The sequence below is a fragment of the Xenopus laevis genome, chromosome 8L, assembly GCF_017654675.1.
Source record: "Xenopus laevis strain J_2021 chromosome 8L, Xenopus_laevis_v10.1, whole genome shotgun sequence".
In the NCBI taxonomy this organism is placed as follows: domain Eukaryota; kingdom Metazoa; phylum Chordata; class Amphibia; order Anura; family Pipidae; genus Xenopus; species Xenopus laevis.
In genome coordinates this window covers 74,072,753-74,139,016 of record NC_054385.1, presented here as the reverse complement: position 1 = coordinate 74,139,016, position 66,264 = coordinate 74,072,753, and the positions used below count along the sequence as shown (strand labels likewise).

Sequence of the window (66,264 nt, the reverse complement as noted above, 5' to 3'; positions counted from 1 at the left end):
GATGACATTTTCTCTGCATTGCGACCCTCGTTTTGGAAGTCCAGCTCCAGAGGTAGGTTCTTCTTTGCTTCTTCTATAAGCCACATAAATTCAAACTGTGGGAAAATTTTCTTCACAACATGTAGGAGGACCTATAGCAGAAAGACTAATATGGTAAAATATCTCACCTGCAATTTATACAGCACAAGAGTAAATAGACATGTTAGAAATCTCTTGCCATAAAGGTAAGGGTGAAGACAGACCAGCAAATTATACACCCCATGATAAAACTCCTCTAGTCATGGCAACTAATCTCCTCTGATTGCTTTCCCGGCAGCAAACATGTGAATCACAGTTGGGGAAACATACACTGCACCACTATTGCACCCTGAAGTTTCCTTGCATGGGAAGGCATGATAAAGGCTTCAGTACAGAAGGGGCCTGTACTCTTTTGGATGAGAGTAGATGAATTCTGGCAGCAGCATTTACTGTGGATATATACCACATAAACGTCATGATTGTGCAAAGAATTTGTACTGAAAGCTATTTTAAAATGTGGACCAGAAATTTACCTCCATGATAAGAATATCCCGTGAACTCTGTGCCTGAACTTTTGGATGTTGCACCTTCACAGCCACTTTACGCCCATCCTGCAGCACAGCACGATGCACCTGTGCCAGGGACGCTGCACCCAATGGTGTTTTTTCAAACTCCTCAAAGACCTCAGATATCTATACAGAAGTAAAGGGTTAATGGCCAGTTGATCTCTATATAAAATACAATGTAAACAGCATTGAGTTCATACTGATATGTTTCTAGACAAAACTTTCTTATTGTATCTGTACCTTACTGAAGAGTTAATTTACTAACATTAGTGCAGTGGTCATCAACTTTTAAACATTAAAATGCTACATATTTAGCAGTTTCTGTTTTTTGTTTGCTCCTAATGCTTTTTAAAGTATGCACAAACGTTTGCACTAATTAGAGAAGAGTAACAACTCATGGCAATTTAAATCTGCACCAGTTTATTGCAGGTACCACTTTGCCCCCATTTGTAAATCTCCTTTACCCTGCTTCCATTCTGCTCTCATGTCTTTTACAGTTTTAACTGTTTCTCATTACTTCATTGATATTTGGTTACTAAAAACACCTTTATTTATCCTTCTTCTCAATATCTGCTTCTTGATACTTTCCATACCTCTGAATACATTCCCAACCCTTTCACCAACTCTACAATCTCCTAATAATATAATTAAATGTGTTATGAAGGTTAAAAAACATTATAAATGATTGCTCTGTAGTGTGAATTGTTAGCGTTTACAGCAGTGTCCTGCTTATCCTTCTCCAGCTTTCAGAGATTCTGCATTGCATCATGTGCTCCCCTCAACCTGCTTCATTTGCAGACATTCTGATTTCTTAGTACTGTATAATTGAGCTAATCTCTTCTCTTTGAAAACTGCAATAAGAAAGGCAATAAATCTCCTGCCTGGTGAAAATTGTTTTTATTAAGAGGGAACGGGGATTTATTAATACCCTGTGATCCTGTTCAGATGCCCCTATCAGATCCTGTGGATGGCTGATGAATTATTGCTCATAACAAGTCGGCATTTGCCATAGCAACACTCATCCATCAGTGCCCACAACGCCTCCATCTTCTCAGCATCCAAATAAGTGGTAGGGTGGAACACTAGCAGCCTGATGTTATGATACACAGTCACGCAGTAGGAATGAATTCTAAGCCTTGCAAATGATTATACTTGCCTTACGTTCCCAAGGGTACACACTCTGCATAGGAATCTGTATTAAAGTATCTTTGCTGTTATGATACACAGTCACCCATTAAGAACGAAAGGTACAAGACTCTGTATAGAAGTGTTTTACTACCTCCTTGCCAAGATCCTCACGAATGACCTGAACAACATCGGTAAAAGGAGTACAGGGAGCTTGGCTGTGTAGCACGCTTAAAGTTTTGGTGTATTCAGGGGGCACAAGATATTCCAAAGCTGCTAGGTGCTGTCCAACTTTGATAAAGGTCCCACGGTTGAAACAGCACAAATCCAGAAGGCGATGAGCTGAACGCAGGTGGACCTGAAAAAGAACATGCCCGAATAACTAATATAATGGAGTAAAACAGAGACTTAACCTAACTTGTAATACCCCCAAACTCATATAAACACTCTACCTGTGACTTGATGTTTTCATACTCCTCTGTCCCTGCCTCCACATGTCTTAGTTTGGTAAAATAATCCCAAGTTATGGCTGCTGTCTGAAAGAAACATAACAGTGGGCCATAAAACATTTATTAAATACACCCTGGATTATTTTACAGATAAACGTTTTGGGATCTGGTGAAACTAGAAGGGTCGTGGCTCCTTTAGAATTTTTACCCATAGTTCTGAATTTTTATGAGTTTGGGCAGGTGGGACACAAGATCAGCATGTCACACCAAAGCTTACAACCCCCCAGCACAATAAACTTCTGCACCCCTGGTCATATATAGTGTAAATTGTTGCTGTGCAGGACTGACATGGCCATCCAATGGATCTTTATTCCCCTCCAGTCTCCTCAAGGGCTCTGTCGATTTCTTTGCATTAAATAATCATTTTAAAGGTGACAATTCAATAGACACCTCCCAGTGGCTCTAATATCTAACTTTTTACTTCAGTCTAGCACTCCTTTTCCATGAGCATGAGCTGAGAAAGTCTGTACTGGAATTGAAAACAGTTTGATTTCAAGTACACAGAGACCTAAATAGTCCCCACCAGCCTACTAAGTAGTGCATGTCTATGGCAGTTCCCACGGCATTTGCCAGAATCCAAAGATTGCCAGTCCGAGCCTGAGCCAAGGCAGTTTTCAGCAAGGCAGACTGCTGCCATGTTCCCCTACCAGACTTGCATAGCAAAAACATTTTTGGCTACTCTTGTACTGCCCATTTGCCAAGTCTAAAGCAGCGCCTAGGTAGGTAGGGGAACATAGCACCTTACCATGCTGAAAACTGTCCCAGTAATAGGTAAGAGGCACCTAACAAAATGGAACCACCCATTGACTCTTCTTTTTCTTGTACTTTAATCTGGCCTTTAGACATGCAGTATGAGAAATAATCACTTCATTGCATATAAAAAGTTAAACAGCACCACTCTAAATGACTGAGTAATATTTTCTTCTGCAACCCCTCAGTACCATATGTGTAACTTACCGTCAGAACTGCTCTTCCAATCCGCACTACCCCAAAATCACTTGGGTCCCAGTATCCTGTTCCATATAGGAAAAACCCAGATGAACTAAGGCTTACAGAAGCCAAGGAGGCAATCCTGATAATACCTCTTACCATTACGATCACACTGCTGGAATGCAAAGAGAAGCATTAGCGAACATCAACATTATCCTTAGTATCAAAAAAGTAATTTTTTTCTTTTACATTTAAAGGGGTAGTTCACCTTCAAGTTAACAGTAAGGAACAGTAACACCAAAATATGAAAGTGTTTTAAAGCAATGACAATATAATATAGTATTGCCCTGTAATGGTAAAACTGGTGTATTTACTTCAGAAACACTACTATAGTTTATATAAAAAAAGCTTCTGTGTAGTATGTTATAGAATGGCCAATTCTAAGCAACTTTTCAATTTGCCTTCATTATGTCAAATAGGGTCATTGACCCTATTTAAACAACAAATGCTCTGAAAGGCTGCAAATATATTGTAACTGCTACTTTTTACTCATCTTTCTATTTAGGCACTCTCCTATTCATATTCCAGTCCCTCATTTAATTAAATGTGTGGTTGCTAGGATTATATGAATCCTAACAACCAGAATGCTGAAATTGCAAACTGGAAAGTTGTTGAATAAAAAGCTTAATAACTCAAAAGCCACAAATAATATGAACAATGAAAACCAAGTGCACTCACAGACTGACATTGTGTCTATGAGTGCACTTTAAGAAGGAACAAATTAGAGCACACTGGCTTTTTTACGTCTGTGTTTCTTTGCAAGAGGATAAACAGCCCTGTGCGCCACTAGCCTAAAATTGGTATCTGTTAATCATGCAGACACAAATAAATATCTTGTCAACAAATGCTACAAACAAATTTTATTTGAGAGAGACTTTCATTCCAAAGTACTGTTGAGATCTATGAGTTGTATTTAAGTCCAGTTTATCTTCATGTCTAAGAACTAAACTCAGTGTAGCCATAGGGACTTTGTGCAAAGTGCAGAACTGCAGTTTTCGGAGCACCTGTACTTCCCCTTATGAATTCAGTGCTGCCTGAATTTATCATAGTTATAGAATATAAAAATGAATACCAAACAAAGTGCAAGAAAAAAATATAGTGTAGCGTTCTAATTCAGAAAAACACCCAGTGTTCAACACTTACTTTTATAAGTGCTCACAAACACATTGGGACACATTTACTTAGGTCAGAATTTTAGCTTTGGAAAGCTCTGCTATACTTTTCACAACTACGTCAGGCGTTATGCATATTCATCAAAATGTAAACATTTGTCTCGGCAAATGAACGCTGGTGTACTTTCACTAGTGAAAATTAGTCAGTTTTGTCCTTTTTTTTTACTTTTATGGAATATAGGATATGATGTCACTGATAATAATGTTGAGGATGTAGCTTCATCTTATCAATTTGACTGGCAAAAAGGGTAATGGATTTAAAAGTTCTCACTTTGAGAAATTTGCAGAGTAATGATCGTTGGCCTGGCGCAACGTCACAAAACCTCTCTAGCGCTGAGCTTTTTGCTAACGAAATTATACACTTCGCCTTTTCGTAAATTGGCAATGTCCCTGCGAATTGTCATGTTGGCGAATTTTCACTAGAAAAGCCCACTTTGCCTATAGCAGATCTGCATAGGGCCCTATGACGTATTTCCACGACTGATATCTAGACGAAAATTGGCAAGATGTCCATCAAGCAGATTTAAAAATCCTGTTGGATTGAAGACCACATTGTTGTGGTCCTTGCACCCAGGCCCGGACTGGCAATCTGTAGGTTCTGGCAAATGCCAGAGGGGCTGCTATAAGGTCCCATAGAAAGTCAGTATTTAGTGGGCTGGTGGGGGGCTGTTTGGGCCTCTATGTGGGCTGATTGGGCCTCTGTGTACCTGAAATGCCAGGGCCTATTTAAATTCTCAGTCCGGACCTGCTTGCACCCACCTCCTGCATTCTTGGCATAGTAATCCGACTGTTGGGCCCTAGGGCCCACAATCGGATCAGCTAATATTATCCACTAAAGGTGTGCAATTGGGGCAAGATCCGATTTTTTGCTGACCTCTCCAAGCGAGCAAATGTGCCTATATATGGCGCCCTTAAGGTGGCCATAGCGCACAGATAATATTGTACGAAACAAATTTTCGGACGATATCCGGTGCTAGTATGGTGGGAAAAGAGCCGACCGATATTGGCAGAAGACTTGGATATCGGTCAGCTCGTCGATACGGTGTGTTTCAAGTCTCTCAAACATCAGCCATTGTTAGTGCTGAATCGTCAGATACAGGTAGAATTCTATTGTTTCTACCTGTATATTTGCCGATTCAGCTCTATGTGTGTATTAAAACTAACAATCTTTCTTGGAAAAATCTTTTCCAAGAAAGATCATAATTGTTACATCTATGGCCACCTTTAGAGATAAAATCAGGACAGGGCAGGGCTGATTACTGTTAGAGCAGTTTCTGTAGAGTGTTGTCAACAGAAATAGGATTCAATACACTGATGTTATCCTGAGAAATTTTCACAAATGTTTCCAGTCAGTGCAGTCCCTCAACGAGCAACGGGTTCTACGTCTACTATCTACAAAGTGATCAAGTAATGTAGTTGTAGAGCTATAGTAAGACTGACTTGTGCTAGGGCAGTTTAAGCTACTTTCCTTGGTGGGCTGAGACCACCGATGAGCTCTCTTTCTCAGGGGTAAGCCCTCGCAGCGGGGTGGAGGCAAGGGTGTAGTGTAACTGTAACCTGATGCGATAGCACAATGATGGGCGCCAGTAGTTCTTTAACAGTTGAACCAAGAACAGTATTTATTGAACAATAGCACATAGATCATTTAGCACCTTGATCCACAATGGAGTATAGAACATACACAGCAGCATAAAGGAAGCATATACTCACAGCACGTATAGGCTGAATCCCCACAGGCTAGGGAATATACAGCAGAGAGTAAATTGACAGCATGTGATGGGTATTGCCCGCTTTTCAGGATATCTTCCAGTGGCAGACTAGGGGAACTCCTGACATCCCTATATCAACACTTGGTTCCCTACTCTGGGTCAGTAATACCCTGGGATCTTAATCCCTCTAATCTCCTCGGCGGAGCCTTGAGCTGCTCAACTAAATAACCTCTCTATCACTCCTAGAGCGATCTATAAAACGAGTATAGCTGTCTAATTACTAGGGCCAAAGCGCCTAGGGTCAGCACCACCCATTCCCTTCCAGCCTGCTTGGTTGGGCTAAAGCAATGGACCCAGAGCACATGGTTCCTAAACCTTTTATACTCTGGCACAGTGCCATCTGGTGTACACTGTGTGAACTGCAGGGGTTACATAAGCACAAGGTCCCCATAAGGACCCACTGAGGTGTCCATATTACTAGGGATGTGCCTGTTTGTAAAGTGTAAGGGTGTCTAAGATTTTCACATCCCTACACTGTTATAAAGGAAACCAGGGAAATGGGAGGGAGTTTGTCAATACTGGAGAGACGGGGCTTTTTCAGAATAGGAGTGACAAGTGTATGTTTTAATTGGAAGGGAAGATTGAGTCACAGTATGTGCATGTCTGAGGTAGTGTTGAGGGGATAGCGGGAGCTAGTGTAAATTGAAATGTGAGTTTCCATTGGGGATGAGTGGTGGGGTCAGAACACTACGATAAGCCAAAGGAGGATTTTAGTAAGAAGAGTTCAGAGATAGAAAAGTCAGTAGAACTGTTAATAGGTATGCTAAATTCACCTAAAATAATTCATAGGGTGTCGGAGAATAGGAATAAACCCAAGCAGCAAAGTAGCGTAACTAAGACACATCGGCCCAACCGCCCCCCCCCCCGAACGCACAGGACTTCCAATATTAAACCTAGGACAGCTCGCCTGCCGACCTGCTCGCTCCCACTCCACCAGGACACCGTTCAGAGAGTGGCTGGAAGGGGATTTTCTCTTCCCCCCCCATGGGGTTTGCTTCCTCTGTAGTTACTAAAGTTATTGTAAGCCCCCAACCTTTTTTGTTGGGGCCTGATAAAAGATTTATCTGTCCCCTCAATGCCAGTAATGGGGTTCTTCAGCCTCAGGTTTGTTCCAAAACCAGGCTTTTCAGCCTCCCAGATAGAAAATGGCATTTATAACTCAAGAGAGACACTCAGCAGTATGTAAGGAATATTTGATCTAGCAAGTCATGTGCATGTCTGTATGTATATTTATGTGTGTGTGTATATATATATATACATACAGTGAAACAGGGACATAATAAGAGCATGCCGGGCTCCACTCCAGAAAATTTCTAGAGGCCCGAATAGGCGATTGCGCCTCTCTGCAACCCCCCTCCCCGCCGTGTGGTTGTCAGACACGAGCGCGTCAATTAAAAGAAATAGAAAGCACATCAATAAAAATAAAAAAAAATAGAATTTTTTTTGTGGTTCCACCAATATACAATGCATAACGCATGTTCCCGATTTGACATTTTCCCAGATTTTGCACCACTTTTTTTCCTGGTTCCCTAAAAAACGTAAAAAGGGTATTCTACTGTATATATGTATATTAATGATTATATATATATATATATATTTTATATTTCTCTCTCAGTAAAGTCACTGCTGCTTGCAATACATACTACAGAATGCACTTATATCACGCCTAACTGACACATTACACAATGAATGACATTGTGGTTGACTCCCACCCCCACCATGACTGTTGTGCCACACAAATCCGTACAACATGCGCCCGCTATAGCCCCCAACCCCCTTATACCAGACTGTAAAGGTTATTAGTGTGTATGCAAAGAAATTCCCCCCATGTAACCTTTGTTACATAAACCCTCGCGAATTTTCCTCCTCCGTCTTCCAGCGGAAATTACAAGACTTTACAAAATAAAATGTATGTAATAATAATCCGGCATCTCAAATACATCGCTCACCTCGATCCTCCGCTCTCCCCTTTCACAGATTTTGGGTTTGCCCAGCAGACGCCAAGAATGCTGGTAGTTGTAGTTTCGGGAAGGCGTCAAAGAGAGGTTGTTCAGGACATGTAAACATTAAAAGGCGGAGCTGGAGGAGACCAAAAGAGCGTTTAAAAGGGGGCGGTAATACCATAGCTGCAAGTATTTCTTGCTTTGTCGGTCTGAGTTTACCGTAACTTGATAATAAATTAGATCTAATTAACCAGTTCCTATTAGGGAAGTGCTGTCGTGCCAGCACACTCTGCATCAAGGCAGCCGTGTAAAATACTACATAAATACGAGCTATGCTGCAGCTCTGGTTACACAATACGATCTGAGTGCAGCTCAGCAGTGACTGGAATCTTTTCACAGTGGTACTGCTTATGTAATCTATAACCTAAGGAGTGTGGCCCTCAGGCTTTTTCAGTTCAGCAGTAAAATTGACTGTGTAATATAAAGTGAATAAAGTACCCCCTCTTGTAAAATCTTAAGGATATTATAAAATACGGAGTTTCATGACTGAAGGCCGAGTGTTTTTATTCAGGTCATGGAACTCCGAGGTAACCAGGGGTGCTTCGTCAATGAGGCGAGTTGAGGCTGTCGCCTCAGGTGGCAGCGCCCAACTAGGTACCAGGGGCAGCAAAAATGCTGCACCTGGTACTTTAAGAGCGAATTTCCAGGGGATGGGGGGCAGCAGGCGGCGAAGGGGCCAGGATCGCCCCTGGAGGTAACTTATAATATCTTCATATTTTGCAACTGGGGGTACTTTATTTATTATAATACACAAATTTCAGTGAGTCATGTGACAGAAATGACATCAGACTCACGTTTATAACTGATGACATCAGAACTCACGGTTTATAAGGATATAATTTACAAGATATTCATGGCTTTTGTGTATTATATAGTGAATAAAGTACCCCCTTTTGTAAAATATAAGGATATTATAAGTTACCGAGGAGTTTCATGACCATATAAATGTTTTTATACAGGTCATGGAACTCCGAGGTAACTTCTAATATCCTCATATTTTACAACTGGGGGTACTTTATTTATTATAATACACAAGTTTCAGTGAGTCATGTGACAGAAATGACATCAGAACTCACCGTTATAACTGATGACATCAGAACTCACCGTTTATAAGGATATAATTTACAAGATATTCATAGCTTTTGTGTATCATATATAAATAAATGCTCTTTGTGCATCGAGGATTGCCAAATTGGTTTTGCCAGTATATATACATAAATGAGAGGTTATTCAGTTGTGAAAATGGCTGAATGCATCCAGTGGCAGGTTCTACCATGGCACTGCCCTTCTATAAGGCATAACTAACACAAAGTTGCGACTATGCCCTTTGACTCCTGTACCAGGGATACTTCATCATGTTGCTAGAAGGAGGCATTGGAAGCTCTTTACAAGCAAACCTTTCACCATGTTCAGCCCTTTGCCTCCCCTGGGCTTGACAGGCACAAAGCAGTGGAGACATCACACACTTCAATAAGAAGTCTTTACGTTATCTCCTTCCAGGTTCAGTCAGTAGCACAGCATGCAACCCTCCATAGACAGTTACTGTACATCCTCTAATAATATATACAGTAGAACCCCCATTTTAGGTTATTCAGGGGACCAGAAAAATGGTGTCCAATCCAGGAAAATGTAAAATCAGAGAAATGTATTATGGAAAATATATAGGTGGGACCACAAAACAACAATGTAAAGTGAGGAAAAACTTAAAATCAGGGGATGTAAAATGGGAGTTCTACTGTAGAGTCCTCCGTAGACAGTTATTGCACACATATATCATTAACAGCTCATTCTAACACAGCTCAGGTGCAGTAACCTATAAAAACCAATAAGATGATTGAGGTTAAACAGGCAAATAGCAAATGTTACCTGCTGATTGGTTGCTATATAGGCAATAAGAGCTGCAGCAAAGTATGCACCTTACCAAAAATGTGAACTACTGATAATATAAAATTGCAGTTCCACTCAAAGCCACAGGGTGGACACTAAAGGATAACTATGGGTGAAACAGTTTTCCTGTAGACACACCACAAACTGGTGCAATATGTTAGGAAGAACAAGTTTAAGCAAGTATAACAAGTTTAAGCAAGTAGTAAAGAAGAGGGGGGAAACAAAGGGGCATCATTTAACATATAGCTTTTACATTTCTATTGAACGTACAGACAAACAAAAAAGAACCAACATTTGAAGGTGTAGTAGCTTTTTAATGGCAAGTGAGTTTAAACATATATCTATGTATGTATGTGTAAGATAGTTTTGTGAGTTGACTTAGAAGAGGTCCACCGGGAAAAATCAAAAAGATGACCCAAAGAGGTTCTACCATTTGCTAACCCATAATTTCTACTCGGCTGTTTAAGTTATTGGACAGGAGCTAAATGTTTGAAACCGATGCTGGGCAAGTTTAAAGGGGAGCTATCGCAAAAATCAATATTTAATATAAGCTTCTGCATACTGAAATAAGGCAGTTTCTAAATATAATCAATCAAAAAGTCTGTACTGTTCCTGAAATAATGAAGTTTATCTTCATTATTCCTCTCTCAGCATCATATATCTTATAGGGGGGCTCCTTTTGCCTAAAATATATATTAGAACTCACTCTATTAAAATCACCAGAAATACTGTCTCTCTACATGCAGGATTTTTTATTTTGTTAGATTTTGTTTGTACTAGAATCAGTTATTTGAGTGAGCTCTAATACATCTGCTAGGAAAGGAAGCTTTCCCTATTAGATATATTAGATCTAACTTTCAATATATATCTGATACCCAACTGCTGCAAAAAGAGTGCAAAGGTAGAGAGGGTGCCAGGTATGTACCTCTTCCACCTTCTTACCCCTAGCTTGGGCCCTCTTCCTCACATTTAAAATAGAATTTGCTCTCTGTGGTGTCCCTGAGTGACGTCACTGCGAAACTGAGCGGAGGTGCGCATGACGTCACCATGTGAACCAGCACAAGCATGTGAGTGGGGCTAGGTTGCCGGCCAGGTTTCCTAGGCCCGCCTCTGTTTACACTCCTGCTTTCTAGTAAAATGATTGGCGAGCTTGTATCATAGAATTATTTGTTCAAAAAATGCATCTAACAAGTTCAGCCTTTTATTCCAGAATATAACCACAGTAGTTTATAGAAAACTGCAATTCTTCACTGGTACCCCCAGTGGAGAAATGCCCAAAACCACTACTGACTAAAGTGGAGACCACCAGATACTGTGAGGGTTGCTATCTTTTATGGAAAAAATACTTGCCTTCCTATATATTTTTTTTCTTTTTCCCTATTAATAACATTTACATCAAGCATTGTTTTTACTGGCCAGGCTGGTTTTGTGTCTGAAAACACAAATTTAAAGGGATCCTGTCATCGGAAAACATGTTTTTTTTCAAAACACATCAGTTAATAGTGCTACTCCAGCAGACTTCTGCATTGAAATCCATTTCTCAAAAGAGCAAACAGATTTTTTTTATTCAATTTTGAAATCTGACATGGGGCTAGACATTTTGTCAATTTCCCAGCTGCCTCTGGTCATGTGACTTGTGCCTGCACTTTAGGAGAGAAATGCTTTCTGGCAGGCTGCTGTTTTTCCTTCTCAATGTAACTGAAGGAGTCTCAGTGGGACATGGGTTTTTACTATTGAGCATACCTCCCAACATTTTGGAAATAAAAAGAGGGACAAAAAAATTTTTTCCGCATGTAGCGCAGCAATTTTTGACCACACCCCTTAATGTGGCCACACACCCTAATTACCATGTTTGTTTTACAAAATTTGGCAGGTTATGAAAGTTTGAAAATATTTCTCCTTATCTAAACTGTGTTTTTGTGTCTCAAAATTGTTACAAAGTATCTTATTTGCACCTGTGGCTGTTCTGTGCTCTCTGCTAAAAGCCAATTAAGTGAGAAACTTTGTTTCTTTTTCTGGCTGTTCAGTGAAGAGAAAAGAGGGATTTTCCAGTACAAATGAGGGACTGCGGGTTGAGCTGTAAAAAGAGGGACTGTCCCTCCGAAAAAGGGACAGTTGGGAGGTATGTATTGAGTGTTGTTCTTAGATCTACCAGGCAGCTGTTATCTTGTGTTAGGGAGCTGTTATCTGGTTAGCTTCCCATTGTTTTGCTGCTGGGGGGGGGGAAGGGAGGGGGTGATATCACTCCAACTTGCAGTACAGCAGTAAAGAGTGATTGAAGTTTATCAGAGCACAAGTCACATGACTGGGGGCAGCTGGGAAATTGACAAAATGTCTAGCCCCATGTCAGATTTCAAAATTGAATATAAAAAAATCTGTTTGCTCTTTTGAGAAATGGATTTCAGTGCAGAATTCTGCTGGAGCAGCACTATTAACTGATTCATTTTAAAAACATTTTTTTCCCATGACAGTATCCCTTTAAGTATTTTCAGGCCAAGTACTTGCTGCACCAGCCACATCCCTCTGCGATAACTGGGAGGTGACAGAGCTGTTTTGGGGCTCTTCTTCTTCTTCTATGGCTGAAATGTAACTGAATTGAATTACCTGTACATATCAATGCATTTTATTCTGTTAATTTGCAGAATAGAAAGACTGATTTTCTGCATGGTTCAGTATACCGCTACAGTCTAGTCTGGATCATACAAAATCAACTCTTTTACACATTCTGTTTTATACTGTATTACAGATATAAACGAGACTGTGTCTGAAAAGCCTTAAAACTACAAATACCGACATGCACTGGGTATGCCCGCTGCGTTTGTCGCTTAGGTCACTTCCTCAATATCCCAGCTGCGCTTCCGGAAAGAAAACTACAGCGAAAATGGCGTTGGCCAGGTAAGCTTGAGGGGAATCGTGCGAGGAAAGGCACATGAGAAGCGGGGGAAATGAGGTCGACATCTGGCAACTCTTTGAGAACATGGTCGCCAAGTGGAGACGCTCTACTTTGTCTTAGAGTCATCAGAACATTTAGGGTTTGCTTAATTACCCGGTTTGCATCCCTTGTGCATGGTCTGGCTCCTCTGCAAAACAATATTTCTTTTGGCTGAAGCTTGTTTTCTCTGCTGGCATTTAGCAGAGTTTTCGACGATATTTCTTATCATGATTACCAAAAACGTTAGTAGAAATGGAGTGCGAGTTGTGCTTATAAGTATCTTTCAGAACAGGATTATGTATTTTCCATTGTGCCATTGTTTTACAGAAGTTGGCAACTGGTTTCTATCTCAGTTGCCTCCTGTTTTTTTTGTGTTGTGCTCTGTTGATGGATTTCTTTCCATGCTGCTGCTATGCACAGGCACAGCTGGGCAGGATTATTGTGTGTGAGAGAGTATTTTCACTTTACTGTTACCTCGCATTTTACTTCTAATCCAATTGCAGAGTTCTCCGCAAAACTATTTGCCCATCTATATGGTTTTGTCTGTTTGTCGCACTTAGGCGACTAACTGAACAATACTTAATGTTGCTAGTCTAACTCTAAAATGTGTCTTTGTATGTATACATAAAGAACCCAAACCAAATATATAGGGGGTACTTTGTTCACTATATATGAGAGCGCTATACCCAGCTGTACATGTAGACTAGAACTTATACGTGTGACAAGTATATAGAGGATAAAATAACATTTAAGGGAACCACACTCTGAATAGGAGGGCATACAAAAGATTAAAATCTCGAAAGTTTACATTCACATATGTGCCTGTAAAACAGGCATATCAATTCTATCCTAATTTGCCCATGCCATTTCTAATGAACCAGGTGAGCGTGGTTTTGAGTTTGACCCTCATTGTCTCCACACACTGCGTATATTTCTGGGACGCTCAGAGGTGATTCTGGCCCCTCCGCTGCCTGAGTTGCTGCTGCCCCCCCCCCAGAAATTCGCTCTTAAAGTACCAGGATCAGCATTTTTGCTGCCCCTGGTACCTAGTGGGGTGCTGCCGCCTGAGGCGACAGCCTCAACTCACCTCATTGGCAAAGCACCCCTGGGGACGCTCGGGGATTATGTCACCTGCCTTTTGCCGTCATCCCCAAGCATCCCAGAGTATACACGGTGTGTGGAGACAACACTGATAAAAGTCAAAACCACAGTCACCGGGTTCATTGGAAACTAGGAAAAGAGGGGATTAATATGCCTGTTTTTAACTACACAAAGTTGAATGTAATCTTTTGAGATTTTTATATATGTAATAAAAGTTTTTATACTATATTCTACATTCCCATCAGCAAGAGGAACACCTGACAGCCCCACTTTGTTTTCTTTGATCAGTGTGATTTAAAGTTAAATGTTTGTAAGTACCCATCCAACACTCTCATGTGCTGATTGGTAAAGAGTAAATTGTAAATACACCTTGAGGAAAAACTTGGGAGGATATAAGGTTATGGAACTGAGTGATATACTGTACTTAGATTTTCTGCTACATTCTTCCCCGAGCCTTTTTTAGCGCTGACTCATACGGAATTGAACACTGAATTTTGTACCTGGGGAGAAACAAGGTTTGACAAGTAGGAATAAAAGGGGGACTCAAAAGACTGTGGTTACTCTATATAAAATAAATCTACAGGATACACAGTAGATAACAGACAAGTTCTGAAGAATCCTATTATATATTACAGAACTTCTGTAATCTGCTGTGTATCTTGTGGCGTTCTCATTTTTCAGCTTTGAATGGTTGCCCACACAAATACTGAGCACAATTGCAGACCATCATACAGGGAGCATAGTGTTAAAGGATGGTTCATCTTTAAGTTACTGTTAGTATGTTATAGAGTGGCTAATTCTAAGTAACGTTTCAATTGCTAGTTTTTTTTCTATTTTTTTTTTTTTTTTAATTCATTTTCTCACTCGTTCCAGATTTCAAATGGGGGGGGGGGGGATTTGCACCCTAGCAACCACATTGCTGAAATTGCAAACTGGCGCACTACTGAATAAAAAGCTAAATAACTCAAAACACAAATAATAAAAAATGAAAACCAATTGCAAGTTGTCTCAGAATATCACTCTCTCCGTCATACCGAAAGTTAACAGCCCCTTTAATGTACCTGTTTGTGCCAAGAGTGAGGCCTCTGCGCGTCAAACCCTGGGCGGAGGTCCGCACAACAAATAGCTGGTGTACAAACTCAGGAGTCCTCATAGTCACACCTTTAGGATTTGAACAGATCAGGATGTTGTATACCACGGTGATGCAGTTCTGTGTCAATATATAGACACATGTTACGCAATAACATGTTTTAATGTAGTTGAGTTGGGGCACCAGCAGATCATTTAGATAAGGACAGTAGTTCAGAGAATATAGTTATTATGAAAATAAAATGGCACAGACTAGTCTTACACTCCTGCAGAAGTAAGACAGCTTTAAGTCATTGGTGGGCTCATCACGATAGCTATATAGTGCACTGTTAAGGTCCCCATAGACGCAAAGATTTCTCTTGCAGAACGACCGATTTTAGGGAAGCCTACCAATCCTTCAAAATTATTATGCGGTTAGTGGGATTCGAACGATCGTACATCTTACGATTTTTCGGCCGACATCTGTCAGGAAATTGATTGGCCAGGTCAAAAAATCTTTGTTCCCAGTGCAATCTATCTACCGTATGTTTGCAGGGCCAAGCAGGCAGCTCCCCTTTGTTTCCCTGACAAATTGGACTTTTTAGTTGATGGTAAATTCGTACGATCGTTCTGAGAAGATCGTGGTCTCACGATCAGGATCTGATCTTTTAAAAATCTCAACATCTATGGCCAGCTTTAGTCTGCGTAAGCCATTGTGTGAGGTGTTGTAACGGAGAGGTGGATATGAGAAAAGAAGAAAAAATGTATAGAAAGAAAAGAAGGAAGCTAAATGATGAAAGGAATAATAAAAAAAAAATGTAACCATCCCACTAGCGACAGGGAAAAGAGAACATAACCTGGTGTTTCTTTAGGAAATGGTGCTGTTTATATAACAGATAATACAGCAATATCAATCACAGTATAACTGTCAAAGTACATCAAATTTAGCAGCTATAATAAGTCGCAATTTGTTGAGTTTTATGACTATCGGAACGCCTCTGTGACTTATAATGTCCTTATGTTTTACAAAAGGAGTACTCACTATATAATCCAGGCCCTTTTCAAGACATACGTAAAATACCCCAAACACTCAAAATGGCATAAAAGAAATCTTAGAATAACATCTTCATTGAGGCCTTTGTGGCCCTCGCGTAAAAAAACACACCTTGACTGAATAATGTCATCATTCTTTATAGTTTTTCTTTTTACACCAGTTGCTTTATGCTGGGAAATATGTTTCAGCATTCTTATTTCCATAGGATATTTCTGCTGTTCTTCACAGTCCATTAACTGTAACTTCTTCATCCTCCTTTCTCCTCCCAGTTTTTTGCCTGCTCCAACACAGTTATCACAGGATCAACTAGAGGCAGAAGAAAAGCTGAGAGCACAGAAATCTCGTCAGACAGCTCTAGTAGCATCGCGGCGTGAGCCACCTCCCTATGGCCACAGGAAAGGATGGATTCCCAGATCCCTTGAGGTATTGTGTTGTGCTGGCTGCAGTTGGCCACCGTTTGTTATATCTGAATCAATGATAGAAGTGGTATATAGAAAAACTAACAGCATAAAGTGGCCCCTGCAGCTTTGTTTCATGCACATTGACTAAGGGCTGCAGATAGATCATCAGGTCGTGATGCCTCTTTGCTTTGCCACATCTTAAGGAATGAATATGATATCATGAATGAAGGCATTATTGATATTTGGTTCCTTATGCATAAGGCTAAGAGTCTTCATGCCACCAGTGTTGGCAACCTTACCACTGGCTGATATATTTGATGCGAAAATACTACTTCAAGTAAAGGGGTTGTTCACCTTTGAACTAACTTTTAGTATGATGTAAAGAGTGATATTCTGAGACAATTTGCAATTGGTTTTCATTTTTTATTATTTTCGTTTTTTTTAGTTATCTTAACATTTTATTCAGCAGCTCTTCAGTTTGCATTTTCAGCAGTCTGGTTGCAAGGGTCCAAATTAGCCTAGCACCCATGCATTGATTTGAATAAGAGACTGGAATGTGAATAGGAGAGGCCTAAATAGAAATAGAAATAATACAAAGTAGCAATAACAATACATTTGTAGCCTTACAGAGCATTTGTATTTAGATGGGGTCAGTGACCCTCATTTGAAATCTGGAAAGAGTAAATAATCAAAAACTAAAAAAAAAAAAAAAAAAAAAAAAAAAAACAATTGAAAAGTTGGAATTGCCCATTCTATAACATACTAAAAGTTAACTTGAAGGTGAACCAGCCCTTTGAGACACTTTTCGAAGGTGAACCAGCCCTTTGAGACACTTTTCTAATACCTCTAAAGACCAAAATCGTTACATATTTGCAGTGCTCTCTGTTAACCACCAAACAAAAAAAAAAACCTCCCACCCGACTAGGAATTTTGCTTACTTTCCCAGTGTGTGTGTTTGCCCAGTATAAAAAAAAAGGTAAATGTTAGACACTCTTGAGTGGTGGTCTAATACATGGCTGCCATACTATTTACAATTAGTGGAGGGCACCATGCACTTGATAAATATCTGAATAAATGTGAAGAAATTAAGATGTGCCAGGATTAATTACTTCCCCTTTCAAAAAATACTATACAGATCACTTCATCTGGACTACTACCAGACTCATAGAGTAAAGGGGGGCAAAGTGGGGAAACTATCGACAGCTTTCAAACACACCTGATCTCTGTGTTGCTCACTTATTTCAGTTCTGTAGTAGTGATAGGCCTGTGATCTGTTTAAGGGATTGTGAAAAGAGGAATTTATTAACGACAATGTGAAAAGATAAATAGATAGGACTATAATGGACAGAGAAGAGCATATATGTGAGCGTATTAAAAAGCACACTAGATATAAGGTGCAGAGTATAAGGTGCAGTTTAAAAGAAAAGCTGAAGGGAAGGGTTAAATTTCTCTTTCCAAACACTTCTCTTCAGATGTTATCCGATATCTCCACAGAATTCAGAAATATGCTCTTTTCAGTTACTTTCTAATTGTGACTTTTTTTCTAATATTGAATTTTACAATTTCATTTTCACTACCATATGTCTTTCTGAAGCAACTTTGCGGGAGGTCACTGACTCTGTAAACTGTTGGAAATGATACATTTAGTTGATGTTTTTCTTATATTTGGCCCTGCTGAACTGATTTCCTGAGTTTCATTAACAGCAGCTGTTATAATTGATACAATAGTTGCTAATATCACACAGATGCTGCTGAGAAATGTATCAACTAATGTAGGAAATTGTAACATTATGGAGTCGGCGCCTGGATTACTGAGGTGCTAGATTGAAACAGCAGAGACAGGAACGTTAAAGGAACAGTAACACCAAAAAATAAGTGTGTGAATATAAATAAGTAATGAAAATATAATGTACAAATTTCACTGCACTGAGTCAAGTGGTGTGGTTGCTTAAGAAACTCTGCTATAGTGTATATAAACAAGCTGCTGTGTAGCCATGGGGGCAGCCCGTGGCTACACAGCTAATTTACAAAGGGGGAGTGTGGAGTTATGGAATAAACTCCCTGTGTTTTGGTTCTACCTCCTAGAACTCAATATGCAAATATGCAGCCCTTTGAATATACAGAACTGCATTGGCTGAATATTTTCATGTCTTGCACATAGGGTTGCCACCTTTTCTGGAAAAAAAAATTACCGTCCTTCCTATATATTTATCTATTTTCCCTAATAATAACATTGGGATCAACCATCATTTTAAAATACCGGCCAGGTGGCAACTCTACTTGCACATCATCTTTTGTCATTCTAGTATTCAGTTTCCCCTACTTTGCACTCAGTCTCATGATCCACAAGCGTAGGCTTAAGTACAGAACTGCCTGTTCCTCCAGGCCTTTGCTTTGCCTTGTTCATCCCCCCCCCATCCCATTGTGGTGACTTTTATCATTGTGGAAAAATGGCTTTGTCAGTTTATACATCTTTAATAAGAATTATCCTGCAGAAAACAAGTTTCATTTATTCTATCCTTATTTACCGAAGTAATATTACCATGCTGCTTTGGCTTTTCTCACCTTTTGTCAGTGGTTTAGTCTGGATTCTACCTTTGTTTTAACCATCTCACAGCACTGTCCATTTGGTTGCCAAGGTTAATCACACAAAGTGAAGCTTAAATAAGTATTGAGTGGGCAAAAAAAAGTTAGTTATAAAAAATTGATTGTTTGGTACTTAAGCATTGTATTTTGGCCTTTTATAGGATTTTGGGGATGGAGGTGCTTTTCCAGAGATACATGTGGCACAATACCCACTGGACATGGGCCGCAAAAAGAAAATGTCCAATGCCTTGGCTGTGCAGGTGGATGCAGAAGGCAAGATAAAATATGATTCTATCGCTCGCCAGGGACAATCCAAGGATAAGGTAAGTCCAAAGACTTGGTCAAACCCATTAGTATAGTAAACCTGGACTTGGAAATAATTGCTTTGTGCCATTCAAAAATTGGTGGTAAAGCAATTTAAGTGGCATAATCTTGATCCAAGGAGAACGGCCAATTGCTATTAAGTAGTCTGCACGTGTAATATTTGCAGAGGACTAATCTTCATGAGCTATATCTTTAAACTACTGGTATGGAAGTTAGATTTAACTTAGGTTGCAGTTGAATGATTTGGAATTGAATTTGAAGCCATCAGATTAGTCAGAATCTTTAGTTCCTTTAGTTCTAAATTTGCCCAGTTTTTGACATGTCTAACTGTACTCCTCTTTGATGGCACTACAGGTTGTTTTCAGCAAGTACACAGACCTGTTACCTAAAGAGGTGATGGATGAAGATGATCCTGAACTACAAAGACCTGATGAGGAAGCTATTAAAGAGGTAAAGCATAAAGCTGTCCAGTAGAGTGCAAATACGTGCAAGGGCTTGGATTATACAGTAGTACTGAAAATTCAAAATTAGCATGGAGGAAATGGATTGATTTTTCAAATCAGACAGGATATTCTACTGATAAACACAACAATGAAATACAGCTAGCTCCTCAGATCAAGGCCCAAATTCACTGACCAAACTGTCATATTTATAAGTGCTTTCCCTTGGTAACAGCTCACAGAGAAGACAAGACAGGCTCTGGAAAAATCAGTTTCCCAGAAGATTGCTGCAGCGATGCCTGTACGAGCTGCAGATAAACTGGCCCCCGCACAGTATATCAGGTAATGCATCAATGTCTGTATTATTTGATTTTTTTTTCCGTTATAGGAATAAAAGATTGTGATACTCATACTCGTATAGCAAATATTTGGTGTCAATGTTGTAATTGGAGACCCATGAAATAAATTCAGAGATAAGCAGATGAAACATATACCCACTTTTCCTGTCTGTAGGTACACACCCTCTCAACAGGGAGTGGCTTTTAACTCTGGTGCCAAGCAGAGGGTGATTCGGATGGTAGAGATGCAAAAGGACCCCATGGAGCCACCTCGATTCAAGTGAGTAGGTTTTGAATTCCTTCCTGTGCACTGATGTGGAGACAATATGGTTTTTGAAATATTATAAAGAAAGCCTCTGGTCAGTTGGTGCCACAGGAGTTAGTGAACACATTTTTGTAGTAAATAGCAGACACTGAGATTTGTGCATGTATCTTCTTTACTAAACAGTTCTTGTCTTCCCATGTAGAAGTAACAAGAAAATTCCACATGGACCTCCATCTCCACCTGCACCAGTAATGCAGTCCCCAAGCAGAAAGGTATGATTTGTTGATCATGTGTGACTTCAAACCCAAACTGCAAAGCAGTTTAACATGATCACGTGGGAGCTCTTGAACATCCCCCTATTGTAAAATATAAGGATATTAGAGGTCACCAAGGACTAGCAGGAGCACAGGAGATAAGGAATACATATTGTACAGTCCGTCCAAGTTGACTTTTTTAATATTCTTAAGATTTACTTTCACAAATTCAAGAAAGCATTCTACGATTTATTGTTTAACTACTTAGCCACTTTGAAACAATGTATTGGCGTTAACGCATGGACATAGAGCTCCTGTTCAGGAGTTAGGATTTATTTATTTAATTATGTATTCACACAACATTGAGGATGGACTGGACATTTACACTGAGTTGTATTTTAAAGGGATACAATTTTATTTTTTATTTCAGATGACTGTCAAGGAACAGCAAGAGTGGAGAATTCCCCCATGTATTTCTAACTGGAAGAATGCCAAGGTATGATTGGTAATTGGAAAGGGCAAATTGTGCACAATATAACTAAATATTCAGCCATCTATTCAAATGTGAACTGTAAAGCCACTGCTACAAAATACTCAGTTAAAAATAAATATGTTAATTATAGTACAGGTATGGGATCCTTTATCCGGAAACCCATTATCCAGAAAGCTCCAAATTACAGAAAGCCTGTCTCTCATATACTCTTTATCCAAATAATCCAAATTTCCTTTTTCTCTGTAATAATAAAACGGTACCTTGAACTTGATCCAAACTAAGATATAATTAATCCTTATTTGAAACAAAACCAGCCTATTGGGTTTATAAATTGGTCTTAAAGGAGAAGGAAAGGTTAAAACTAAGTAAGCCTTATCAGAAAGGTCCATCTAAATATACCAGTAAACCCCCAAAGTAGTGCTGCTCTGAGTCCCCTGTCAAAAGAAACACAGCATTTCTTTCCTTCTATTGTGTACACATGGGCTTCTGTATCAGACTTCCTGCCTTCATCTTAAACCTCATTGCCCTGGGCAAGAGCATGCTCAATTTGCTCCTCTTCCCCCACCCCCTCCCTTCTCTACTGTAATCTGAGCCCAGAGCAGGGAGAGACTCAGGCAGGAAGTGATGTCACACCATGTTAATACTGCAGCTCCTATCCTAAACAAACAGAGAGTTTCTAGAGCTTTTTACTCAGGTATGGTAAAACATTCTACAGAATAAATATAGCATTCTAGCTTGCACTATTGCAGCTAATCTATTGGCAATAAAATGCCTCCGTAGCTTTCCTTCTCCTTTTAAAGTATGAAGATCCAAAGTAAGGAAAAGTTCCTTTATCCAGAAAAACCATGGTCTCGAGCATTCTGGATAACAGGTCCCATACCTGTTTATGATGAACCATTTTCCACCACCATGAAAGTCTTACTGGCTGCAGCTAACACAACCATTTCTAAAGTGAAGCACTTGAAACCTTGAGCAGCCTTTTATTTATTTTTCCATTTTTAGGCTGGGTGGGATATAAATATGTGGGATGTACTAATTATCAAGGACTTGATAAGTTGTTACAAAGGCTTTGCAACTCTGTATTTGTTTAAATTAAGGAACAGTAACGGCAAAAAACAAAAGTGTTTTAAAGTAATGAAAATATCATGTAGTATTGCCCTGCACTGGTAAAACTAATCTGTTTTTGCTTCAAAATAGCTGCCCCGTGGCTACATCAGTTTATTTAAATAAACAAACATTGGTAGTGTTTCTGAAGCAAACACAGAAGTTTTACTAGTGCAGGGCAACACTGCATTATATATTTTTACTACTTTAAAACAATTTAATTTTTGATGTTACTGGACCTTTAAGGTTCGTTTTAGGTAGGTGAATAGATTTACATTATGTAGAAGCCTGGTCATTGATAGGTATGTAGTACACAGGTTGAGTTTGTGTGCTACAGACTGTTGGGCTGTCCGGAATAGTTACACTGTTCTTTGTTTTGGTGTTTATTTCACATCTTTTTTTTTTTTTTGACTCCTGTAGGGTTATACCATCCCGTTAGACAAACGTTTGGCTGCTGATGGCCGCGGGCTACAGACTGTCCATATCAATGAGAACTTTGCTAAACTTGCAGAAGCATTGTACATTGCTGACAGAAAGGTTTGTTAACATCATATAAGTGCATCTGCCCCTGTAATTCTAGAAAATTGACTTGCCTAGAGTAGGTCTTGTACTTATGTAACGGTTATTCTCTTTAGGCTCGTGAAGCTGTGGAGATGAGAGCCCAGGTGGAGCGTAAGATGGCACAGAAGGAGAAAGAGAAAAAAGAGGAAAAACTTAGGGAATTGGCACAGATCGCAAGAGAACGCAGAGCTGGGATCAAGTCCCATACAGACAAAGGTATGAGCATAAAATTGATTTTGGTGCTGTCTCTGGTGGCCAGGAAGATAGTTTTTTTTTTTTTTTTTTGATTGAAATTCTCTCGTGAGCTAGTCTTGTGTTTTGGATTTAGACTACTTCAGCTTATAAGATGTGCTGTGCTCCACTTGTCTTCAAATGGATACATGGGGAAATGAGTAGCTGTCACGGCAGACATGAAAGTTTCTCATATTTCTGTATTGGGATAGGCTTAAGAAAATAAATCAGATGTGCATAACAAACGTTTAGTTGTATTAAACCATAAGTACAATTAACCTATTAAACTATCTGGCACAGAGGATGGAGAAGCCAGAGAGAGGGAGGAAATCCGACACGAGAGACGCAAAGATCGGCAACATGAACGGAACCTCTCTAGAGCAGCCCCAGACAAGAGGTGAGTTTTAAATGATTGTCTTTTATTGGGGAGTCTTTGCTATTATTATGCATGCTTTGCCACTTAGTGACCTTTATATTCATGTCTTCCCATATATTTGCATAGTTTTAATTTCTTTTTATTGCTAGGTCCAAACTTCAAAGGAATGAAGAAAGGGATATCAGTGAACAGATCGCGCTTGGAATTCCTAATCAGAGAGCATCCAGTGAAATCCAGTATGACCAGCGACTTTTCAACCAAAGCCGGGTAAGACCACTAACCACTTATACAGCCACGTAGAGCCTGTCATTGGTTGTATTATTTATTTATTTTGGTATTTAATTCATATGTTCAGTCTATATAACCACTTATTGCACATCGCTGTAGAATATTTTGGCTCTTTACAAATACGAGTTAATGATTTCAAAAAGTGCACTTGTACATTATTTTAAATACATAAAACAGCAGATACACTTAAAACTTTCTGCAGTTTAAAGGGCACCTGTTGGACTAAAATATTTTACCCGACCAAAGGTGCAGGCTAATAGAGCCTGCGCCCCAGTTGGGGGTAACAGTAGTTTTTTTTTGTTTAAATTCCCCCGCCAGCACTAGGACACTCAGATCAGGAGGGAGCTCCCCTTAGTATGACGTAGAGAAGAGTGATATTCTGAGACAATGAGTATATAATCCTAGATACACTTGCAACACTATACTGTCCTTTATATAGTGCTCCTGTTTTTTTTATTATACATAATATTTGGGACCTTGTTTGCTCCCATCTGAACACTATCCTTGGTCTTGCTTTCAAAGTAATTACTTGAAAAGGAATCTGTTTGAAAATTCATTGGATGAAAGAATTTGGGTCTTAACATAGCATTCACATCATTAACACCAACCAACCATATTCTGCAGCACTTTACAATAGAAGGGTACTGGGCCAGAACTAGGGGTAATCAGAAGAGGCACATGCCTAGATCTCAGTAGGGAAGAGGTGCTAGGACCCACAGCATGTACCTCTCTTGCCTTCTGTAACTCTAGCCCTGCAAACAGGGAAGTGGGGGAGCAAGTGTGGGGAGAGTGGAAGGTAAGGAGGAAGCAAGCACAGGCAGGGCTTGAGGGGGCAGTCTAAGACTAGGTAGCAAGAGGAGGAGTGGATGACTGGCGGTTGTGTGCATTGAGGCCTTGATATGTTGACAGATAAAGCAAGTAAAAAACGTTCCTGCTAATTAAAAAGGTTCCATCTCATAAAAGCCTACTATCTAACCCTTCAGTCATCAACTCTTTTATTCAGAACAATTCATGGTCTTCATGGTAAAAAGCCTATTTTTAAAATTCAAACAATTACCTCTTGGACAGCTGAGTGCCATTTCTCCACAGTGATAGAACAAGAGGTATATTCAGTAGCCATCTAGGATGGTAATTGCTCTAGAATGCCAAATCCCCATTAACTGCTTCAGCTGTCATGTCAACTTTAAAACTTTGGACAACTGACTTTTTTTTTTTTTTTTGGTTCGAATGTATTTCAACACATTTGAGTATACAAATTAAAAGTTCAGATTCAGCTCAGAATTGGCCATCTTGAAGAATTTGAGCTAATAAATACATTTGATGTAACACTAAGGTATGCGTGCAACTTGTTTAATCAAGTTAATTTCTTTGAGACATGTTAATATTTCTTGTTTCTTACCATAGGGTATGGACAGTGGCTTTGCAGGTGGAGAGGATGAGGTATATAATGTGTATGACCAGCCATGGTTAGGCAACAAAAAACTGGCTCAGAACATCTACCGTCCGAGTAAGAATACAGACAATGATGTTTATGGTGACGACCTGGATACATTAGTGAAAACCAACAGGTGAGTGGGTAACTTAGTTTGACTGAGAAAACTGAATGATGCATTAAAATGGAAGGGGACAAATGAAGCTGTCACACACGCACTCTTAACTAGCAGGAATAGTCTCTTATGGAATAGGCTTTGCAGTTCCTTTGCTTCAAATAAGTTCTTCAGATCAGCCCCAGACGCAGTGGAGAGATGTCTGATGCACATAGTAATCCCCTAATTATTTCCATTGCAGGTTTGTTCCTGACAAGGACTTTTCTGGTGCAGATCGCAGGCAGCGCCATGAAGGGCCTGTGCAATTTGAAGAGGATCCTTTTGGTTTGGACAAGTTCTTGGAGGAGGCTAAACAGCATGGAGGGTCTAAGCGTCCCTCTGACAGTGGTCGGGCTAAAGATCATGACCATGATATGAAGAAGCGCAGGAAGGAGTGAAGTGGCACAATTGTGCATTCATGTGACTGTTAATGACTAGGTTCAGGAGTTAGGAAGACCATATGTACATATTTTTTATTTTATTTTTTATTTTCGCAGTCCAGTCAAATCTACTGCTGCAGGTAACTTGCACACTGTAACTATTATCATAGTTAACCTGCGTTTTTACAGCCCAATTATGTCACTACTGCTGGTCCTTGCCAGGTTGCAGGATATTATCTATGGTCAAATTAAGACTCTTCTAGGAATCCAGTAGGCATATTTTTCCTGGCTCATTTAGAAACAACCTGCTGATATTCTTGTTGGATTATAAACACATTCAGATATTAAAACGTTAATTAAAAATGATTCAAGTAGTAGTTTTGATACGTTATTTCTTCAGCTTTTTTTAACATTGACTTTGAATTAAAAAAAAAAAAAAGTGAAGCAGTGAATATAGTGAGCTGTAATATTCTTACATCAGATAAATATGCAGTATTTTAGGTCTATCTGGACATTTTCTTTTTATATCCCCTACCAGTTTTGGGCAGAACAGCCTAATAACGCATTGACAAAGTTAGTTTCCCACTAAAGCAGGGTTGGGAAGGTGGTGTAAAAAATACAAATTTATATTTTTGTAGATGACTATTGGGTCTGTTGGGATTAATGTTGTCTGCAGCCAAAGAAGGACTTTTGCCCACACATCCTTTGATTAATTTCTACAGTTACAATTTAGAGGGAAAAAGAAAATGACTCTAATTTGCCATTATATAACTGTTAAGCAACTGTGCTTGGGAATTTTAGGATAACATCTTCACACCTTTACATCTTTAATTCAGAATGGTATTCTCCACATAGAAGCAAAATCCCTTTTTGGTTTTCAGTCTTTGTACAAAAAACCCTAGAGCCATGCAAAGAATGTTTTTACGTTGTGTTTATTGACATTTTAATCCACCATACAATAAAATTCCTTGTTCAGCTCTCTCCTGGCCCATGTCTGTTTGTATTTCCTGACAGTTTCCTGTTCTGCTGAACCTGGAGCTGCAAATAAGAAAAAAAAGTTTAACTAAAACAGTAGTACATTTTTAGTAAATTACAAAACTAAAGTTAGATATTTTGCTATGGCATTAAGTGATTGTTGTAGGAAGGATGGCCTTGGGTTTTTTGAATGGGCAATTTTTTTTTATTGGCTACATGCTTTTTGCTAGGGATAGGCCACACCTAGATGATGATGATGAAGCTGTTTTGGATAAGAGGATGGCTAAAACATTGGAAATTTTAAAATAGGCTTGAGGTGAGGGAGCAGTAATTAAGCTAGTGGACGTTTAGTTAGATGAGTAACTAGGGCATAGTAAGGGAAATGAGGGTGGAGATTTGGGGTATCAGTAATGACAACACAGATGACCAGAACTTTTTAAAAGGGTTGCTCACTGGGTATGGGCGAATTTGACCTGTTTCGTTGTGCCAAAAATTCGCTGCTTGTGAAATGTCGCCGGCACCAAAAAATTTGACACGCAATGCCATACAAGTCTATGGGCATCTTTTCAGCGGCAAAACAAGCCGAAAAAATTTGCCAATCCCTACTGCTCACCTTCCAAACACTTTTTAGTTGAGTTGTTTCTACACCAGAATGGCTTTTTTTCAATTATTATATATTGGATCAAATTTAAGAAGGGTCTTTTTAGCAAGTGAGAAAAATACAAGGTTAGTGAAATTAACTTTTGGTGCAAAGTTGATCCAGGGACTGGTCCAATTGTCATTTTAAAATAAATGTTTCCCCCCCTCTGAGGCAATTGAGAATTCAGTTTACATTTTGCATTGCTCTGGATCAACAAGCATTTAGGCAGGTTTTTCTATAAAAAGGCTAAAATCAATGTGCATGTTTTTTTGTTTTTTTTTCAAACTCAAGTACTTTACTATGTAGAATTACTTAAAAAAAAAAAAGTACAATCTTTTTGCTGTAGAAGACTGTCCATAGCCCAGGCTTATCTGATGCAAAGCCTTCCTGCTCTTACATGCAAACCTTTTATAGACTGGAATACAACAGTACTTCCATCAAACTGAAGGATCACATCATCAACAGCCTAGCACTGACTGATGCAAGTGTCTCTGCTTCTTGGACCCTAAAGTTGGCTATGGATTTTCATAGGATAATGGGATGCATACAAACTATGTATAGACAGAATACACCTTTGCCCTTGCAACATTGTAATGGTCCAAGCATATTAGAGACTCGTCATTAGGACTACCTGGAAAAAACTGTTTATTTTTTTAATTTATTATGCCGAAATTCTGAAATGCAGAATAGTGTTTGATAGCTTAGATTTTTTTTCAGATGCCCATTCCCTCTAAAGCTGAACTTAACTCACAAGAAACAACTTTATCCCCCCAGTAAACTGTCACTTCAAGGACTGCTTTACAGCATGCATATATAACATATAGATGCATATTTTTTGCAGCCCATGTACTTAACCTGTGCCCAAATTAGAGTTGTGGCAGCCAATAATTCCAGTGCTCTTTGGCCACATCAGATCTGCAGGTAGTTATGCCTAGGGAATATATGTGCACCAACAACCTGATGGTTATACACTCTAGGGGTTTATTTATCATGATGTGTAAAAATCTCGCTGGTGATGTTGCCCATAGCGATCAATCAGCAAGTTAGAAAACAACTTCCTCCCAATTTTCTACATAGCATGATACATAGGCACATAGGAGAGCAGCAAATCAGCACTTATGACTCCCAGCTACCTTTAACTCGTTTTTTTGCTAAACTCCAAACATACTACTCCATTTCATATTATTACAATTCTGTGCTTAGACACGCAAGACAACCTAATTTCAGAACTAGGCAGCAGTAGCTGAAGAATGGGAGACACAGAACTCATCTAATTTTCTGTGTGACAAACTTACACAAGCTTATTTACTTTTCAGTATGACTATACAGAAACAATATCCTCTTACTTTGGATCCTTCTAGCAGATGTGCATCTTTCTGTAACGCATTCTGTAAACCTTCTTCTGAAGCAAAACCAACCCAACAATATCCACGGTGGAAACCAGTTTCTTTGTCCTGTGAATACAGAATGATCTAAAAATTAGTGACAATTGGACCAACTGTGTGTATGATTCAACATGCTACAGCAAGAGTCAATAATAACAAAATGATAGGTTGCAACAGCTAGTAATTAGCACTGTGACGTCGGTTTCAGTAAATGATTGCTATTGTCATTGAGCATGATTTACAGACATAGAAGGTGAATTGTACCAATAGCAACCAATTAGATTTTTGCTTTCATTGTGTAGCTTGTATTTAACTGTTAAAAACAAGTGGATTCTACTGGCAAACACTTGTCATTTCACCTCATATTTATTAGTTGCCCAATGTTCTTTACAAGAAAAAGTATTCTAAGCTAAGGAATCCTTTTTCCCAATTTTTAAATATTTTCTAGTCAATGGCCAAATGTCTGGCATTAATCTAACACACACCTGACAGCTAGTTGTAATACATGCCTATTCATCACTATTGTCATTGACAATCTCTTTGGAAGTTTCCAGTGTCCAAATAAAAATGGTGATGGACTATATTTTCTAAACAAATTAGAGCTGCACTTCTAAGGGTAAGGCCACACTGGGCATTTTAGGGAGATTTGGTCACCTGGCGACTAATCGCCTCGTCTTTGAGGCAACCAATCTCCCCAAACTCCTTGCCTCACTCTGCGCCGGCTAAAATGAAAAAAATGCCGTCGCTAATCACACGCGGCGATTCGTTTTCCGAAGTTTCCTCGTGAGACAACTTTGGAAAACGAACCGCCGTGTGTGATCAGTGCTAGTGTTTTTTTTTAACTTTAGCCGGCGCAGAGTGAGGGAAGGCGTTTGGGGAGATTGGTCGTGCAAAGACGAGGCGATTAGTCGCCAGGTGACCAAATCTCCCCAAAACGCCCAGTGTGGCCTTACCCTAATACTATTCTCACTAAAAAGCATGGGGTGAGTGGTTTAATGACCCATGATAATTCTCAGTGTTCTGCTGACAATACATTTGCCAAGAAATCTCTCAAGGAAATTTGCAAAATTCTGACAACAACATCACGTGTGACATTATAATACAGGCTCGTGATTATCCTGAAATGTATATCCTTTCTTCAGAATTGCGTGTACAGCGATAATACTTACAAATGGCAGAAGGCATTTCTTTACAACTCCATACTGTGAAAAATATTCCTTTAGTTCTCCTGTACAGAAAGAAAGAAGGGGCACATGAAGAAAGGCTAAAATGAGTGAGTGGGCTAGAAGAGAGTTCTTATACAGTATATGCATTCAATGTGTCACTTTGTTGGCCTCGTCTCCGACATTATATCCCCTTTCTTGACGTACGCACTCCGCCTAACCGCCTTACAGACAGCACTAACCTGCAATGACTAGGGGTTGCTATTCAAAATCACAGGTTCAGGAGAGTTAGGCAATATTTGCCTCGTCTGTGAATAATTTCCTTTTTGCCTTCAGCTTCCCTCTCTTACACCTCTCACTGTCCTAGCCTACATCATGCCAATGTTATATCCAATCCCCTCACTTACTGCTTGCTACTGTCCACGGAACTCGGGACACAAAAGCCTCAAACACTTTCTTTGCCGGCGCCGCCATGTTGGATTATGTGACCTCTAGCACACGCACAGACGTGAAGAACGCACGTTCTGCAAGATGTCGGGATTCCGGATACGAGCCTGTACGGAAGATGGCGGCGCCCTGTTGGGAGATTCCAGTATGGCGGCCTACAGATTGGAGCAAGGAGAGGATGCGTTTAGAAAGCTCTTTCGCTTATACAAGAGGAGGAACCCACCTGCTGATTTGAGCGGAGTGATAGATTTTTGTCAGGGACACCCAAAGGTGAAAGGCATAAGTTTTATGTCACGTGTGGCAGAGTGGTTTGGGAACGGGACGTAGTTGGGAACTCGGTATAATGACATGTTAGGGTTTGGAGACGAATTTATTAACAGGTCACTGTTGGTTATTTATGATTATTACGGGGAAACTGTGGACAAGGAGGCGTAGAATCGGTTAAACATTACAAAAAAGCCAGATAAGTTTATAGAAATGTCCTTAAAGTTTAAAGGACCAGTAACATCAAAACATTAAATTGTTTTAAAGTAATAAAAAAATAATGCAGTGTTGCCCTCCACTAGTAAAACTGCTGTGTTTGCTTCAGAAACATTACTATTGTTTATATAAATAAGCTGTTGTGTAGCCACGGGGGCAACTATTCAAAGGAGAAAAGGCTCAAGTTACACAGCGCATAAGCTCTGTAGAACATAATGTTATCTGTTATCCACTATTTAACCTGCGCCATATAGCCTTTTTTCAATTTCCGCCATTACTACTCAGCAGCTTGTTTATATGAACTATAGTAGTGTTTCTGAAGCAAACATCAGTTTTACCAGTGCAGGGCAACAGTACATGATATTTTCATTACTTTAAAACACTTTCTTGGTTTTACTGTTCCTTTAAGTGGTATTTTAAGGCATGTAGCTACATAGCTCTTTTTTGCTATTGACACTGATATTGCTGCAACATCTAGGTATCCGTAATAATAGTTTAGTGACGCTTACCCTCACCAAAAAGATCGCCATCTGTTATATATATATTTATATTTTTAGTAATGTTCTCCAGACTTGATTTGTTAGGAGATTAGGAGACCCTAATGTTTGTGCAAAGGAAATCTCTATAACACATTTGCCATATGCAGTTGTGTCAAGTTTCATGAATTTAAACTGTCCTCATTCTGGCAGGGAAGGCAGTCATGCATTTTGTTTGGGAGATATTTACCTCACTATTCTCAGTAAATCACAATAGCCATATTTGACATTTGCCAATACTGTTTTATGAGTTTTTTTAGCAGCTTACATCATACGTAAGTTGGGCACAGCCTGCTTTAAGTGCTGATGTGGTCCAATGAATTGGCACATATATGACTGAAGAGTCACAGGGACATGCACAGCAGCACTTAAAGCAGACTATGCCCAGCCATTGGCGTAAGCTCCCAAAAAAAAAAAAAATCTAGCGTGCAGTGGAACTAATAACTAATGCTGCCAAATGTGTACTTTATAAGTATCCAAATGTTAAATGGTTTATACATTCTAGAAATTGAAAGAGGAATGCTCTATTGAGAAACTGTCCCCAGTAGTGTTTTAGAGCTCTTAGACAGTGAGAAAAGAGTGTTGCTGTTACATAATATATGAAAACGAACATTTTGTCAATTATTTAATTAGGACCTATATTTGTTTTTTTATATATTGTGCACTTAACAGGGCAAAATCTGAAACTGAAAACAAAGTCTTATACTTCAGTTTCTTACCTGCAGAATCAAGACAAAAGGGTCAGTGGATAATCCTGTTTAGAAAAACTTTAATTTTAAATACTAAAGTATGCCCATCTCTGTCCTTGTGTTCACACAAAACCCAAGGACATATACTTACTCGGTTACTCACATCAGCAATTGAATGGCCAGAGCTGTGTCTTCTACTGATCATTAATTCTGAATGTATGGTTTTCCTTTAAAGCAGCATATAAAGAAAGCTCCTTAAATATCATTTAAGTTGAATGGGTAGCAGGTAACTTGGCCTCATGTTTTTGCATCATGTTTCCATATATCACTCTAATTAATTGTGTGATAACATTTTACTGATCACATAACTATGTATTGGCATAAAGGGATATGCAATAACAGAGCTGTGCAAACTAATGATTATATTCTGAATAAAAATGTCCTTTGTTTACCTGCAGGTTCAAAGCAAATGTTTGGGTCTCAGCTCACTAAATGACCAGGAAGCTAGCAGAGTTGGCTTACAGCCACTGCACCAATGGAAAGTGTATGGCCTGGAGGGCTACCCAGGTATTATGTTTAAATCTGCATATTGTGCAACCTCAGATTGCCTACAGTCCACATTCTCTTATATCTACATACAACTAATCTGTGTGCCATTATTTTATCTAAAAACCCATATGCAGTGATCTGTTAAAGTGTCTTAACTGAACTCACACCTGGAAAACATGGTAGTTTTCTTCTAAATCTTCTATTCCACATGGTTGCTAATTGCATTCCACACTGTATTCAGTCAAGACTCAAATTGAAGAACTGGCCTCTCATGTACTGCACTCAGGCCTATTATTCTAGTGCATCCAATGACTTGCTTTCACAATACATAACAAGTTTTAGCTTGCTAACATTTCCAGTTTAACCAACTTGTTTTATTTTTACAGGGTTTCTTTTTATCTCAAATCCCTTCCTCCCTGGCTGGCAGCATCGCTGGGTGAGGCAGTGTCTAAAGCTCTATCCTTGCAAACCCAATGTCTGCAATCTTGACTTGCACATGCCTTTGGAACAAACTTCTGACTTGTGGTGTACTAGTCAGGAACAGCTCAGGTGAGCATAGTGCTTGTTGCAGATATATGTTTAGTTATTCGCTTACAGATATGGCCACTATCAAATAAATTCTCTTATCTCATATCAATGATCCAACAGGAATAAATCGGCACAGAAGAGGCATAAGAAGAGCATACTGGAGAAACTAAGATGGGTGACACTTGGCTATCACTATAAATGGGACACAAAGGTATGCAGACTCTTGTTTCTAGCCACTCTATTTAGTTAAGTCTGTCCTTGTTGAGAGTCCCAGTTGGTTAACAGTTTATTAAATCAGGCCCTGTGAATCCCAGGATAAATACTGTCTTTGCCAGCAAGTTATTCTGAGCAATATAACTAAGACTGTAATCATGCGCAAAAATCAGGTAGGCGTGCTGGGTTTGACAAAGTTTGTATATAGATCAGCACCTGTGGCAACAGAGAAATAGTGCAATATTACAACAGCGCCCAGTGTTTGAGGTTTTTTTTCTTGAGGTGTACTTCCCCTTTAAACGTTCCACTCGTATAGGTGACATGCACAGTTTTCCAATCTGTTACCACCACCATTTGGCAAAATTGCCTACTTATGTGCTGGGTTTGACAACTGTTTGAATTTTCTAAGGATGCTCTTAATCCACTTTTAGATTCAGATGTTTGTCAATCTAAAACGTAATTTGCAGTTGTGCAAACTAGCAAAAGCCCACAGTTGGAAAATCCACATGTAAGGCACACAGAAAATAGTCATGTGGTTCAAAGTCACTTACATAGTTAAATAGTAAAATCTGGTTGAAAAAAGACAAAGTCCATGAAGTTCAACCCCTCCAAACACTGTATCCATACACACCCCTCCATACCTTCACAGAAACTTATATATACTCATATCTATACTAATTATAGAATTTAGTATCACAATAGCCTTTGATTTTATGTCTGTCCAAGAAATCATCCATGCCACTCATTAACAGAATCAGCTATCACAACATCACCCGGCAGAGCATTCCACAACCTCACTGTCCTCACTGTGAAGAACCACCTACACTGCTTCAAATGAAAGTTCTTTTCTACTAGTCTGAAGGGGTGGCCTCTGGTAAGGTGGTCCTCTTTATGGGTAAAAAGTACTTGATTCGGCCATCACTTAGATTAAGATAAATCCTATCCCATCTCTAGAATGTTTCATGTTTTGTAATCCCTGCATAGCTCTTTTAGCTATACAGTTCAGAAAGCGTTCAGAACATTTATCAGCAATATGGCTTTAGAATGGTGGGCACTTTGGAATGGAAAGCACAATCCAGAAATGTGGGCTTTTTTTATTTATTTTTTGTTACAAAAGAGGATCCCTGGTCTGGGTTCATATAGTGCCACTCTTTCAGTAAATCTGACTTTCCTTGCCCTTCAAACATGAAACCGTTCTATTCAGAATCAGGTAGCACACACTTCTACACACTCTTTACAAAATACTTGCAGAAATTCATAGTAGGAAGAACTCCAAACCTCTGTTAAAAAGCCTTTATTTTCACATGCAGAGCAACAGCAACCTTTTTTTTTTTTTTTTGCAATATAATTTTTATTGATTTTGAAGAAAAAAGAAATGTACATGAAGAAAGAAACAAAATGAATAAATACATAAGTAAAAAAGGAGGGGGGATACAGAAAGAAAGGGGGGAGGGGGAGGCAAGTCTGCATCCAAAATAATGAACAGTCATTTTTACGATGCCATTACATATTAACACAATGCAAATTCGTTTACGGATAGATGATATCGTCAAGAAAGGATAACATGAAACTGAGCACTTAAACATAACTTGCGTGATATCATGCCCGTAGTATCTCAGTATCAGAAGTTGCGTGACTCATAATGAGGGAACCAGCCCTCAAAAAGTGTTCTAGGAACTCAGTTATTATATTCCCTTTCCTTCCCTATCAAGACTCTAGTAATTGTTTGTATTCGTCTGTATCGCTAAACAGTAGCCATCTCAACCAGGTGTCTCTATACTTAGAGTATTTCTGACTTGAAAAGGTAGATAACTCCTCAAATTTAGCTATCTCATTCACTTTACCTGCCCATTCCTTAGCGGACGGTGGACTGGAAGATTTCCAGAGCCGTGGAATGAGTATCTTAGCAGCATTCAGTAGGTGCCTCTCCAGGGTGGTATCTGGGATTCCCTCTTCGATCCCAACCTCCCAAAACAATAAGACATGACCGGGTGAGTCAGATAGTTTCCTCCCTAGAACTTTAGAGCAGAGTCGTAAAATTGTCGCCCAGTATTCCGCCAGAATAGGACATTCCCAAAAAATGTGCAGAAGGGAACCTGTGTGAGCCTTACATCTCCAACATAGATTACTTACAGCAGGGTAGATACGGTGTAGTTTAAGGGGTGTGTAATACCATTTACTCAGGATTTTATAGTTGAGCTCTTGAATTTTACAGCATCTAGAGCTAAACATTAGATTACTTATTCCATTGCTGCAGTCATCTTCTGAGATGTCTAGGCCTAAGTCCCTTATCCATGCTTTCACAAATGGCAGGTGCTTTAGTGCAACTTTGAGACCTAACAAATCGTATACAAGTGATATTGTATGTTTCGGTGGTACATCTTTACTGCATACATTTTCGAATGGGGTGAGTTGTCTACCCAAGGTTTTCGTACAGCCTAAATAGGTGTAAAAATGTTTAATTTGAAAATATTTATACTCCTGAAGGACCTCGTTCGGCCTAACTTGCCTAAGCAAATCTAAGCTAGCGAGGTGGCCTTTTTCCATCACATGTAAAAATTGTAGATGTCCATCTACTAACCATTCCTTAAAGGTAATTGTCCTTAGTGCAGCTGGAAATGCTGGGTTATTCGTAATTGGTATGAGTGGAGAGGGGAAAGATGTAAATTTAGGGTTCCCTTTCACCAGATCCCAGGCCTTCATTGTACTTTTAAGTAGCGGGTGCAAGTTATGCAAAATCCGTCGGTGAATCTTGTCTATCCAGGGCAAGTGTATCAGGTGTGTACCCGTAGATTGTTGTTCGATCTCGACCCAACCTTTATTATCAAGATGGTAGGTCCAATCAAGAATCCTATTGAGTAATACAGCGTGAAGATAGCGTGCACAATCAGGGAGGGCTAGTCCACCCTCAATTTTTTTTTATACAAAATGGCCGATTTTATCCTTGGATGTCGGCCGTGCCATATAAATTTTACTATGGAAGATTGGAAAGTCCTCAGCCAGTTTTGTGGATAGGAAAGTGGGACACATTGGAATAAATATAGCAATCTTGGCATAACATTCATCTTAATGACATTAATGCGGCCCACCCAAGACATAGGCTGTTTAGACCAGTTTTGGAAATCCTTAGTCAGATTAGTGTGCAGTTTCTTACAGTTAACTTATACCCACTCATCGTAATCTTTCGTGATCACGATGCCTAAATAGGTGAATTGCTTGTTCGCCCAGCTATACGGAAAGTTCTTGGAAATCCCTTGAATCGTGCGTGGGTGGATAGAAATATTCAGCGCTAAAGATTTGGTATAGTTAATCTTAAAGTTGCTTAATTTCCCAAATACGTCAAATAAGACATTCAGGTTAGGAATGGAGATTAAGGGATTTGTAAGAAAAAAAAGCAGATCGTCTGCATAAGCTGCCACTTTGTACTGTCTATCCGTAATAGTGACACCCGAAATGTCTGGATGAGATCGAATATGTATAAGGAGGGGTTCAAGGGCGAGAGAGGGCAACCTTGTCGGGTGCCATTTTTGATAGAGATATAATCCGAAAGTACCCCGTTCACCCTTACTCTGGCTACAGGCCCATTGTAGAGAGATTGAATCCATTTGCTAACTTTATCACCAAATCCAAATTTTGTAAGGCATGTAAACATATAGGTCCAGCTAACCCTGTCGAATGCCTTTTCGGCATCTGTCGACAGAAGCATAAGGGGAATGTTTTTATGTTTCGCGTAATGAAGTATGTTAATCAGTTTGTTGGTGTTATCTCTAGATTCCCTACCAGTAATAAAGCCAGTTTGGTCAAGACCTATCAGGGGGTTAATTACTGTCTGTATTCTGAGTGCGAGAATTTTCGCCAAGAGTTTTACATCGACATTTATCAGAGAAATGGGTCTGTAGCTGCTTGGATCCTCTGGATTTTTATTAGCCTTTAACAAAAGGTAGATATGTGCTTCCAGAGAATTATGCGAGAATTGGGCGTTAGTTTGTAGGGCATTAAATGCATTTGTCAAATGGGGAATGAGTAAGTCCGAACATGTTTTATAATAGCCTATGGTGTATCCATCTGGTCATGGACTTTTGCCTGTCGGGGACGATTTAATTGCATGAAAGACTTCGTCAGAGGTAATGTCTGCCTCTAAGGTCAAGCGTTGTGCTGAGCTTATACGAGGGATACTCACTGAGTCAAGAAATGTATCTATTGCTTCAGAGTGGGATGCGCCATTAATTAATGGTGGGGAGTTAATCTGGTAGAGATCAGAGTAATACCTGTGGAATTCTTGTGCTATATGGGGGCTATGACGCAATAAACTACCTTTTTTCGATTGTAAGCTATGAAAGTGGTTTCTAGTGATTTGTGCACGTAAAAGTCGGGCTAGCAATCTGCCACACTTGTCCCCATGTTCATAGAACCGGTGTCTCATTCGTAGAATAACTTTCTCAGTGAAAAGATTATGATGATTTGCTAATTCTGTGCGCAGCGTAACTAGTTGTGACAAAATTGCTGCAGTAGGGGCACTTTTATGAGTGATTTCAAGTTTTCGAATTTCAGAAAGCAATTCCTCATGTTTGGCCTTGTGAGCCTTTTTTCTCCTAGCGCATAATTGGATAAGTATGCCCCTAATGTAGCATTTGTGGGCCTTCCAGATTGTTATAGGGCTAACATCCTCTGTCACAGTTTCTTTAAAATAGTTCGTAAGGGCTTGTTTAAGTTCGTCCAAAAATACCGTATCCTTCAATCCTGCCTCGTTTAATCTCCAGGTATTTGCTCTGGGGGAGTCTGTTTTCAAAGAGACAGATAAAGATATAGGGGCATGATCGGACCATGAACGGGTGAATATTTCGACCTTACCTAGATCACCAAGGTGATGCTGGGACAAAAATAAGTAATCAATTCTGGTGTATAGATCATGTCTTGCTGAATAAAAGGTATAGTCTCGTTCTGTTGGTCTGGCAAGGCGCCATGCATCAATGACCTGTAGTCAGTGTAAGTCTTTTGTAATATTGCGAATGAGATTCGTAGCTATGCTAGAGATGCCTTTAGAACAGTCAATAGCAGGATCAAGGATTAAGGCGTCTTAATTCTGAACTTAGTAGAATGCGTTTCTTAGGAGAATTAAGACCATTTGCATTTAGGCTAATCACGTTGAGTTGTGAAGTACCAGCCTTGAACTCTGAACGTTGTTGTGACTGCATTATGTTATGTGCTATTAGTTGACCTCCCAGAAAATAGCAACCTTTTGAGCCAGTCTTGGCTCTTTATCAAGCTAGAAACAGGCACTAAACTTGAAGCTTGCTCTGATTTTACAATGCTGTGTCTTTTGGGACATTAAATGTGAAAACGGTACTGCATTGTACTGATGAGTATTGTGTTAGCACTACTTTTATTCTTCTGGACATTCTTGGGCTTTAAATATGAAGTTGGCAGTAATGTATTAACCACTCATACCACAGAGACTACTATTTTGCTGTGTTTTATAGCTGTTTATTCTACCAGTACACTGTATTGTTTTGCTTAACCATGTGTATGTCTTGGAAAGAATGCACTTTTCTCGCACTTTCTCTGCTATAATTGGAAAAACAGATGTGAAGTTGGTGCTGCCTTTATGCTGCTATATGTGCTGCATTTAAACAAAGTCCACAAATGGAGCACCAATGAAGTGTGCACTCTATTTAATACATGCCTGGGTGCAGGAGTCTGGAGATTATAAAATATCATATTAGGGTAAGGGCACACACTGCTATTTCGGGGATTAGTCACTCCGCGACAAATCGTTTCTTCTTCAGGGGACTAATCTCCGGGAACTGCCTTCCCGCGGCGGAATGGCACTCAGAGCTCTTTGTTTTTCGAAGTTGCCTCATGAGGAAACTTCGAGCGAGTTTTGAAAGCTGAAGCGATCTGACTTCCGTCCCGCTGGCTATTTACATTGTACCCGGCAGGAAGGCAGATCGGGGAGATGTCGCCCAAAGAAGAAGCGATTTGTTGCTGGGCGACTAATCTCCCAAAATAGCAGTGTCTGCCCTGGCCCTTAGGGTAAGGTCACACTGGGCGTTTTGGGGAGATTTAGTCGCCTGACGACTAATCGCCTCGTCTTTGTGGCGACCAATCTCCCCAAACGCCTTACCTCACTCTGCGCTGGCTAAAATGAAAAATCCCCAGCGCTAATCACACGTGGCGTCTCGTTTTCCAAAATCGCCCGAAGGCGCTAATCACACGTGGCAATTTGTTTTCCGAACGCCCAGTGTGACCTTACCCTTACACTGCACTGACAGGTCTCTGGTGATTAAAAATAAAAATACAGTGCTGTACAAAGAGCAGACCTAAATAACCCCCCTCCTTAAAAAAGAAAAAAAAAAGCACCAAAAAGTCTGTTAGTTACCATAGTAACTATAGTAAACACCTATATGTAAATTAATGTAACAGTGGAAGCCACAACCTAATAGATAAAAGCAAAACAGTGTGTTCTTGCTTTACTTAGCATGTCAAAGCACTCACAATAGTATTGTTATCTTAACATTGTATCCAAACATAATGAGCATTAAAGGACCAGTAACATTAAATATAAAAAGAATTTTTAAATTTGCTTTTACTTAACGAAAAAAAAGACACCAAGGCAATTTTAACTTTAAATGCGCAAAGTCTTTATTAAGAAATGACTTGCGCTCCTCTTCATAAACGGCGACAAGGCGATGATCCATCGTGGGGCACTCGATTTCTCCTCTCTTGCTATCTCCTATAGAAGGCAGGGAGGAGAAATCCAGCGCCGCACGATGGATCACCGCCCTGTCGTCATTTCTAAAGAGGAGCACAAGCAGAGAATTGGTAAGTAATTTATTAATAAAGACTTTTTGCATTTAAAGTTAAAACTGCCTTGGTGGGTTTTTTTTTTTTGGTTAAGTAAAAACCAATTTTTTTTTTTAACAAGGTTAAGCCTATAATGGTGATATAAACCGTATTCCGACAAGTGGATTCCCTGGTAAGAGAAAATAACATATGGAAAAACTGTGTCAAATGCAATAGGACATTACAATAAATGCAGCTGCTGTAATTCAAAGAATTTTTCAATAATAAAACATGCCTCTAGTTTCTCATTACAATGTTCTTTTACCTGAAGACATACAACAGTGACCATCGTACCCCTTTCCCACTGGAGCTGGCAGAGCTCTCCCGCTGTGTGTCTGCAGCCTGTGGCTTCCACAATTTCAAACCTGAGGCTGGAATCCTTAACTACTATCATCTGGATTCATCTCTGGGCATTCATGTTGATGAGTCTGAGCTGGACCATCAGAGCCCCCTTCTGTCTTTCAGGTGGGAGACAAACAAGGGTACAATTTTAGTATCATACATCTGTCAATAATTTGAGGGAGGAGGGGTTTATAAAGATCTGTACCTCATGAATACAGCTAGGTGGTGTAGACAAAAGCAGTCCTAATATTTAAAAAAAAAAAAAAGGAAAAAAAACTAATAATTCTTCTGTTTTCCAGCTTAATTAAATTGTATTCTTTTTCTTCTAGCTTTGGCCAGTCCTGCATATTCTTGTTGGGAGGCTTAAACCGGGAACTCATGCCAACCCCAATGATGATGCATAGTGGTGACATTATGGTGATGTCAGGACCAAGTCGTTTGTTGTACCATGCTGTGCCACGTATTCTCCCTTTTCCTGGGGGAGACACCTTGCCACCATGCCTTTCTGTTCCTCCATCCACTGAAACCTCTGATCCTTCTCTTATTGAACCTTGTTCTTCTCTAGACTGGGAAGTATGTGTGCAGTATCTGCTTAGTTCTCGCATTAATATGACTGTCAGACAGGTTTTGGAAGAGGGGGGCTCATTTTCACATGCGGGAAATGTGAGTCAGTTAACTGAAGCAGACTCTTATCACTATTACGATGAAGAGATGAGCAGTGAAGGACTAGATGCAAAGGGTGTACTGATGAAACGTATGAAAATGACAGAGGATGGGTAAAATTTTCTTTGCAGTTAAATAAATAATGTCTTATGAGCTCCAAGTATTTTTGGAGGTTTTATATTGGATGCTCCAAAAAATACAATTTTGCTTAAAACTGTTTTCTTGAAATGTATTTCAAATTTAACTGATACCTGCAAACATCCCTTTCAGATTCTACAAATGTCTTGTATATGTATGACTAAAGGAGAACTAAAGCCCCCCAAAATCTATGCTAAAAGCATTGTACCTAAAGCACTACAGTTGTACAGGGTTATGCAAGCCAAACATTTCCATATCTAGAATCATTATTCTAAATAAATCCACTTATCGCTGTAACATAGTACTTGCTGTATTATTCCAAAGACTGAACAGCTCATCTTTTTTTCTTTTTGTTTGACCTGACCCTATTTTTTGAAGCACACAGGTTCTCTGTGTTGCTAAGCTTTATGTCAGGAATCACCAAAAAAAACATTAAAACAGTAGCAGGTTTCATCTGTCACAAATTTTTGTTCAGTTAATTTGTCAGTTATACTGCAGGTCATAGTTTTTAAAGGGGAAGGAAAGTCATTTGGCACTTGGGGGTGCCAAATGTTAGGCACCCTAAGTTATTGTATTTACTTACCTGACACCCCTGGCTAGTGCTCCTATCAGCAGAAAACTTCACCGGCCCGGGGTTCTTCCAGCAAGCACCACGGAGCGATCCTCTTCCTGCTTCTTTTTTTTGTTGCTACTGCGCATGTGCAGTAGAGCGAAAGGCTGAACTTCAACAAAAAAGTAGGGATATTGGAATGCTAAAGTCATGTAGTGCTTTTTAGCTGGAACCAGAGGATAAGATATATGTTGTAGCATTTCTAGCCTTTGTTATTGGTTGAGCTTTTGTTTTCCATTAATCTGTAATGCTCTTTATAATTACAATTTCTTTTGGTATGCAATGAAAATAATATACTTTTTAGGTGGACATCCCTTTTAAAAAATACATACAGCAGGGAAGCATAGACAAAAGTCCAGAAACAGTAATCACCAGGCCCAGATAAAAGCATATATATTGAATAAGTCTATATCGGCAGTTTTAACAATACTAAGCATTTTGCTCTTTCGGGTTGGCCCTTTCCTCCTCTTTGTGCTTTCACCCTTGTACCCTAATAGGGTTTACACCCTTGCAACTAGTAAGTCTCTTCTAGGTGTGATGATGCTATCAATATGCCTGTGCACGGTGTGCTTCCTAACACTGATAGGTAATTCCTCAATCTCCCTGACAAAGTTCATCCATCTATTTCTTATCTAGTGTGAATACTGAGATGTGATTGGCTACCCACTTATTCTGGGAGAGGAACCTTAGGTCACACTCACCACTCATTTGTACCATTGACAGATACAATGGTACAATGGGGAGCTCAAATAAGTGTCGTTTTTACTGGTAACAATACCAGTTAGCACAAACTGAATCAAGGCACCATATAGCACTCATTGCCTAGATCAGGCAGGTCCAGTGCAGCCCGTTTTCAAATTTACACCGGCCCTCAGCATCCGTCATGAAATCAATAACAATGAGTCCCCCCAGTACAGTGCGATCAGGAATACCATAACAGTAATATTTGGGCACATTAGTGAAATGATCTGCCACTTGGTCTATACTGCTGGTCTATAGAGACGCGCTGTTTTCACATACTTCTTTAGGGCTGAAGATGTACTGAAGTGCCAGTACGGTAAACTAAAGAAGTATGGCGTCACTACGTGCCAGTACGTCTATTGCTAACACCTTCAGCACACAGACAGCAGTATAGACCAAGTGGCAGATCATTTCACTAATGTGCCCAAATATTACTGCTACGATTACTTGATTCCTGTAATTTAATTTTAATGGTTCAAAGAATGTCGGGCTGAATGGTCGGCCCCCACACATTTTTACCTCACCAAATCTGACCCTCGTTGCAAAAAGTTTGGGCACCCCTGGCCTAGATGATGAGGTTCATTTAATAGTTGAGAGGTCTGGTAACTGAATGTTGACTGATGATTGCTAGCAAGTTTTGCGCTCAATTCCTCCTCCCTGGCTATCTCCTAATAAGGAAGGCAGGGAGGAGAAATCGAGTGCTGCAGGATGGATAAACCCGATCGCCTTTTCAGAAGAGGAGCACAACCGGAGGTTCAGTAAATTATTTCCAAATAAAGACTTTGCGATTTTAAGGTTTAATATATGTTGGTGTTTTTTTTCGTAGTATTCAAACAAATTAAAAATTGTTGATGTTACTTATCCTTTAAGGAACCATGCCATACTGACATTGATGAAATCGATTTTAAACAGGGATATGCTGTTTTTTTGACCTTTTTACCTCAGACTACTACATTCACAATGTTTAAATAAAAGAAGAACCCTTAGAAAGGTGGCCTACAGAATGAGCTGGCTGAAAAAATATAAGCAATTGAACAAATGACTATCAGAGGAAAATGCTTTTATACTGAGCAGTTTAAATCAAACTTGAATTTTTCAGGGTTTAAAAAAAAAACTTTGAATTTTTTGAGTTTTTGTAAAAAAAAATACTCCAGCTAAAACCTATTGAGGACATGTAGACGTTAATGACTTCTTGAACCATTTGAAGATGTTAATAGCCTTCATGATGTTCTAGTTTTTTCTGTGGGTTTGGCTCGAAAACTCAATTCAAACTATTCAAGGTTTTTTCCATGGAAAAGTCGATTAATTCGAGTTTTTGGGTTCTTTACCTCAAATTCACCAAAGATTCATAAAATAAGAAAAGGCAGAGCATGGTAAGTCATGGTTGCAGTAGTCCTGCACAGCGTCAGACTGGAGCACTGGGGGCTGCAAAACCAAGGACCCTCCTGACAGCCACTGGTGCCCCCCCTTTGACTTGCAAAGTAACCCTCTTGTACGCCCACGAATACCCGCGCAAGATGTTGCTGCGTTTTATCATGCGCGATAATCCTTCCTTCAGGGGCGGCTGGGGGGGACACTGGGTTTTTTTTCCCCATTGGCACAGTCTGATCCTGGTTCTGAATCAGAATTCTTTAGTCAGAATGCATGTGTTAAACCTTTTCAGTTCATCCCTCTGGTGCATGTATAAAAATAGTATCTGTAGTATCAAGAGGCCACAGTAAAATCTATCATTACTGTGATCCAGTAGAGGAACTGCGAAAAAAGATCTGCAACGTAAAAAAAATTTAGGGTTTACTTTCTCTCAAATTTTGTTTATTTTGTAAGTTGGTTATACTGACTGATTCGAGGTTGACTTCAGAAACTTAATATAAGAGATTAAATAAGGAGAATAGGATGAACTAGGTAAACAATTATATACAATTTATAATGGATATATACTATATATGGATGAGCACGTGCCATGGTCCAAAAGCACTAAGCAAATAATCAAGATATGCATGGTAACTCACTAAAGGCATTTATTTGTGCAAAATCATCAGAGCAATTAATTACAAAATTGTGAAAAATAATTAGCCTCATGAGGGAATGGCTCAGGGGAAAGACACTGCCATGTGGTATGACATGAGTTTATTTTATACAACTTTGTAATCCGTGAACTAGGTAAACAACTGGTGTTTCAGAGGCAGGCATGCTATATATGCACTAAAATTGAATTCTGATATATTCAGAAGTAATCATTTTTATGATGACTTGTGATTTCTGTTTAAACTAATCCTGGTTATTCCACCAAAGGGTGTTTTGTAAAATGTTGTATTGCCTTAGATAAATAAATTGAATTAGTGATATAAATGTCTTTACAAGACTCACCCATGGGAGCTGCATTGACTAGAAAGTGACCTGACAAGATCTGCAAGTGGTTTTGCTGCCATTGCCTAGACAAAGTATTTCATTTGTATGCTTCAGACTAACCTGCCAACGTTTTTGCTTTTATATTTCCTGATGATATTCTACTGAACTTAACCATCAGCACCTTTCTTTACTGATATGCTGTGATGCACACCAGGAGACCAGCGTGCTCTCTCACTGCTTGTTGGTCTATAGGTGCATGATTTTTGGTCCCACAGCCTTGGCTTTTGACACTGTAAGGGCATGTATTCATGCTGATTAATCATTTCACACTATTCACATAATTTTTGGTTTAAATCCCCTCTAGGCAGTGTACGCTTGACCAAGCTGACTTCAGTTTTGCCTGCTCAGGGCTTTTGCTACTTACTAGTTTTTTGGTTACCAAAGATGTCAGCCCAGCCACTGAAGAAACAGAACAATGTGACTGCTTTTATCAAACAAAGAAGGGAATTTGTAAAAAAATAGAGGGAATGGGATTCCGGTATGAGGGTCCCAAAACCAGGTACTTTTCAGAAAATTTGCATTCGTTTACATTACTGGGTTACTGACTTGCTTGACCTGTTGGCCTGGCTGTTACTCGACTACAGGTTTTATCACAACCCTTTTCTATAATGTGCTGTTTTGCTGGCCAGATCTTTAAGCATGCCATTTTGGAAACAGAAAGAGGGGCAAAGAGATTTGCAGCGCTTAGGAATGATAACGTAATGCATTGTTGCACTGAACTGGTACAGCTGGTGTGTTTGCTTCTGAAACTCTACTATGGTTTTAAATAAACAAACTGGTGTGTAGCCAAGGGGGCTGCTATTCAAGCACTGCATAGGCATGTAAAATACAACAGAGCTCATCTATTATCTGCTATGTAACCTCTGCCTCTTCTCCTTTTTCAGTTTTGAATGGTTGCCCAGGCCTGGATTTGTGGCAAAGTCACCAAGGCCCTGGCCTAGGGAGGCAGGATTTTAGGGGGCGGCATGCTGCCCAACCAACTAATTTTCTGTGTGCCAATCCCCATTGCTATGGTCCCGATGGTGAAAATGTTTGCGAATGAAGCGGAGGGGACAGGGGCAGTGAACCGCAGTGGGCCTAGGGGCAACAGCTATGTAAATCTGGCCCTGTGGTTGCCCCCATGCAGCGTTGGACACGGGGTCCAAGGCCCACCACGGAGTTTGTGGGTCCCCCAGACACCCAGGTGCAACCCCCCCCATAACAGCCCCTGCGACTGCGCATAACTTTTTTCCTTACATGCGCGAGGCCGAGGCGATCAGGTCAGTAGAGGAGATCAGGGAGCAGCGAGGGGAGTGGGTCTGAGCCCAGTCCTACCCAGCCCCCATGCTACAGAGCAGCTTATTTATATAAAGTATAAGTAAATTGACTGGGGGCTGGCAAGTCTTGGGGCACACCTCTAAGGCCACGCACTTGCATGGACACAATGTAAAGCCAGCGCACCATACTGCTAACCATATCCACTATGTAGTACTTATTTGGAACCATCAACCTCTCTGAGCATAAGTCTTGAGAACTAAGAATGAAAGATCATTTTTAGCAGAGTGCGGCTGAAAAGTATTATGAGGCAAAAGTCAGGCTTCTTACAAACTCAAGAGCCCACAGGAAGCGCTGGGATGTGTCTCCTACTGATAAGCACTTTCTCTTTATTTACATATCAGCATCATCATGACGCAGAGCAGTAAAATGCCGACCATCAGCACAATAGAAAATGTATTTTCTCAAATTAAAACTCGTCACTAAACTTTCGCAAATCCCATTTAGCCACTCCCTGAACCAAGCAACTCCTCGATACAGGGGTTATTATAGTTCAAACACGTGCTGCAACTAAACTCAGAGTGACGTTTACGCCGCTCCCTATTATGCTCCGCCTTTGGTCTTTTCTGATTGGCTTACTGCTCCCTTTCCACCGCGCTGCCTGGCAGTGACGTTTCACTAAACAATTGGCTGCCTGGGTTCCGGCTAGTTCCGGTTTCGGAGAAGCTAGGAGTGGCGGGTGACAGAAGCTAGAGGTGTAGTGACAGGGGTGTGTTGTTAGTGCGTAAGAGCGCTGATAGGGGTGAGTGAGAGAACAGCACAGAGGGCTGGTGGGGAGTTACGAACAAGTAGGAAACAAGCTCACGGGCACCCAAAGGAAGAGGCCAAACATGCCGCGTTTCGGTGCAGGGGAAATCTCAGCCGGATTCTCACATAAACCTGTTATGAATGGAGTACAGCGCTGCGAGAACGGGGCACTAAAAAATGGAGTAATAGCAGTGGAGAAGGTGAGAGAGTCGCTTGTACTTGGGCGATGTGTAGCGACTGGGCGGGTCTAAAGTGTACTGTCCATTAGGTTGGGAGCACTTTGTATAGCTTTTTATAAAGGGACCGTGTAATGAACAAAGTCATCACATGTGTCACTAATTAACTTCAAGAATTGAGAATTGGTTACATAGTCGATACAGCGTTCTTGGTTTTTTTTTTGCGATAACTTGTTTACAGGACTCGCTTTGTGTTTTAAATGGGTGGTTCACCTTTGAGTTAACTTTTACAGTATTATGTTCTGCAATGGTCAGTTCTAAGCAACTTTTCTATTGGCCTTGATTCTTTTTTTATAGGTTTTTTTTAAAATTTCTTTGCCTTTGCCTTTTCTTCTGACTTCAGCTTTCAAATGGGGGTCATCGACCCCTAAAAAACAAATACTTTGTAAGGATATATATATACGACATATATATATATATATATATATATATATATATATATATATATATATATATATATATATATATATGACTAATATATTCAGGCCCTCTCCTATTCATATTCCAGTCTCTTATTAAAATCAGTGCATGGTTGTTAGGGTAATTTGGACCCTAACAACCAGATTATTGAAGTTGCAAACTGGAAAGCTGTTGAATAAAAAGCTAATTTAAAAACCACAAATAACGAAAAATCAAAACCAAATGCAAATTGTCTCACTCTCTCCATCATACTAAAAGTTCATTTAAAAGCGAACTACCCCTTTAAGTGCATACACGAGGTCTCTTTCTCCTTTGGCATTATGTGTAGAATAACCATTGCTAGTTCATTTTACTGAGCAGTGGTTATAACCACATCAAAACAAAGAATCCAGAAAGCATAGGCAGATGTCAGTGGAGGGGTCATAACAGAATTGAGTGCTGTGGCAGTAGTGGTGCTTGTGATGAGGACAGTATATGGGAGCTGTAGTCTGAAGTTCTTAGCGTGCAACTAATGAGAAGTTAATTCTCTAATGTGCATTTAGTCGTTGTTCCCATGACATCTGACATGATTCTCAGTGGGATCTGGTCATGTGTCTGTCAGCAGAATACACACAATCATGCTTTGCTTTTATGAATGTACTGCTGTTTAGGATTTATTTAGCTTTGTTTTGTTGGGTTAAACTGTGTCTGTACTTTGTGATACAGGCAATCCCGGTAACTAGTGCATGTCGGTGGATGTGACTAAAGATAACTTTGAATCGCAGGGATAGATTGGACGTGCCATGCCCTTGTATTACATTGCAGGCAGAAGTTCATTCCCTCTCCGGAGCATCCAGAAGCATTCACCATTTTTAAAAAGTTTGCATGTTGTAGCCCAAGGGCTTTCCAAAATGTATATCAGAATCTATTGTTAGATCTTGAACTGGTGATCAGAACTACTCCACACTCTTTGTTAGATTAACCTAGTGGGTACTTCCGTTAAAAGTGTCCAAGGTTTTCACGCAAATATACACACTTTTCATTATTTTTCCTACTTTGTAGAGAATGTTGGCTTCTTGCTTATCATTCTGGATCACTAAATAGGTTTGAGTTGCATATAAAGCAGTATAGCTTCTGTTGAAGAACTCATGCACACAATTACTTGGAAGCAGTTTGGCATGGGTTCAGGATAATATAGAAAGTAAAAAGAAGGACTTGTATCCCAGACCTGTACCGCTGCCTGTTGTGAACTACATTTCTGTAAATCCGTGGGGACTGTTGGGGTTTTTCTCAAGAAAAACTTGAAGGGGCAAAATCTTTAATTCTAATGCCTGAGTAATATATTGCCTCCTTCTCTAGAGCCCTCCCTAACTGCACCACTAAGGAACCCTAAACATTTCCATTACCTGTACATTGTTCATTTGTATTTTTTTTTTTGTTCATTTTTTTTTTTTAAAACAGCTTGGATGAGCGTTTTCCTTGCAGAAACCATAATCAATGTCATGCTGGGGAGCTATTAACACAGGTCATTTTCTCCTGGGCCTACTGTGTTGTTTTCATGTCTTCAGCTGCAGGCAGCAATTCTTATCTGTACAGGCACAATGTGTACAATATAGAGACGCATGAAAAACCTGCACAAAACAAACAATACTCTTTATCAGTATATTTAAAAGTACAGACATGACCCCTGAAACTGCACGGAAGCAGCTAGAATAGCTGTCACAACTGTTCAGTGAGTCTAAGAAATTTGTTATTGTGGTTACTGGCTTTTATTGTATTTATATTTACATAAAGTACATAAGTGCAACAAACCTTTGCGTTGAAATGTTAACTTGTACACACACTCACTAACATACAGGCTGCAACAAGGCTTAGTAATTAAAATCTTGTGTGTGTGGTTGTATAACAGCAGTATAGTTCAGTCAGTAGTCTGTTGGTATAATATAACTTTTTCTAGTCACACACCTTTCTTTGGTAATATTCTATGCTTGATTAGTGCATTAATTGGCTAAATGTATGAATATCCACTTGATTGGCAAGGGCATCAAACAAGGAGATCTTACACTGCTATGGACAGCAGCAGGCTTATCAGATTGTTTGGTCCTGCTGCTAGGCAGGCAGTTAGTACAAGGACAACATCAACTTGCAGATGCGGTCCTTGATCCAACAGCAAAATCAAACCTGCCAGTTCAGTGTTTGCCTAGTTTTTGGGCCAATAAGTTGCAGCTCGACTACCTTTACTTAGGAATAGAGTGTTGCTTTAAATACTTAGTGTTTACATATAAACATTATTAGCTGTGAGAGTTAAAATATTATCTTGTGGTTACCATTGGTTCATAGTTTCATTGTGTCCTTTATGTGCCATATACTTGATCACTCCTGTTGCTTATGCTGTTCTAGCAAGTAAATAGGCTATCCCAATGTCCTGCAGTGATTTTTTTTATAACAATTGTCCAGTCCTAGTGATACTGGTTATAATCTGTAATATAAAGTCAACAAACTTTTGATACTGAAGTGCTTTGTTAACACGGGTCTCTGATTTCCATCTCTTAAAGAAAGCGAATATATTAAAAATTACAAGGTCATGAGAACAGTCAGGCTACCCACGGAATACCTGCAAAGTGATTGGGTTTTGGGCAAAAAGTCCCCGAATCCCTTGCCGTGTGGTAAGTCCGGGCAAATGTGACATGCTTCAGGTTTTGTATGCCCCCAGGTTAGTTGGCCTATTGTTGGTTGAGCAGCGGGAACATGCAGGTCAAATTGTGGGTACGGGTCGAGTACGGGTTTTCAAATGGACCAGCACAGGACTCGGCCTCACACTCTGCCTTTTATGAATCTGATATCTGCAGACATTTTCAATATAGTATAAAGTTTAAAGGCAACTAAATATTTTCAGTTTCTTTCATTTGTAACCATTTATGTTCTACTTGGTTTAAAGAGGCCCAGCCCTTTTTGAAATAATAGTATCAGAGTAGATTATCTAACAACATACAGTTGAAGCTATTCTCTCAGGACAGACTGATCGCATTCTGATGGAACTGCTGGGCAGTGAGAACACTAACTTCAGTGGGGCCCACGTGTATCGGTCATTCAATTTAGTCAGTAAGAGAAGATTTGAAAAACTATTCTACTCATAGTAACATAGTTAAATTGGGTTAAAAAAAGTCCATCAAGTTTAACCCTTCCAAATGAAAACCCAGCATCCATACACACACCCCTCCCTACTTTTAATTAAATTCTATATACCCATACCTATACGAACTATAGAGGTTAGGATCACAATAGCCTTTGATATTATGTCTGTCCAAAAAATCATCCAAGCCATTCTTAAAGGCATTAACTGAATCAGCCATCACAACATCACCCGGCAGTGCATTCCACAACCTCACTGTCCTGACTGTGAAGAACCCCCTACGTTGCTTCAAATGAAAGTTCTTTTCTTCTAGTCTAAAGGGGTGGCCTCTGGTACGGTGATCCACTTTATGGGTAAAAAGGTCCCCTGCTATTTGTCTATAATGTCCTCTAATGATTATGGAGTGTATATTCAATTTCCAATCGAAGTAGTAACATCACAAAAATCTGATTCTAGTAAGCTACATAAAAATATCATATATTTGCACCCAAAATCAGCTGGGTCACATTTTTCTTGAGGCTGGATATAGTTCAACATAGCTGAATCATGATTTTAATAAAGCATTAAAGGGGACGTATTGTACCCTCCTTTACTACAGCTGCAGTAATCAGAAATTGCCCGAATGCCCTACTAGTCCTTTGTCTGTTCCATGTCCTGCTAGCAAGTTTTCCAGGCTATGCGGAGGAGCCAGTAGCTCTGTAGGATAGGTACCAATCGAAATTCCTTGTCAGCCATAAACTTAATTCAACTGCCCAGTTGCTGCACAGCAGATTATTTTTGTGTAAGCAATAGTGGTGCTTTTGAAACACACACACAATTTACAAGATATTTATATTTCAGTGCATAAAAAACCCTTTTACTTCTGCTTTGACACAGCTTTCATATTGGTTTGTGCTATTAGCCATTAGCTATGGAACAAAAATAGGATTTATGGCAAATGACATCCTGTACATTCTGGTCTGGGTGGGTCTCCTGAAACTAGATAGAAACGGGAGGGGCGGCCTGGGGCAAAACTGTCCTACTTTTTGATTACTCTATGTTAGTACAGTTACTTGTGTATTTTATTAAACATCTACAGCAGCATGTGGTCCATGGCCAGGCATTTGGCTAATGGCACATGAGACGCAGCCTCAGGTAGAAAGTCAATGCACTCCCCTGTTAGTCAGCCTGTGTGCAGACACATGGAGTGGACATCCGCAAAAAAAAAAAGAAAAATCATTTAGTTTTTCTGCACCGACATCCACTCCCCGTAAAAGAGCACAAGCCAGCTCTGTGCCGGACAGTGCAGAGACATGAGGGAGCAGATGGGAGCACATCGGCTTCTCTCTGCCTGTGGAGAAAACGCTGCTGGAGAGAAGTTGTCTCGTGCCAGAGATTGTCATTGTTTTGTACGATTGCTGTCTGTCAATCAATGGCCAGAGCATCATGTGATTTGTTCTCTTTACTACTTTATATTAATCTGAATGGTTAGTTGCAGGTCGGAAGGTTGGCACGGACGATCATTCGTCCGATATAGGCTATAATCTCCACGTCTATGGCCAACTTTATGCAAGTTAAGTTACAGACTTCATTTTGCAAGTGGTCAATACTTTACCAATACTGATTAGCCAAATAGACGTGTTAACAGATCCAAAAATACAGTAACTGTATTACAGGCATATGTATTATGTATGCTGTGTAAAACAAAATTCATAGAAAAAATGTTGTAAAATAAATGGCGAAATTGCTTCTGGCAGAAGTTGCTTAAATAAAAACCGCGTAAAAATGTACGATATTTTTTACACAGCGAAGCCTAGCGATGTGTGGTGTATTATCCCACTTTTTTTTTACACAGCATAATAAATATGCCCCTTATAGTACAGGTGAAGTTGCAGATCCCCAACAGAAATACAGGTGGATGATTTGAACACTGTGTGGTGTGTATGGAGACATGAAACATGAACCTGGTATCCATGAGATTAAAACAAAAGCTTCCTTTTCACACAGTGAGGTTGTGTGGCTATAGTGTGTCTGTTACTATGGCGTGCAAAGCTACAATAAGCATTTGTATGAGCTCTGTGTCCACTATATAGAAATGGACAGAGAAGTACTCCATGGAATAAACCTCTCAAATGCAACTTACGTATTCGGTCTAGTGTCAGATGCTGTTTGTCTGTATTTGCTGTCAGTACTGTTTGTGTATCATGTTCCTCTATTGTGTTATTCAGTGTAAGATCACCGTCCAACTTGCACCTTTTAACTTTTTTAGTGTAGTTGGTTACTTGTATAATTGAATTGTCCTACACCGATGACAGTGGAACCCATTGGCATGTTGGTACCATAACACAAGTGCATAATTGAAATACTTCAGTAACCCCCAGCAACCAATCAGATATTTGCTTTCATTATTGTAATTTGACTGAAGTAAACAAAGCAAAGTTTTGATTAAGCAAATGTGGAACAGGCACTGCTCATCTTACTGCAAAGACTGACTTGCTGCCTGTTTATTTGAATTTGTTTATGTTGGGGTGGTTTCTCAGTGCTATCTCAATAAACAGATATAATGATAATTTTATTTGTATGTTATTTAAAACGCCATAATACCATAAAAACTAAAAAAAAAAGTAAAAAAAATAATGGGATTTCCACCCCAAAATATTTTTTTTTTGCATATTGAAAGTAATTGACATTGTAAGTAGTGATGGGCGAATTTGTGCCGTTTCGCTGAAAAATTTGCGAAATTCGCGAAACGGCGCCGGCGTCTCGTTTTTTCAACTCCGGCGCCCGTGGCGTCCGTTTTTTCTAAAAAAAAATGTTGACGCCGGCGAATTTTTGCCGCGAATTTTCGCGGGCGTTTCGCAAATTTATTCGCTGGCGGCGAAACGCGCAAATTCACTGCGAATTCGCGCCTGGTGAATAAATTCGCCCATCACTAATTGTAAGCAACTTTCCAATTACATTAATGACACATTTTCAATTATTTTAAATGTAGTTGTAAATGTAATTCCATTGAAAGCAGTTTCTGAATCTCGCAGTTCTCTCATCTTTACTCGACTACTCATATCACATCGGAAATTGGCCACCACAATGCCTTGGATGTTCTCCTGTTAAAGGAAAGCTAAAGCCTAAAAAAAATCATTATGTATAATGAACTTACTGTAGCAGACCACAGGTTTCTCATGTTTGCATAATAATGATCCAGATTACACACCTTCAAAATTTTCCACAGCAGCTCCCCATGCAAGGCACTGTGGGAGCTGGAGTATTGCAATAGCAACAATAAATCTGTGCCTTTCCTACCTATTATACAGCACTGAGGAATACAATGGTGCTACATAGGAGGTTTCTCAGCCTGCATATAAGCAAAGTAAATATGCATACTCCTGTTTTCGTGAAAAATCCAATGTGCATGTTTACACCCAGGCCAATACAGCGTTTCTGGGTGTAGACCATTATTCTGCAAAGCAGACGGGCAGTTTCTCGACCTGTGGTTATATGCAGGCTGTGAAACTGCCCCGCGCCACAGCAATCTTATGTGGTAATCTTGATAGTAATACACCATATTTTATCCCATGAATACAGCAAAATAACATTCTTTATCATGCATGGACCACATAGCAATCTTCTTATATCAGTCCAAAATAATCACAATGATCTCCTTAAATTTAACAACTGACACAGTGGTGTACATGTTTCCAAATGGAATACACAGATTCCTTCATATTTTTCTATTTTCAGATGCTGCCTTGACACACAAATTTGTCAAAGCCAAAAATATTTGAAGGACAATTAGAATTTTCGGTAGAGGTTTCAGTCAGTAATTTGGGCCACCCCCACCTACCTTTGCCCAGTGCAGAGGTATGTGTTGCCTTGCTGTGCTGTCAATACTGTAACCAGTAGTAACCAATTGTTTTTATTATTCATGTAATGTTTTACATTACTGTTAAGAGGAACTGTATTATAGGGGAGAGACCTGTTTCAATATAGTGAACCCCACCTATTTAATCTATATGTAATACATTTATTTATACTTTGATGTTTTGAAGTTATTTCCCACAACACTGACTAGTATTTCCAGTTTGTCCTGATGGATAGAAACTTATGGGGGAGGGTTAAGCACTTCTATAATTCATTAGCCAAGGCTAATTTATTGCATGTTCAATAAAAGCTTCTACAGGTACAGGTATGGTATCCGTTATCCCGAATGCTTGGGACCTGGGGTTCTCCGGATAAGGGATCTTTCTGTAATTTGGATCTTCATACCTAAAGTCTAATAAAAAATAATGTAAACATTAGATTTTACTTCAAATAAGGATTAATTATATCTTAGTTAGGATGTACACCAGTGATCCCCAACCAGTAGCTCGTGCAGGGTCGTACTGGACATGGGGGGGCCCACCGGGTAACTATACTCTGGGCCCCCCATGCGCATGCGCGAACGTCCCGGCGCATGCCAGAGTTCATGCGCGAACGGTTCGGCGCACGCTGGTGTGTATGCAAACGCCGGTGCGCATGCGCGAACACCAAAGCGCATGCGATACCGGCGCGCCGGTTAATTTTTATTTGGGGGCCAGAACATTGGGGGAGCGGCTGGGCCGGCGGGGGCCCATGAAGGCCGGGGCCCACCGGGTATTTTCCCGGTTTCCCGCCGGCCCAGTCCGCCGCTGAGCTCGTGAGCAGCACGTTGTTCTCCAACCCCTTGGATGTTGCTCTCAGTGGCTCTCAAAGTTGGTGCTTATTTTTGAATTCCAGGCAAGTTTTGGCTGTATAAAAACCAGATGTACTGCCAAACAGAGCCTCCTGTAGGCTACCAGTCCACACTGGACTAACAAATAGCCAATCACAGCCCTTATTCTGTACCACCCAGGAACATTTTTCATGCTTGTGTTGCTCCGCAAATCTTTTTACATCTGAATGTTTCTCATGGGTGAAAAAGTATGGGGATCCCTGATGTACACAGTATTGTTTTATTATTATAGAGAAAATGGAAATCATTTTTAAACATTTGGATATAATGGAGCATATGGCAGACAGCCTTTCCGTAATTTGGAACTTTTTGGATTATTGGTTTCCAGATAACTGATCCCATACCTGTACATATATATAAAATATGTAAATATTTAAGTGAATGCAATTTATCTGGTTGATCATAACTTTTGTTAAAGCATCAGTAAATGTAAGGGTTTTATATGATTTAAAATATAGTGCTTTGTTGCAAAATGTGTGTTTGCTTCAGAAATACTACTGCAGTTTATATATAAAATATAAATTAATCTGCCTCACAAAGGCTGCTATTCAAGTTTACTAGGGCTGAAAGGCACATGTTTATGTTGTGCATGTGATAATATCTTGTATAAAATAGGACATTGTGTCCAAGAAACTAGTGATATGCGGGTCGAGAAAAACTCAACCCCCGCGCCCCCGATCTGCTCCTGTCCACACCCGACTTCCGCCTTCCTTTTATAGACCCCTGCTCACCCGCCTCACTGATGATGTCTTAAAAGGGACAGGGCTGTCAGGAGCGTGCCTATAAAACCAGAAGTCTGAAGCTGGCAGTGCATGGTCGCAGGCGGGGAGAGCAGGCAGAAGAGCTCGCAGATGGGGGGGGCGAGGTCAGCCCAACCCGCGGGTAAACACGCAGGTCCTGCGGGTATTGGACTGGCCCACACATCACTACAAGAAACTGTTTATTTGCAGGTGTAGGATGAACAGAGGATAAATTAAAATATAGAAAAGGAGGTCTTCACTTCATGATGAAACTTCCCCCTGCTGAGTGGGCCATACATGTAGCAATGGCTATGGCATAGTGAAAATGCTGCAACTTTTTGTTACTTATCTTTCTGTTCAGAACAGAACCTTGTCCAGTCTCTCGTGCAAACCACTGCTTGGTTACTAGGCAAGGTGGAATCCTAGCAAACAGTTGTTGCTGAAATGACAAAATATAGAACTTCTCAAAAAAAAAAAAAAAAAAAGCTATTGAATGCAAAAGCCACAGCAAATAAAAAGCAAATATCAACTGCACATTGTCTCCGATTATCTCTATCTAGATTTTAATTTAAAGGTGATCTACCCCTTTGAGTAGCTCCAAAGAGTTTGTTGCAAGCATTCTCTCCACAAATTACCTAATCTCCCAGTTTTTTCCAAGAAAATTAGGTGTGTATTTGTGTTCCAGAAGTGTGAATTCTGTATTTTTATTTGTTTCACAGGTCCATAATGGGGGTTTGTATAAGAGACCTTTTAATGAAGCATTTGAAGAGACCCCAATGATAGTGGCCGTTCTCACTTACATGGGCTATGGCATCCTTACTCTGTTTGGGTACCTAAGAGATTTCCTCAGAAGTTGGAAGATTGAAAAGTGTCACATTGCCACTGAAAGGGTTGAACAGAAGGTAAGTTTATTCAAGATTGTCAGTGACCAGTATTGCTGTTTTCATAACTGGTTATAATCCTTCTGGGATCTTCAGGGCTGTCAAACACATGGTGCTTTCTCTGGCAGAGAAAAATGTCAATACCATGTTGCATCCCTGTGTATGCAGTGCCAAATTGATGTAAACCAGTTCAGTGTAGTAAGTTTTCTCCAGCATTAATTAAGTGCTTCTTGTTTGCCTTTGCATTTACCATTGAATATAATGGAAAGCTGGGAGAACCACTGCAATCAGATCAAATAGACAAATCTGCACTCAATCCATTACCAATATTTTAAGGATATTGAGCCATTTTTGTGCCTTAAGGTACTAAAAAATGCCTTACCCTTTAAACAAAACTGACACAGTTGGCCATCTTAAATTGCATATATTGCAATATATGGACAAACAATCCCTAAATCATCCCTAGTCTGGTCACTCCTACTCAACTTTCATTAAGAATTCTATTGCTTCATTATACATTTTACACAGGGATTAGGGTTTACCTGCAACTCACTTGCTTCTTTTAAGGTTTAAACTCCCAAACATGGTTGCCCTTTTATTGGCCACCACTGGAATCACCTGACTATAGCTGGAAGGGTGGGAGCTACAACATGGAGTTAACCACGGCTCCTGTATAAATTATAACGAACAAGGGAAAATTGTGCTCACCACAAATTTTTCAACCGTGAAGCAGAGGTGCTATGAGGTTCTGACCACAAAATACATACAGACAAATACAAGAGATCCTCTGCACTCAACCCATTACCAATATATTAAGGACATTGTGACATTTTGTGCCATAAGCTACTAAAAGTGCCTTACCCTTTAAACAAAACAGGGATTGTTTGTCCATATATTGCAATATATTTAAGCTGGCCATCTATGTCAAAGTCAGATCACCTGGTATGTCATAGGCCATTGCAAAACCCTGTATCCAAACTGGAGTGGATATTTAATCATTCTTTTTCCTGTAAAGGTGCCATTAAAGTTTTAAGCTTTTTGACAAATGTCAGATGAAATGTGTCAATGACTCTCAGCATGATTGCAACCGCAGTTACCTGTTCATGCCTGTCAGGGGAGAATATTTATTATAACCGTAATGACTATATTGCTTGACTCTCACTTTTACTAGCCAAACTCTTTAAGCATCACTTTTGTTTTCTCAAGTAGCTTAAAGTTGCCTTGCTTTTGGTTGCCTCCCACTGGAATTAATGGGAAGCTCTACTATTTCCAGAAAGCACACATAAGTGTATTTCTGGCAACATTTGTTGTTCCAGGGCAGTTCCAGCCTTTACTGTCAGGAATATATTGGAAAAGTAACAATTTAGCATCCCTCAGAATTCACTCTAGGGCAATATATAGTACTTCTATGCAAATGAATGGAAAGCTTTTTGTATAAAGGCATAGAAGTCTGATTTCTGCTATATGTAGGAGCCATCAAAATGGTAACATGCACTTGCAAAATAAATACTGTCGCTGATTTTCATTGCTGATGCTGTGTGACTATATCTGACTTTCTGAGAGGTACATTGCAGGACTTTGTGCCACTTTATCAAGACTTTGAGGATTTCTACACCAGGAATCTATACATGCGGATCAGGGATAACTGGAACAGGCCAGTTTGCAGTGTTCCTGGAGAGAGAATAGACCTTATGGAGCGCTTTACTGATGACTACAACTGGACATTTAAGTAAGTCTTTTATAAGGCTTTATTTTATGGTGTGGAATAATTTACATTAAATGAGAAGGAAAAGCAGAATACTGGGAGGTGAGATGTTAGAAAGTAACAAGGAAGAAGATGACGATGTGGTAATCCTAGGGGCAGATTTATCAAGGGTTGAATTTCGAAGTGTAAAATACTTTGAAATTCGACCATCGAATTAAAATACTTCAAATTTAAATATCGAAGTCAAAGTATTTTTCGCTGAATTTGGCCATCGAACGATCGAAGTAAAATTGTTCGAATCGAATGATTTTAGCTTACGATCAAACTATTTTACTTCGATGTGTAAAGACAATTGGTTGTAGAAGGTCCCTATAAGCTAACATAGCACTTCGGCAGCATTAATATGGCGAAGTATTGAAGTTGAAAAGACAGTACTTCGATTACAGAATGGTCGAATATTCAAACTATTTTTACTGCAAATCGAATTCAAATTAAATTCAAAGTCGTAGTATCCTATTTGATGGTCGAAGTATCCAAAAAATTACTACGAATTTCGAATTTTTTTGAAAATTCCCTCAAATTCACTTTGACCCTTGATAAATCTGCCCCCTAGTGTAGTACCCCAGGCTGGTTCAGTTTGCAGCAAGCTCTGGCCCAGGGTCTCAACCTATTATAATCATGGGGGGCGGGTGCTTACAATTTTGAGCCCCCCAGTAATTATGCCTTTACTTCTCCTTTAATATTAATACTCACACCAGAATAATAGGCTATTTTGCGACTACATATCAATGTGCTTAACAATATGTTAATTCATGGTGCACCCCAGTTGTTGCGTTGTTGCATTCAGTTATGTGATGGGGTCAGGAATTATTTATATGGTGGTTAACCATTGTGAAAGATCATTTTATTAATGTATGTGAAATCTGTCAAATACTCTCTCCCCTGCTCTTCTGGCCCTGTTACCATGACCTACGAAAGATAATTCACAAGTTAGCTGCATTACCAAAGAAACAAAAGGCAGGTGATTACCTGCAGTCACACCAGAAATTGAGAAAAACTCCCTGTCCATTATAGAAGGTATTTCTACAAGTAATATCTTGTTTATCGGAAAAGCCCAGATGACCCATATACACATTATTAGAAGCCTGGTAGGATTTGGCCAGTGGGGCACTGTGAAAAAAGCCCAGTGGGCTTGCTGGCCCGTCCCCAATTGCAGCCATGAGATGAGTAAGGTATGTGCCCAGTTTGATGCTGATTAGACGTAATGTTAGAGCCATACTTTATATATGCACGAAAAGGCCTGTGCTTAGGCTGACAGGGAGGTGGCCTTCAGTGCCTGTGTCGGGGAAAAAAAAGCTTTAAAAGAAAAATCAGACCCTTAGTTCTAAATACAGCCCTGCTTAAAGGGGTTGTTCACCTTTAAATTAACTTTTATTATGATGTAGAGACTGATATTCTGAGACAATTTGCAATTGATTTTCATTTTTTATCATTTGTGTTTTTTTGCTTTATTTTATTGCTTTTTATTCAGCAGCTCTCCAGTTTGTCACAACCCCTCATATACCCTACCAGCTGAGATACAAAACAGTGTAAAATAATAAGAAGTATAAAGTTTGTCCAGGTTTAGTAAACTCTAGAAACCAATAAGGTGCTGTGTTGGTCATAGCAGCTGCAGTACAATGTAATCATGTGATGGTCAGCTAAAACCTCAAGGCTAATGTGACCGTGGGCAAATTTGCTCGTGGGCAGTTATCCATAGCAACCAATCAGATTGTTGCATTCACTGTTCTAACTGCAGCTGCCTGAAAAAAGCTAAGCACTGTTTGGTTGCTATGGGTTTCTGCCCATGGGCAAATTTGCCCAGTGTTGATAAATGAGCCCCAACGTGTTTCTTTTGGCAGAGAGAATGCCAATCCACTCCTATCAGCCCTGTAGTTAGTATGCCATGCATATGCACCGACCACGGCTGGTAGGCAGGTGCTTGTATGTGGAAGATTTTGCTTTGAACAGACATTTGGTCAAAGGAGCTCTCCATGCTGGTGAAACAAGCCACCCTTAAGCTGCAAAACACAAAAAAACCCATCCAAAAAATTGCTTCAATATTAGGAGTGGCAAAATCTACAGTTCGGTACATCCTGAGAAAGAAAGAAAGCAAAAAGACCTGGACGTCCACGGAAGACAACAGTGGTGGATGATCACAGAATCATTTCCATGGTGAAGAGAAACCCCTTCACAACAGACAAACAAGTGAACACCACTCTCCAGGAGGTAGGTGTATCAATATTCAAGTCTACCATAAAGAGAAGACTGCATGAAAGTAAATACAGAGGGTGCACTGCAAGGTGCAAGCCACTCATAAGCATCAAGAATAGAAAGGCTAGATTGGACTTTGCTAAAGACATCTAAAAAAAGCCAGCACAGTTCTGAAAAAACATTCTTTGGACAGATTGAAACCAAGATCAACCTCTACCAGAATGATGGCAAGAAAAAAGTATGGAGAAGGCATGGAACAGCTCATGATCCAAAGCATACCACATCATCTATAAAACATGTAAGCAGTGTGATGGCTTGGGTGTGCACTGGGACACTAGTGTTTATCCATGATGTGACACAGGACAGAAGCACCCGAATGAATTCTGAGGTGTTCAGAGACATATGGCCTGCTCAAATCCAGCTAAATGCAGTCAAATTGATTGGGAGGCGTTTCATAATACAGATGGACAATGACCCAAAACATACATCCAAAGCAATCCAGGAGTTTATTAAAGCAAAGAAGTGGAATATTCTTGAATGGCCAAGTCAGTCACCTGATCTGAACCCAATTGAGCATGCATTTCACCTGTTGAAGACTAAACTTTGGACAGAAAGGCCCACAAACAAACAGCAACGGAAAGCCACTGCAGTAAAGGCTTAAAAAAGGCTTAAAAAGGAGGAAACCCTGAATCTGGTGATGTCCATGAATTCAAGACTTCAGGCTGTCATTGCCAGCAAGGGGTTTTCAACCAAGTATTAGAAATGAACATTTTATTTTCAGTTTTTTAATTTGTCCAATTTCTTTTGAGCCCCTGAAATGGAGTGATTGTGTTAAAAAAAGGCTTTAGTTCCTCACATTTTTATGCAATCTTTTTATTCAACCCACTGAATTAAAGCTGAACCAGAACCAAAATTAGAAAAAAGTTGCTTCTTTCCAAAGATTTATGGGCCTAACTGTATACCCATCACTCCTATTGCTCTTCCTGGCTTGCTACAGGGTCAGTCGGAAGTGGGTTTACTGCATGATGCTTTAATCTATAGTAACACCCTAAAGGAACTATGTGTGCGTTTGTATACATAAAGATCTACACAATATGTTTTAATTTATTTAAAGATTATATCTTTCTAACCAAAACCAACAAATAATCAATTTCTTGATAACAAATTATAAAACTATTTTATATGAAAAAAGTTTTTATTCTGTAGAGAGCCATGAATGACCTTATGCTTTTGCTATGGAAAGTGTGGCTTATTGTCCTATTTAAACTGCATGGCTACACAGCATCTTATTTATATAAACCATGTTATATACGGAGACAATTTGTAATTAGGTTTCATTTTTTATTATTTGTGTTTTTTGTTATTTAGCTTTTTATTGAGCAGCTCTCCAGTTTCAATATCACCAATCTGGTTGCTAGGATTAAAGTATACTAGCAACCATGCAATGATTTGAATACGAGACTGAAATATGAATAGGAGAGGTCTTGAATAGAAATGAGTAATAAAAAGTAGCAATAAAAATAAATTTATAGCCTTACAGAGCATTTGTTGTTTAGATGGGGGTCAGTGAACCCCATTTGAAAGCTGGAAAATAGTCCGCAAATAATCAAAACTATAAAAAAAATAATAATGAATGAAGACCAAATGAAAAGTTGCTTAGAATTAGTCATTCTATAACATACTAAAAGTTAGCTTAAAGGTGAACCACCCCTTATATCCCTTATAGCCTTATATTCTATAGGTGTACGGTAATCTCAAACAATGTAGAACACATTTTGAAAGTACAATATTTGCCAGATTTTACCAACAGAGGGCAGACTTCACTAACCAGAATACAAATCTGTAGAAAGTGGTGCACAGGCCTTATTCACACTGCTGACTTTTGTGTAAAGGGATCTTATTAATATCCTTTATTTATATAGAGCCAACATATTCCAGAGATTTAAGGGTAAGGTCATACCTGGAGATTTGTGGAGATTTAGTCGCCCGGCGACTAATCGTCCTCTTCTTTGGGGCAACTAATCTCCCCGAAATGCTTCCCCCTGTCTCCCTGAATCTCTCGTGTGACCTTACCCTTACAGGTAATATACATCATTCACATCAGTTCCTGACCCAGTTGAGTTTACAATCTAAGGTCCTTATCACATCCACACAAACAAAGGAGGCTCAATTTCATTAGGAGCCAGTAAACCTGCCTGTATGTTTTTGGACTGTTTGTAAAATACTGCAGTACTACAGGGTAGAACATACATACTCCTTGTAAATAGTGCCCTTGCTGGAATCAAACCTAATACCCTAAATAATAAAAGCATTACTTTTACTGTCTTAATATCCATTTCTTTGAGCAAAATATATTTTCTTGTTTTTTTCAGTGCAGTCTACATACATATAAATGTACGGTTCTTATATAGTTTGGTTCATACCTGTGGAATTTCCACACCCCTGTGTTATGTTTTCATAATATGATGTGATTTACAACTATTTTGCACTGTTAAGTGTGCACTTCATTTTAACACTGCAAGCAGGGGGTCTTTAATGATGAAAAAAAATACATTTGATGAACCGTTATAGTTTTGTTTCGATTTATTTGCGGCCCAACGTTTCGCTGCCAGGAACTTTATTAATGATTGATCAGGGTCCCAACTAGGACTAAAATATTGGAACACAAGGTGATGGACTTCAATGTTTTTAACTCTTATGGTATCTTTTCTCTTCGTTCCTCCCTTTGCAGGTTTACAGGCAGAATGATTAAGGGTGTAATAAACATGGGCTCGTATAACTATCTGGGATTTGCGCAGAACACTGGATTGTGTGCCGATGCATCAGCACAAGCTCTGAACCAGTATGGAGTAGGAATGTGCAGCACACGGCAGGAAATTGGTGAGTAAGACTGGTTAAGAGTAAAACAAACAATAAAAGATCTTTAACTTTTTCATCTTTATTCAACCAAATAACGTTGGGTTGCTCTTCATATTAACTGATCTTTTGCTTATAGGTTTTCCTTTTTGTCCTTGTCACTATGGCCCTTCCAGACCAAGTCAGCCGCTTTGTGCCCATTGTTAGGGTTGTTGCCTGCATAACTTATATCTGGCCAAAAATAATTCAGATATGTATCGGACAAATTTGAAAATCACATTGGTCGCAGACAACATCAACCTGTTGACGGATTTCCATTGGCTTGCTGTATGACTAATCAGATAAGCCCAATTTTAGCCAGCACATGGGTGGCCAAATCTGCTTGTTTGGCGACCTCACCAAATTAGCGCATCTCACCAGATTTCCTCTGAGAAATCCATTTACAGTGTAATGTCCACTTCTCATTTTAGTAGCCTTACAGTATTACCAGAAGCGAAGGAGAAAAAAAAATCAATAGAATATTGTTTGAGCCCACAGAATAACTGATAACTGGTTCCTATCACTATAAAAAGTCTGTTTATGTCTCTCCTCTGTGATTGTATGAGATCACTGACCAACCTTGCTGTTAATGTAAAATTGGCTGCTTTTTATAGTCTTTTTGACAAGACAAAAATGACATTAGGAGACAACAAATACATAAATTCTGTTATTTTAGATGTACATATTTGTAGATGTACATATTTGCAGAATTCTATATTTTCATTTATGTACAGTTTGTATTTCTTAATTTATTGTTCCTTGTTGGTTACATGCCTTATCTTGAGCCTTTTGTCCACATGCCTTATCTTGAGCCTTTTGTTCTGGCTTTATATGTACATTGTGACCACTTGTCTGTCTGTGCATAGGAAATATGGATAAACATGAGGAGTTAGAACATCTAGTTGCGAAATTTCTTGGTGTGGAGGCTGCAATGGTATATGGAATGGGCTTTGCCACAAACTCAATGAATATCCCAGCACTAGTTGGAAAGGTTTGTAGCCTTTATTTTTGTGTGTGTTTGCTGGGTTTACATATCTGCTTTTTTGTGACTTTTGGGGGGTGGAAAGGTATTTTCTTAATTGACTGTGGTTGACTGCTTTATGACTTTTCTCTAATTTTTCCCCCCAGAGCTGCTTAATCCTCAGTGATGAGCTGAACCATTCCTCTCTGGTACTAGGAGCCCGTCTTTCTGGCGCCACCATTCGAATTTTCAAGCATAATAGTGAGTAAAAACACTGTACTACTACAATATAATAAACGTGAAAAGTAAGAAGTCAATTTCTGACTTTTTTAACATACAGATATATTAGATGTTGATTTCAATAATTTTTATAGATTAAACATAAAATACCATGCACTATTTGTTTTTTACTCCATTGTGTAATTGAAATAAGCAAAAAATACAAAGTTTGCATGTTGAAAAATTAAGTGCACCTCTACATTATCATAAGAGGATCTTTGCGGAATCCGTCATATTGAAACATTTAGTTTTCACTCTTTGTGTGTGCCTAGAGTGAAAAGTTCACTTAGGTCTTTAAAAAGAAGTTTACAGAGACTGTGAGCTTGGAAAGAGATAGTCAAACAAATGGATATCATTTGACTGTCCAGAAGATCATCTACAAGTGTAGAATATTTCAAACACTTTTTACTTGCCCAGCTTATGCCGTGCCAGCAAGTTTGGCCAAAGACTAAGGGGCAAATTCACTAAACGACAAAGCACCTAACGCTAGCGTGAATGCGCCAGCATAGCGCATTTTCTTTAATTTGCCGATTCACTAACGGACGCTGGCGTAAATTCGCTAGTGTTACTTCGCACCCTTACGCCTGGCGTATTTGCTCAACGGACGTAACTACGCAAATTCACTAAAGTGCGCCTTTTTCTGAACGCTACCTTTTACACCAGGCATCCTTCACCACCTCAGACCAGGCGAAGTGCAATAGAGTAGATAGGGATTGCTTCAAAAAAAAGTTAAAAAAAAATTCTAAGTCCCAAAAAACGCTGGCGTTTTTTCATTTTTTATGGGTGATAGGCTGAAAGAGGTTGAAAATTTTTTTGGGGCTAC

The 66,264-nt window shown here is 39.5% G+C and overlaps 5 protein-coding genes across 8 annotated transcripts in view; 3 read left to right on the top strand and 2 right to left on the bottom strand.

Annotated features, from left to right (window-relative positions):
* Positions 1-8,402, bottom strand: part of adck1.L (aarF domain containing kinase 1 L homeolog) — a 26,671-nt gene extending 18,269 nt beyond the window's left edge. The window contains exons 1-6 of one of the 3 annotated variants that reach the window (XM_018228863.2): positions 8,099-8,402; positions 3,176-3,323; positions 2,162-2,245; positions 1,864-2,067; positions 552-710; positions 1-131 (exon numbers count right to left, since the gene is read on the bottom strand). The exon at positions 1-131 is cut by the window's left edge and continues 28 nt beyond it. In XM_018228863.2, the coding sequence (XP_018084352.2) occupies positions 1-131; positions 552-710; positions 1,864-2,067; positions 2,162-2,245; positions 3,176-3,310 (713 nt within the window). In that variant the 5' untranslated portion in view covers positions 3,311-3,323; positions 8,099-8,402. 3 annotated transcript variants of the gene reach the window in all.
* Positions 8,403-12,778: 4,376 nt separating this feature from the next.
* Positions 12,779-26,802, top strand: snw1.L (SNW domain containing 1 L homeolog). Its single transcript, XM_018230374.2, has 14 exons — positions 12,779-12,934; positions 16,464-16,617; positions 19,343-19,504; positions 19,860-19,955; positions 20,181-20,287; positions 20,459-20,563; positions 20,751-20,820; positions 21,233-21,298; positions 22,820-22,936; positions 23,035-23,176; positions 23,492-23,588; positions 23,717-23,834; positions 25,260-25,423; positions 25,644-26,802. Exons 1-14 carry the CDS (start codon positions 12,834-12,836, stop codon positions 25,837-25,839), a joined length of 1,695 nt encoding a protein of 564 aa, XP_018085863.1. The 5' UTR covers positions 12,779-12,833; the 3' UTR covers positions 25,840-26,802.
* Positions 26,738-30,532, bottom strand: LOC108698692 (SRA stem-loop-interacting RNA-binding protein, mitochondrial). The gene is made up of 4 exons (XM_018230375.2): positions 30,392-30,532; positions 29,991-30,049; positions 28,783-28,890; positions 26,738-26,859 (listed from the first exon to the last, which is right to left on the bottom strand). Exons 1-4 carry the CDS (start codon positions 30,456-30,458, stop codon positions 26,794-26,796), a joined length of 300 nt encoding a protein of 99 aa, XP_018085864.1. The 5' UTR covers positions 30,459-30,532; the 3' UTR covers positions 26,738-26,793.
* alkbh1.L (alkB homolog 1, histone H2A dioxygenase L homeolog) lies at positions 30,511-41,705 on the top strand. Its single transcript, NM_001094523.1, is given in 6 exon segments — positions 30,511-30,701; positions 32,595-32,703; positions 33,072-33,234; positions 33,334-33,424; positions 40,541-40,734; positions 40,941-41,705. Coding segments are annotated over 6 exon segments (1,194 nt in total). The 5' UTR covers positions 30,511-30,515; the 3' UTR covers positions 41,392-41,705.
* A 5,415-nt stretch (positions 41,706-47,120) lies between these two features.
* sptlc2.L (serine palmitoyltransferase, long chain base subunit 2 L homeolog) overlaps positions 47,121-66,264 on the top strand; it is a 33,233-nt gene continuing 14,089 nt past the window's right edge. Inside the window, exons 1-6 of one of the 2 annotated variants that reach the window (XM_018230373.2) lie at positions 47,121-47,433; positions 57,187-57,369; positions 58,923-59,077; positions 64,038-64,186; positions 65,068-65,192; positions 65,330-65,423. In XM_018230373.2, coding sequence (XP_018085862.1) covers positions 47,317-47,433; positions 57,187-57,369; positions 58,923-59,077; positions 64,038-64,186; positions 65,068-65,192; positions 65,330-65,423 — 823 coding nt within the window. In that variant the 5' untranslated portion in view covers positions 47,121-47,316. Of the gene's footprint in view, positions 47,435-57,172; positions 57,370-58,922; positions 59,078-64,037; positions 64,187-65,067; positions 65,193-65,329; positions 65,424-66,264 lie in introns of both variants that reach the window. The other variant, XM_041572975.1, reaches the window with a different exon arrangement.

What these genes read in the sequence shown, in the direction of transcription:
- LOC108698692 (XM_018230375.2), bottom strand. Translation starts at nt 30,458, where the DNA reads ATGGCGGCGCCGGCAAAGAAAGTGTTTGAGGCTTTTGTGTCCCGAGTT. An exon ending in TCCGTGGACAGTAGCAAGCA is followed by an intron (nt 30,050 to 30,391) that starts GTAAGTGAGGGG and finishes CTTTCTGTACAG; the next exon opens with GAGAACTAAAGGAATATTTT. An exon ending in AGAAATGCCTTCTGCCATTT is followed by an intron (nt 28,891 to 29,990) that starts GTAAGTATTATC and finishes CTGTATTCACAG; the next exon opens with GACAAAGAAACTGGTTTCCA.
- snw1.L (XM_018230374.2), top strand. Translation starts at nt 12,834, where the DNA reads ATGCACTGGGTATGCCCGCTGCGTTTGTCGCTTAGGTCACTTCCTCAA. An exon ending in GGATTCCCAGATCCCTTGAG is followed by an intron (nt 16,618 to 19,342) that starts GTATTGTGTTGT and finishes GGCCTTTTATAG; the next exon opens with GATTTTGGGGATGGAGGTGC. An exon ending in AGGGACAATCCAAGGATAAG is followed by an intron (nt 19,505 to 19,859) that starts GTAAGTCCAAAG and finishes ATGGCACTACAG; the next exon opens with GTTGTTTTCAGCAAGTACAC.